General features: G+C 39.0%; 2 non-coding genes across 2 annotated transcripts; one reads left to right on the top strand and one right to left on the bottom strand.

Annotated features, from left to right (window-relative positions):
- Nucleotides 1–47,600: 47,600 nt before the first annotated feature.
- On the bottom strand, nt 47,601–47,708 carry LOC130978044 (small nucleolar RNA R71). Its single transcript, XR_009085708.1, has one exon. It is a non-coding gene; the product is annotated as a small nucleolar RNA R71 (small nucleolar RNA).
- A 16,869-nt stretch (nt 47,709–64,577) lies between these two features.
- Nucleotides 64,578–64,681, top strand: LOC130978372 (small nucleolar RNA R71). The gene has a single exon (XR_009086019.1). It is a non-coding gene; the product is annotated as a small nucleolar RNA R71 (small nucleolar RNA).
- The last annotated feature ends 7,408 nt before the right edge of the window (nt 64,682–72,089 follow it).

Raw genomic sequence — 72,089 nt, 5'->3', positions numbered from 1 at the left:
AAGTTTTTTGCTCCAATGGTAGGAATTGAGATGCTTCTTCCATAGAAGTTGGAAGTTGGTACAACATAGTCACCAAGTATCTTCCTTGCATTGTTGTTATTATTTTCGGCTGCCATGTCTTCTTCTTTTTCGAAAACTTCTATTAGGTCCTCTCCAGAGAGTTGTGCTTTAGCTTCTCTTAGCTTCCTCTTCAGAGTCCTTTCAGGTTCAGGATCAGCTTCAACAAGAATGCTTTTATCTTTGTTCCTACTCATATAAAAGAGAAGAAAACAAAGAAAGTATGGAATCCTCTATGTCACAGTATAGAGATTCCTTGATGTGTCAGAGGAAAAAAAGAATAGAAGGATGAGGTAGAGAGAGGAATTCAAACTTATAGAAAGGGAGGGGGTCTAAATTATTAAAGGAGGATAAGTGTTAGTGATTAAATAGAAAGAGATGAGAGAGAAGGGAAATTCGAAATTAAAAAAAAAAAGAAATCAAATAAAATTAGAATTTAAAACAATTAGTTAATTAAAAATATTTTGGAAAAAGTGGTTAGTAATTTTCAAAAATTAGAGAGAGAGAAAAGCAAATTTTTAAAATCAAACAAAAAGTCAAGTAGTTAATTGAAAAAGATTTGAAAATCAATTTTGAAAAGATAGGAAGTTAGAAAAGATAGGAAGTTAGAAAAGATTTTGAAATTGAATTTTAAAAAGATATGATTGAAAATTTATTTTGAAAAAGATTTGAAAAGGAAATGAAAAAGATTTGATTTTTGAAATTAAAGTTGATTACTTGACTAACAAGAAACTAAAAGATATGATTCTAGAATTTAAAGATTGAACCTTTCTTAACAAGAAAGTAAAAAACTTGAAATTTTTTAATCAAATCTTAATTGTTAGCAAGGTTTTTGAAAATATGAAATAAAAATAAGAAAAATATTTTGAAAATCAATTTTTAAAATTTCCAAAAAATAAAAAAATGAGAAAGATTTGATTTTTGAAAAAGTTTTGAAAAGATAGGATTTTTAAATTGAAATTTTGACTTAACTAACAAGAAACAACTAAATTTTAAAAATTTTTTACTAAGGCAACCCAAAAATTCAAAATTTATGAGAGAAATGAGGGAAATATATTTTTTATTTTTGAATTTTAATGAAGAAAGAGAAAAACAACAAAATAACTCACGAAATGAAAATTTACGATCAAAACAAAGAAAACATGCAAGAACATCGTTGAATGTGAAGATGAACACCAAGAACACTTTGAAGATCATGATGAACATCAAGAACTTATTTTTGAAAAATTTTTAAGAAAAGAAACACATGCAAGACACCAAATTTAGAAATTTTTAATGCTTAGACACTAACAAACTAAAAATTCATATGAAAAACAAGAAAAGACACAAAACAAGAAAATCACAAGATCAAACCAAGACAATCATCAAGAACAACTTGAAGATCATGAAGAACACCATGCATGAGTTCTCGAAAAAAAATTTTTAGGAAAATTAAAAATATGCAATTGACACCAAACTTAAAATTTGACACCAGACTCAAACAAGAAACACAAAATTATTTTTGTTTTTATGATTTTATTAATTTTTTAATTTTTCAAAAAAATTTTTTGAAAAAGAAAATAAAGAAATTCAAAATTTTTAATACGAATTCCAGGAATCATGCAATGTTAGTCTAAAGCTTCAGTCTAAAAAAAGATTAGACATGGCTAGCCAAGCTTCAGCAAGTCATTACATACAATAGCCAAATTGATGGGAATCAACTAGCTCCTGTGATGATAAAACCATCATCTGAAACTCTAGAATTCGTTCTTAAAAATTCTGAAGAACAAAATAAAAAGAAAATTACCTAATCTAAGCAACAAGATGAACCGTCAGTTGTCCAAACTCGAACAATCCCCGGCAACGGCACCAAAAACTTGGTACACGAAATCGTGAGTTCACACTTTTCTCACAACTCCGCGCAGCTGACCAGCAAGTGCACTGGGTCGTCCAAGTAATACCTTACGTGAGTAAGGGTCGATCCCACGGAGATTGTCGGCTTGAAGCAAGTTATGGTCATCTTGTAAATCTCAGTCAGGCGGATTCAAATGGTTATGAGGTTTGGATAATTAAAAGAGAAATAAAACAGAAAATAGGATAGAGATACTTAAGCAATTCATTGGTGGGAATTTCAAATAAGCATGTGGAGATGCTTTGTTCTCTCTGAGCCTCTGCTTTCCTGTTGTCCTCATTCAATCATTCGTACTCCCTTCCATGGCAAGCTGTATGTTGGTGGATCACCGTTGTTGATAGGAGAAATTGTGATTTACACTTTTTATAACTCGAATAATTCTTAGTAATTGCTCCAAAAACTTGGTGCACACTACTATGGTTCACTTACATTCTTCACAACTTTACACAACTAACCAGCAAGTGCACTGGGTCGTCCTAGTAGTAAATCTTACGTGAGTAAGGGTCGATCCCACAGAGATTGTTGGTATGAAACAAGCTATGGTCATCTTATAAATCTCAGTTAGGCGAATTCAAATGGTTATAATGGTTTTCGAAAATAATAATAAATAAAGCAAAAGATAGATGAAAGAGATACTTATGTAGATCCTAGGTGGAAATTTCAGATAAGTGTATGGAGATCCTTTGTTCTTTCTAAATCTCTGCTTTCCTACTGTCTTCCTCCAATCATTCTTACTCCTTTCTATGGCAAGCTGTATGTAGGGCATCACCGTTGTCAATGGCTACTTTCCATCCTCTCAGTGAAAATGGTCCAAATGCTCTATCACAGCACGGCTAATCATCTGTCGGTTCTCAATCATGTCAGAACAGAATCCATTGATTCTTTTGCATCTGTCACTACACCCAACAATCGCGAGTTTGAAGCTCGTCACAATCATTCAATCCCTAAATCCTACTCAGAATACCACAGACAAGGTTTAGACTTTCTGGATTCTCAAGAATGGCCGCCAAAGGGTTCTAGCTTATACCACGAAGATTCTGATTAAGGAATCCAAGAGATACATGCTCGGTCTAAGGTAAAACGGAAGTGGTTGTCAAGCACGCGTTCATAAGGATGGATGATGATGAGTGTCACGGATCATCACATCCATCGGGTTGAAGTGCAGCGAATATCTTAGAATAAGAATAAGCTTGAATCAAATAGAAGAACAATAATAATTGCATTAATTCTCGAGGTACAGTAGAACTCCGCACCTTAATCTATGGTGTGTAGAAACTCCACCGTTGAACGCCAAGTTGTAACGTGTTTTTGGCGTTCAACTTTGGTTCGTGACGTGTTTTTGGCGCTGAACGCCAGATTGCAACATGAAACTGGCGTTGAACGCCAGTTTACGTCGTCTATCTTCACACAAAGTATGGACTATTATATATTGCTGGAAAGCCCTGGATGTCTACTTTCCAACCCATTTAAGAGCGCGCCAATTGGACTTTTGTAGCTCCAAAAAATCTATTCCGAGTGCAGGGAGGTCAGAATCCAACAGCATCAGCAGTCCTTTTTCAGCCTAAATCAGATTTTTGCTCAGCTCCCTCAATTTCAGCCAGAAAATACCTAAAATCAGAGAAAAACACACAAACTCATAGTAAAGTCCAGAAATATGTTTTTTTCTTGAAAACTAATAAAATTCTATAAAAAAATAATTAAAACATGCTAAAATCTACATGAAATTACGCCCAAAAAGGGTATAAAATATCCGCTCATCACAACACCAAACTTAAACTATTGCTTGTCCTCAAGCAACTAGATAAATAAAATAGGATGAAAAGAAATTAAGAAGTAATAATATTTCAGTTTTAAGTGAAGCTCAGATTCTTATTAGATGAGTGGGGCTGGTATCTTTTTGGCTTCCGAACAGTTTTGACATCTCACTTTATCCTTTGAAATTCAGAATGATTGGCATCCATAGGAACTCAGAATTCAGATAGTATTATTGATTCTCCTAGTGTAGTATGTTGATTCTTGAACACAGTTACTTTATGAGTCATGGCCGTGGCCCTAAGCACTTTGTTTTCCAGTATTACCACTGGATACATAAATGCCACAGACACATAATTGGGTGAACCTTTTCAGATTATGACTTAGCTTTGCTAAAGTCCCCAATTAGAGGTGTCCAGAGTTCTTAAGCACACTCTTTTGCCTTGGATCACGACTTTAACCACTCAGTCTCAAGCTTTTCACTTGGACTTGCATGCCACAAGCACATGGTTAGGGACAGCTTGATTTAGCCGCTTAGGCTAGGATTTACTTCCTTGGGCCCTCCTATCAACTGATGCTCAAAGCCTTGGATCCTTTTCACCCTTGCCTTTTGGTTTTAAGGGCTATTGGCTTTTTTTTTCTTTTTCTTGATCCAATGATTCCTTGTAAAAAAAATTTTTTTCACTGCTTTTTCTTGCTTCAAGAATCAAATTCATGATTTTTCAGATCAGCAATAATATTTTTTGTGTTCCTCATTCTTTCAAGAGCCAACAATTTTAACATTCATAAAATTTAAGATAAAAAATGCACTGTTCAAGCATTCATTCAGAAGACAAAAAGTATTGCCACCACATATAATTAATTATAATTTTTCTTATTAAGAACTCGAAAAATATAAATTACCTCTTTATTCTAAAAATCTACTATTTTATTCATGTTTGATGATGATGAGAAAAATAAATTATAACTTAATTGAAAATAAAATCAAAATAGATATACTAATTACCACTACTCCTATATAACTTCTAAGGTAAATTCCTATAATAACAACTATCACAGAGTTAAAGCTAAAATTAGAACTCAACAACCTGTATTTTGGGAAGTGGGTGTTTCTCTAGTCTGTAGGGTGCTTGGTCCTTCAAGAATTAATTTCTGACACTTCAGTTCCCTCATCACGCCCTTGCTCCTCTTGTTCCCTAAGCAATTTGCAAAGCATGCTATTCTGATTATTCTGTTCTTCCTTTATTTGGTCCATAGCTTTTTGCAACTTGGAAATAGATGCCTCAAGATGCTCCCAGTATTCAAATTGAGGGATTCCTGGGAGGAATTCCTGTGCTCTCCTCTTGATGGGGTCATCCTGCAACTATTGTTTTTCCATTCATATTTTAGTGATTGGCCGCTCAACTGAGATGTACTCAGTTATTCCCATCCTCACTCCAGCATCTTTGCAGAGCATAGAAATTAAGCTTGGATAAGCCAATTTGGCATCTTTGGAGTTCTTATTTGCTATTTTGTAAAGTTCACACGAGATTAGTTGATAAACTTCTACTTCTCTTCCCAACATGATGCAGTGAATCATCACTGCTCTTTTAATAGTGACTTCAGAACGGTTGCTAGTGGGCAATATAGAACGCCCAATGAAGTCCAACCAGCCTCTGGCGACTGGTTTGAGATCTTCTCTCTTGAGTTGAATTGGGATGCCAGTGGTGCTGGTGGTCCACCTGGCTCCAGGGATGCATATATCCTCTAAAATCTTGTCCAGGCCCTTGTTTGTTCTCATCATTCTCCTATTAAAGGAGTATGGGTCATTTTTCAGCTGAGGCAGCTTAAAGATCTCCCTGATTTTGTCAGGGTGGATGTGAACAATCTTTCCTCTGACTAAGGTCCGATCGTCATAGATGGCAGTTCCAGATAATCTCTGCCTGTCTGTTTGCCACATATTAGCATAGAACTCCTGAACCATATTCCTTCCCACTTTTATTTCAGGATTAGCTAGGATTTCCCAGTTCCTGTTTCGAATTTGCTCTTGGATATCCGGATATTTATCTTCTTTCAGATCAAACTTGACTTCCGGGATCACTGACCTTAGACCCATTATTTTGTGGTAGTGGTCTGAATGTTCTTTTGGTTAAGAACTTCCCTTGATTCCAAAGTGATTTTGGAATATTCTCTTTCTTGCCTCTTGGAGTGGATTGTTTTCCTTTAGGAGCCATGATCTTAGTGAGTATGTTTTTGTGATCACAGATAAACACACCAAACTTAGAGGTTTGCTTGTCCTCAAGCAAAAGAAAAGAAAGGAGAGGGATAGAAGGAGAGCTAATGTCGAATGGTGGATAAGAGGAGGGAGGCCGAATGTGGATTTAAAAGGGAGGGGGGTGGGTTTCGAAAAAAAAAATTAAAAAGATAAGATAGAAGATATGATTTATGAAAGATAAATATGATAAGAAAAAGATATAATTTAAAAATAAAAAGTTGTGAATGATATTTAAAAAAGATAAATCTGAATTTTTATTTTGAAAATGATTTTAAAAGATAATTGAGTTTTGAAAATTTTTGAGAAAAGAGTTGGATTGGATTGGAAAAAATTTGTGTTTATGAACTAAGATACATTTGATATTTTTGAAAAAGGGATTTTAGAAATTAGGATTAAAATTTTTGGAATTGAAGGATGAGAATTTGGAACGTGTTTATGCAAGAAATCATGAATTGAAACACAAAAAAATCAAAAATTAGTGAAGAAAAAACAAATTTACCTCCTCCCCACCATCCTGGCGTTAAATGCCCAAACGCTGCATGTTTTGGGCGTTTAACACCTAAACACTGCTTCTCCTGGGCGTTCGACGCCCAGCTATTGCTTCTTTCTGGCGTTAAACGCCAGGAACTCCTTTGTCACTGGGCATTTTTTTGAACGCCCATGACGCTGTAAATCTGGCGTTGAACGCCCAGAAGGTGCTTCTTTCTGACGTTCAACGCCCAGAAGGTGCTTCTTTCTGGCGTTCAATGCCCAAAACAGCTTTTACTGGCGTTTTCGCAATAGTGAGCTTCCATTTGCTATTTTTATCCTTTGAATCCTTCTATAACTCTGTGAACTCAAGCAATTGCTATTTTACCTTGAAGATACTTGACATATACATGTAAAAATCAATTAATTAACAAATAAACTTTGTAAATGACTGGGTTGCCTCCCAGCAAGCGCTTCTTTATTGTCTTTAGCTGGACTATTACTGAGCTTTAATCAAGTCTCAGTTTTGAGCATTCTTGCTCAAAATTGCTTTCGAGATAATGTTTAACTCTCTGTCCATTAACAATGAACTTTTTGTTAGACTCATTATCCTAAAGCTCTACGTATTCATATGGTGACACACTTGTAATCACATATAGTCCTCTCCACCGAGATTTCAATTTCCCGGGGAATAATCTGAGCCTAGAATTAAATAGCAGAACTTTCTACCCTGGCTCAAAGACTCTGGATGACAGTTTCTTATCATGCCATCTTTTTGCTTTCTCTTTGTAAATTTTTGCATTCTCGAAAGCATTGAGTCTAAATTCCTCTAACTCATTTAACTGAAGCAATCGTTTTTCTCCAACTAACCTGGCATCAAGGTTTAGGAATCTGGTAGCCCAGTAGGCCTTATGTTCCAGTTCCACTGGCAAGTGACATGCCTTTTCATACATAAGCTGGTATGGAGAGGTCCCTATAGGGGTCTTGAATGCTGTTCTGTATGCCCACAGAGCATCATCCAAGCTTCTTGCCCAATCTCTTCTACGGTTAAGCACAGTCCATTCCAAGATTCTTTTAAGTTCTCTGTTAGAAACTTCAGCTTGCCCATTTGTCTGTGGATGATATGGAGTGGCTACCCTGTGGCTAACTCCATAACGAACCAAAGTAGAGTAAAGCTGTTTATTGTAGAAATGAGTGCCCCCATCACTGATTAATACTCTAGGGGTACCAAATCTACTGAAGATGTGTTTCTGGAGGAATTTTAGCACTGTCTTAGTGTCATTAGTGGGTGTTGCAATAGCTTCCACCCATTTGGATACATAATCCACTGCCACCAGAATGTAAGTGTTTGAGTATGATGGTGGGAAAGGCCCCATGAAGTCAATACCCCATACATCAAACAACTCAATCTCCAAGATCCCTTGTTGAGGCATGGCATAACTGTGAGGTAGATTGCCAGATCTTTGGCAACTGTCACAGTTAAGTACAAACACTCGGGAGTCTTTATAGAGAGTAGGCCAGTAGAAGCCACATTGGAGGACTCTTGTGGCTGTTCGCTCACTTCCAAAATGTCCTCCATACTGTGATCCATGGCAATGCCAGAGGATCTTCTGTGCTTCTTCTTTAGGCACACATCTACGGATTACTCTGTCTGCACATCTCTTGAAGAGATATGGTTCATCCCAAAGATTGTACTTTGCATCCGTGATCAACTTTTTTGATTGCTGCCTACTGTACTCTTTGGGTATGAATCTTACTGCCTTGTAGTTTGCAATGTCTGCAAACCATGGCACTTCCTGGATGGAAAAGAGTTGCTCATCCGGAAAGTTTTCAGAGATCTTAGTAAGAGGGAGGGACGCCCCTTCTACTGGTTCTATTCGGGACAGGTGATCTGCTACTTGATTCTCTGTCCCTTTTCTGTCTCTTATTTCTATATCAAACTCTTGCAGAAGCAACACCCATCTTATGAGTCTGGGTTTTGAATCCTGCTTTGTGAGTAGATATTTAAGAGCAGCATGGTCAGTGTACACAATCACTTTTGATCCCACAAAATAGGATCTAAACTTGTCAATGGCGTAAACCACTGCAAGTAGCTCTTTTTCTGTGGTTGTGTAGTTCTTCTGTGCATCATTTAAAACACGACTGGCATAGTAAATGACGTGTAGAAGCTTGTCATGCCTCTGTCCCAACACTGCACCAATGGCATGGTCACTAGCATCACACACCAGTTCAAATGGTAATGTCCAGTTTGGTGCAGAGATGATTGGTGCTGTGACCAATTTAGCTTTCAGAGTCTCAAATGCCTGCAGACACTCCTTATCAAAGATAAATAGCATGTCAGCAGCTAGCAGATTACTAAGAGGTTTGGCAATTTTGAGAAATCCTTTATAAACCTCCTATAAAATCCTGCATGCCCCAGAAAGCTTCTGATTGCCTTAACATTGGCAGGTGGTGGTAATTTTTCAATTACCTCTACCTTAGCTTAATTCACCTCTATTCCCTTGTTCAAAATTTTGTGCCCAAGGACAATTCCTTCAGTCACCATAAAGTGACATTTCTCCCAGTTTAAAACCAGGTTAGTCTCTTGGCACCTCTTTAGAACAAGTGCTAGATGGTCAAGATAGGAGCTGAATGAGTCTCCAAATACTGAAAAGTCATCCATGAAGACTTCCAGAAATTTTTCCACCATATCAGAGAAAATTGAGAGCATGCACCTTTGAAAGGTTGCAGGTGCATTGCACAGACCAAATGGCATCCTTCTGTTATGCAAATACTCCAGATGGACATGTGAATGCTGTTTTTTCTTGATCCTGGGGATCTACTGCAATTTAATTATAACCTGAATATCCATCCAGGAAGCAGTAGTATTCATGACCTTCTAGTCTTTCTAGCATTTGGTCTATGAATGGTAAAGGAAAATGATCCTTTCTGGTAGCTGTATTGAGCCTTCTATAATCAATACACATACGCCACCCTGTAACTGTCCTTGTGGGAAGCAATTCATTTTTTTAATTATGGACCACTGTCATGCCACCCATCTTAGGGACGACTTGGACATGGCTTACCCAGGGGCTATCAGAAATAGGATAAATAATCCCAGCCTCTAGTAATTTAGTAACCTCCTTCTGCACCACCTCCTTCATGGCTGGATTCAGCCGCCTTTGTGGTTGAACCACTGGCTTGGCGTCACCCTCCAATAGGATCTTGTGCATGCATCTAGCTGGGCTAATGCCCTTAAGATCACTGATGGACCACCCAAGAGCTGTCTTGTGTGTCCTTAGCACTTGAATTAGTGCTTCCTCTTCCTGTGGCTCTAAAGTAGAGCTTATGATCACAGGGAAGGTATCACCTTCTCCTAGAAATGCATATTTCAAGGATGGTGGTAATGGTTTGAGCTCGGGTTTAGGAGATTTCTCCTCTTCCTGAGGTATTTTCAGAGGTTCTATTATTCTCTTTGATTCCTCCAGATCAGGCTGAACATCTTTAAAAATGTCCTCTAGCTCTGATTCGAGACTCTCAGTCATATTGACCTCTTTTACCAGAGTTAATAATATCAATGCTCATGCAGTCATTTGGGGTGTCTGGATGCTACATAGCTTTGACAACATTCAACTTGAACTCATCCTCATTGACTCTCAGGGTTACTTCCCCTTTTTGGACGTTAATAAGGGTTCGGCCAGTTGCTAGGAAAGGTCTTCCTAGAATGAGAGTTGCACTCTTGTGCTCTTCCATTTCCAGCACCACAAAGTCAGTAGGAAAGGCAAATGGCCCAACCTTGACAATCATGTCTTCAATCACGCCTGATGGGTATTTAATGGAGCCATCAGCAAGTTGGAGACATATCCGGGTTGGTTTGACTTCTTCAGTCAACCCAAGCTTTTTGATAGTAGATGCAGGTATTAGGTTGATACTTGCCCCAAGATCACATAGAGCTTGCTTGGTACAAGTACCCTCTAATGTGCATGGTATCATAAAGCTTCCGGGATCTTTAAGCTTTTTAGGTAAGCTTTTCAGAATGACTGCACTGCATTCTTCAGTGAGGTAAACTTTTTCAGTTTCCCTCCAATCCTTCTTATGACTTAAGATCTCTTTCATGAACTTAGCATAAGAGGGTATTTGCTCAAGTGCCTCTGCAAACGGAATCTTTATTTCAAGAATCCTGAGATAGTCTGCAAAGCGGGCAAATTGCTTATCCTGTTCTGCTTGGCGAAGTTTCTGAGGATAAGGCATTTTGGCTTTGTATTCCTCAACCTTAGTTGCTGCAGGTTTATTGCCTATAGATGTGGGTTGGGACGCCTTTTTAGAAGGGTTATTATCAGCACTTGTATGTGTCTGATCCCCCACTGGCATTTGAATGCCAGGGGTAGAAGCTGTAGTGGCGTTAGACGCCAACTCCTTACCTGTTTCTGGCGTTTGAACGCCAGGACTGTGCTTCCTTTGGGCATTCAATGCCAACTCCTTGCTTGTTTCTGGCGTTGAACGCCAGGACTGAGCATAGGTTGGGCATTCAACGCCAGCTTCCCACCCATTTTCTGGTGTTTGAGCGCCAGAATTATTCCTTTTTGGGCTCTTACTATCCTCAGATGGATTTTGGGTGGTTTGCTCATTTCTTGGCTTCCTGCTATCTTGAAGTGAGGTATTTAATATTTTTCCACTTCTTAATTGAACTGCTTGGCACTCTTCTATTATTTGTTTTGATAGTTGTTGTTCTGTTTGCTTCAACTGTACTTCCATATTCATATTAGCCATTCTTGTTTCTTGTAATATCTCCTTGAATTCGGCTAACTATTTTGTTAGAAAGTCTAATTGATGATTTAATTCAGTAGCTTGATCTGCAGGACTGAGTTCAGCAGTCACTGTTTTAGCCTCTTCTTTCATGGAAGATTCACTGCTTAAGTACAGATGCTGATTTCTGGCAACTGTATCAATGAGCTCTTGAGCTTTTTCTATTGTCTTTCTCATGTGTATAGATCCACCAGCTGAGTGGTCTAGAGAAATCTGAGCTCTTTCTGTAAGCCCATAGTAGAAGATGTCTAACTGCATCCACTCTGAAAACATTTCAGAGGGGCATTTTCTTAGCATCTCTCTATATCTCTCCCAAGCATCATAAAGAGATTCATTATCTCCTTGTTTGAAGCCTTGGATGCTCAGCCTTAGCTGTGTCATCCGTTTTGGAGGAAAATAGTGATTCAGGAATTTTTCTGACAGCTGTTTCCATGTCTTTATGCTGTCCTTAGGTTGGTTATTTAACCACCTCTTAGCTTGGTCTTTTACAGCAAATGGAAACAATAACAATCTGTAGACATCCTAATCTACTTCCTTATCATGTACTGTGTCAGCGATTTGTAAAAACTGTGCCAGAAACTCTGTAGGTTCTTCCTGTGGAAGACTGGAATACTGACAACTTTGCTGCACCATGATAATGAGCTGAGGATTCAACTCAAAATTACTAACTCCAATGGAGGGTATACATATACTACTCCCATATGAAGTAGCAGTGGGGTTAGCATATGACCCCAGAGACCTTCTGGACTGTTCATTTCTACTTAGGTCCATGATGGAGAAAGGGAGATGACTTGGATTTATTTTATTTAATTTATTATAAAAAAATTGATTTTCGAAAGAATAAAATAAAATAAAATAAAAACCAAAATAAAAATAAAATAAAATAAATAAATAAAAGAAAATTAAAAATTAAAAATAATAAAAATTAGAAAATATTTTATGAAGATTTTCGAAAAAGTGAGGAGAGAGAAAGTAGTTAGGATATTTTCGAAAAAGATAAAAAAATATATTTTTTTAAATCTTAAAAGGATAAGATTTGAAAAATTTTGAAATTGAAATCTGAATTTTTATAAAAAAATTTCGAAAAAGTAGCTTAAAAATAGTTAGAAAAGATAAATTTTTTTTGAATTTTAAATTTTATGATGAAAGAGAAAAACACACAAAAGGCACAAGACTTAAAATTTTTAGATCTAATGCTCCTTGTTTTCGAAAATTTTGGAGGGAAAACTCCAAGGAACACCAAACTTAAAATTTTAAGATCAAAACACAAAGAAGACTCAAGAACACTTTGAAGACTCACAAGAACAACAAGAACAAAAAAAGAACACCAAACTTAAAATTTTTAGAAAACTTCAATAAAATTTTCGAAAATTATTAAAAGATTAACAATAAACACACCAAACTTGAAGTTTGGCACAAGATTCAATCAAAGAAAAATTATTTTTGAAAAAGATTTTAAAAAGAAGATACCCAATTACCAAGAACATAAACCAATGCTCTAGCCAATTGAGCTGTAAATGTAACACTTGTTTTGAAGAGGTATATTTTTTTTTTTGGAAGACTAATGATTTGAAAAAGCACAAGAAAAACAAGAAAAGACACAGAACAAGAAAAACTAAAGATCAAACAAGAAAAATAAACAAGAACAACTTGAAGATCAAGGAAGAATGAAGAACACAAATTCAAAAAATTAAAAGGAAAATATAAAATATGCAATTGACACCAAACTTAGAACAAAACACTAAACTCACGAAAAAAAATTAAAAATTGATAAAGAAAAATAATAATTTTGAAAATTTTTTAAAAGAAAATAAAGGACTCAGATTTAATGACTCTATAGCAACAATACTCTATTCCTAATCTAAGCAACAAAATAAACCTTTAGTTGTTCAAACTCAAACAAACCCCAGCAACGGCGCCAAAAACTTGGTGCACGAAATTGCAATCACACTTTTGCAATCCGCACAACTAACCAGCAAGTGCACTGGGTCGTCCAAGTAATACCTTACGTGAGTAAGGGTTGAATCCCACGGAGATTGTTGGCTTGAAGCAAGCTATGGTTATCTTGTTGATCTTAGTCAGGATGCCATAGGGTTCTTTCGTTTTAATTGTAAAAGTCAAAGGGCATAAAATAAATACTTATTGTGCAATAATGGAGAATATGTTGGAGTTTTGGAGATGCTTTGTCTCTTTATTTCATCTTTTCTCTTGTACTCCTCTTCACACACGCAAGGTTCCTTCCATGGCAAGCTGTATGTAGGGTGTCACCGTTGTCAATGGCTACTTTCCATCCTCTCAGTGAAAATGGTCCAAATGCTCTGTCACAGCACAGCTAATCATCTGTTGGTTCTCGATCATGTAGGAATAGAATCCATTGATTCTTTTGCGTCTATCACTACGCCCAACAATCGCGAGTTTGAAGCTCGTCACAGCCATTCAATCCTTGAATCCTACTCAGAATACCACAGATAAGGTTTAGACTTTCCGGATTCTCATGAATGCCGCCATCAATTCTAGCTTATACCACGAAGATTCTGATTAAGGAATCTAAGAGATACTCATTCAATCTAATGTAGAACGAAGGTGGTTGTCAGGCACACGTTCATGGATTGAGGAAGGTGATGAGTGTCACAGATCATCACCTTCTTCATGGTAAAGCACGAATGAACATCTTAGATAAGAACAAGCGTGTTTGAATGGAAAACAGAGAAAATTGCATTAATTAATCGAGACGCTGCAGAGCTCCTCACCCCCAACAATGGGGTTTAGAGACTCGTGTTGTCAAAGAGTATAAAATTCAGATCTAAAAAATGTCATGCGATACAAAATAAGTCTCTAAAAGTTGTTTAAATACTAAACTAGTAACCTAGGTTTTCAGAAAATGAGTAAACTAAGATGGATAGTGCAGAAATCCACTTCTGGGGCCCACTTGGTGTGTGCTGGGGCTGAGACTTAAGCTTCTCATGTGCTTGGGCTGTTTCTGGAGTTGAATGCCAAGTTGTAATGTGTTTTTGGCGTTCAACTCTGGTTCGCGACGTGTTTCTGGCGCTGAACGCCAGATTGCAACATGGAACTGGCGTTGAATGCCAGTTTACGTCGTCTATCTTCGCACAAAGTATAGACTATTATATATTGCTGGAAAGCTCTAGATGTCTACTTTCCAACCCAATTGAGAGCGTGCTAATTGGACTTCTGTAGATCCAAAAAGTCCATTCCGAGTGCAGGGAGGTCAGAATCCAACAGCATCAGCAGTCCTTTTTCAGCCTGAATCAGATTTTTGCTCAGCTCCCTCAATTTCAGCCAGAAAATACCTGAAATCACAGAAAAATGCACAAACTCATAGTAAAGTCCAGAAATATAATTTTTGCTTGAAAACTAATAAAATTCTATAAAAAAATAATTAAAACATGCTAAAATCTAAATAAAATTACCCCCAAAAAGCGTATAAATATCCGCTCATCACCTATGCACAGATGTGTGTACGCACACTTGGCTGAAAGTTGACCTGAGTGTACGCACAGGTGGTCCTGCGCATGCACACATGGAAATTCCTTCTTGTGCGCACGCACGCTTGCTCGTGCGCACGCACACTTCGCTGTGTGTGCTTTTTCTTGTTTTCTTCATGTTTTCTCCCTTGTACATGCTTTCTTCCACTTTTGGCTATCCATTCTTGCCCAAATGACCTGAAATCACTCAACAAATATGTCATGGCATCAAATGGAGTAAAATTGGAATTAAATTGCTCATTTAAGCATAAAAACACATGTTTTCACATTTAGGATCAAATTAGGGAGAAAACACAAAAGTACACTATTTTGGTGCTTAAGTGTAGGTTATGAGCTAGAATCCATCCAAATTGAGTCAAAATATATCATCAAATATGGACTCATCAATTTTCCCACACTTAAACAATAGCATGTCCTCATGCTAAACCAACAAGGAAAATGATAAAAAGGGATAACCAACTTTTTGAATGCAACTATCTATATACATGCAAGTATGTATATACTATATATACCTATATATCTATTTATAGTTTCCTATGAAGTTGGTGAAAACAAACAACTAAATTCCCAAGCAAGTATAGACAAATAGGGCCAAGCAAGGAAATAGTCCTCTGCAGCCAAAATCTAGAGAATTGATTTAAATTTCAAAATGAAGAAACTTGCAAGAATGCATGATAAGAGAGGAGGAAACATAAAATTGAGTAATTGTACCCTCACTAGGTGTATATACACTCTAATCACTCGGTGTCTAAGGGTCAATTCACTCAAATCTCCTCTAATCATGCTTTCAAGGTTTTGCTTTGCATCTAACAATCAATAACCAAGTGATGCATGAATGCAATTATTATGAGGACTTATTAGGGTTGTAATGGGGTTAGGGTAAAGGTGGGATAGATATGGCTAAGTGGACTAAAGTGATTGAAACCTTGATTAGTTTATGTATCCAACTCAACCTTTATCAACCCAATAACAAAAATATGCAATCCTAATTTTCCATCATTTCTTTTTCACAAGCACTCATGTATGCTTTCTCATTTAATTCCCATATACATTTCTTATTCACTTTCCCTTTTGTTAGGGGCAACTTTCATTCCCATTTTTATGGTGATGATTTTTTTTTCAAACGGAATGCATATGGTTCAGTAATTCATATATGATTGTTCCCATTTTCCAAAATTTTCAATGAATACCCAAAAAATAACATTTTTCCTACAAATGCTTCCCAAAATTCCCTCACATTTAAATGTTACACACTTTTCAACCTATGCTAATCAAGGACACAATCCAAGGTAAATCATGGTTTTTCGCTTAAGGTTGTAATGTGCTAATGTCAAGAACAATGGGGTAATTAAAACTCAAAGGGGTTAACAATGGTAAACGCAAAGGGTAGGCTATATGGGTAAAGTAGGCTTTAAACAAAGACGGCCTCAATCATGCTCAATGCAATCCAAAACATCAGTCATTGGAAATAAAGAATCAATTAAAACCAAGATTACAATCATAGAAGAGATATAACGCACAATGAACAAAATTAGTGGTTAAAATGTGTAACCACTCAATATAGCTCAAAAACTCACAAGGTATTTATTCTTTACTCTCCTATGTTCGATAAAAATCTTTCAAGCAAGTTTGAAAACAATTTTTCCAAATCAATTCAATGGAATGCCCTTGAAACAAAATTCTTGGAAATCTTTGTTGTTTTTCACCAAAAATTTATTTCTTATATGTATGTATGTATGTATGTTGTGATGGATGCCAATTTTTAAAAATTTCCTAGTTCTTTTCTTAATTTTTAACAAGCAAAAAGTAACATGAACAATTAGGACCAAAATGAGCTAGGCACATGCTATTCACATCATCCAATCACAATCCATATCTATACTATAACTATACACCAAGCAAAATAAAGTGCAATATGTATATATATATGTATATATATATGTATTTATATACCAAAATGAAAGTGCAATACTAAATATAACTAGAAACAACTAATACATATATATATATATACCAAGGTAAAATGTGCATAAGTCAAAGTACTAAAGAAATCCACAAAAAGCATAATAAAAACCAAAAATAAACTAAATGACAAGTGTTTAGGAGAGAATGTTTACACTCATAAATAGTAGATCTTCCCCCATACTTAAATCATGCACAGTCCTCCGTGCCAAAAATCGAACCAGGGTGATCAACTCTGCTAAGCTCTACCGTCTAGCGGTGGTGGGTGGTGTTGACACTAATACACAATGATGGCGCTGGAAGGCTGTACGGTGGGCTCAGCTGCCGGCTCCTCAACTGCCTGGCTAGCTGGCTCTGCTGCTGTCTTAGATCTCAGCTCAGCTACAGCTGCTGATGAGCGGATAATTTGTACCCTTTTTGGCATTGTTTTTAGTATGTTTTTAGTATGATCTAGTTAGTTTTTAGTATATTTTTATTAGTTTTTAGTTAAAATTCACTTTTCTGGACTTTACTATGAGTTTGTGTGTTTTTCTGTGATTTCAGGTATTTTCTGGCTGAAATTGAGGGACCTGAGCAAAAATCTGATCCAGAGACTGAAAAGGACTGCAGATGCTGTTGGATTCTGACCTCCCTGCACTCGAAGTGGATTTTCTGAAGCTACAGAAGCCCAATTGGCGCGCTCTCAATGGAGTTGGAAAGTAGACATCCTGGGCTTTCCAGCAATATTTGATAGTCCATACTTTGCCCAAGATTTGATGGCCCAAACTGGCGTTCAAAGTCACCCTCAGAAATTCCAGCGTTAAACGCCGGAACTGGCACCTAAATGGGAGTTAAACGCCCAAACTGGCATAAAAGCTGGCGTTTAACTCCAAGAAGAGTCTCTACACGAAATTGCTTCATTGCTCAGCCCAAGCACACACCAAGTGGGCCCGGAAGTGGATTTTTATGTCATTTACTCATCTCTGTACACCCTAGGCTACTAGTTTTCTATAAGTAGGACCTTTTGCTATTGTATTAGAGATCTTTTGATCATGCTTTGATGATTAAACCCTCTTTGGGGGAGGCTGGCCATTCGGCCATGCCTAGACCTTGTTCTTATGTATTTTCAACGGTTGAGTTTCTACACACCATAGATTAAGGTGTGGAGCTCTGCTGTACCTCGAGTATTAATGCAATTACTATTGTTCTTCTATTCAATTCCACTTGTTCTTTGTCCAAGATATCACTTGTTCTTCAACTTGATGAATGTGATGATCCGTGACACTCATCATCATTCTCACCTATGAATAAAGTGACTGACAACCACTTCTGTTCTACAAGCAAACAAGGCTCTAGTGTTTATCTCTTGGATTCCTGATACACGATGCATGGTTGATCGCCTGACAACCGAGTGCTCGCCTGACAAACGAGCCAGCCATTCCGTGAGATCAGAGTCTTCGTGGTATAGGCGAGAACTGATGGCGGCATTCAAGAGAATCCGGAAGGTCTAACCTTGTCTGTGGTATTCTGAGTAGGATTCAATGATTGAATGACTGTGACGTGCTTCAAACTCCTAGCAGGCGGGGCGTTAGTGACAGACGCAAAAGAATCACTGGATTCTATTCCGGCCTGACCGAGAACTGACAGCTGATTAGCCATATGCTGTGACAGAGCATAGGAACATTTTCACTGAGAGGATGGGAGGTAGCCACTGACAATGGTGAAACCCTTGCATAAGCTTGCCATGGAAAGGAGTAAGAAGGATTGGATGAAGACAGTAGGAAAGCAGAGAGACGGAAGGGAAAGCATCTTCATACGCTTATCTGAAGTTCCTACCAATGAATTACATAAGTACCTCTATCTTTATCTTTATGCTTCATTCGTATATCACTATACCCATTTGAGTCTGCCTGACTAAGATTTACAAGGTGACCATAGCTTGCTTCATACCAACAATCTCCGTGGGATCGACCCTTACTCGCGTAAGGTTTATTACTTGGACGACCCAGTGCACTTGCTGGTTAGTTGTGCAAAGTTGTGTTTATGCCATGGTATTGAGCACCAAGTTCTTGGGGCCATTACTAGGGATTATTTGAGTTGTGAAAAGTAGTGATCACAATTTCGCACACCAGCTGCCGACTCCTCAACTCTCTGAACTATATCCTCCTCAACTGTGGGCTCCTCCCCTCTCTGCTCTGGGGGCTCGACTGCCTAGCCAACTTTAGCTGATGGCTCCTCCGGTACCAGCTCCTCGGTCTCTGGCTCATGCTCTGGCGTATCTGGAGGAGGTGGCCCAGGGTCTCGACCCTCAAACTTCACCACATTTCACTGGAAGCAGCGAGCGTTGTGGCGCTCGTAGCGGTGGAGGATCTGAATGATCTCTTGACCCTGCTCATAAGACATCTGAGGTCAGGGTGTAGGTGCAGGAGATGCAGGAGGTACTGAGGGCTCTGCTGCTGATGGTGGCTCAGTCGTCTTCCTCTTCTTCTATGGTGGTCCTTCATAGTCGTCGTATGACAGGAATGGTTATTTACTGATGAAGACAGACGTCCTGTCTGTCATACGTCTCTCTATTCCAGACAAGGCAGCTAATCTGGTGATCATCGATGGGAAGAAAATATTGTACTTTTGCTGTTGAGTCACCTTCCACATCGAGTCTCAGATAAGGAGAAAAACAGAGATCCTCTTCCCCTCCAGAATAGCGCAAAGCAAAACTGCCACACGGACGCAAATGTGAGTGGCATGCATGCTCGGTATAATGTAGTCGATAATGATCTGTTGCTAGATCCTCACCTCGGAATTAAGGTCAGTGCACGCGATGTTCTGTGGGACTGCATTATCTCTCCTGATATACTCCCATTTGGCATATGGTGTGCCAATCTTTTTCAGGACGACGTCCAGTGAAAGCTTGCTCGATGTCAATTCCTTCACTATCTGAGGGTAAGCGTCACGAGCCAGAGGAATATGCGGAATATCTAAGAGGGCCTCTAAAGCATGATCAGAGGTGTGCAGTGTGGCACCTCTCAGAAAAATAGTTGGGGCATCCCTCTTTAGGAGATTCCCGTAGAATTCTTTGACCTAGTGTTCATTGATTTCCATTAGGTCGAATTCCACAAATCTCTAATAGTAAAAATTTAGTCTATTTTGTATTAAATCCGCATATTTCTTCGGTAAGTTCAACTTCCTCTCATAGTGAAAGGCTTTTGATTCTATTTTCTTATACTGTTCTTGGGCTTCTGCATTAATGAATGTATCCGGTAAGGTACTCGAAGGTGCAGGAGGAGAACGAGCCAAAGGATTGGCTTTCTCCTTTCATTTGCGAGGTGATGAGCGGATATTTTATACGCTTTTTGGGGGTAATTTCATGTAGATTTTAGTATGTTTTAATTAGTTTTTAATAGAATTTTATTATTTTTTAAGCAAAAATCATATTTCTGGACTTTACTATGAGTGTGTGTATTTTTCTGTGATTTCAGGTATTTTCTGGCTGAAATTGAGGAAGCTGAGCAAAAATCTGACTTAGGCTGAAAAAGGACTGCTGATGCTGTTGGATCCTGACCTCCCTGCACTCGAAATGGATTTTCTGGAGCTACAGGAGTCCAATTGGCGCGCTCCCAACGGCGTTGGAAAGCAGACATCCAGGGCTTTCCAGCAATATATAATAGTCTATACTTTGCGCGAAGATAGACGACGTAACTTGGCGTTGAACGCCAAGTACATGCTGCTGTCTGGAGTTAAACGCCAGAAAAACGTCATGATCCGGAGTTGAACGCCCAAAACACGTCATAACTTGGAGTTTAACTCCAAGAAAAGCCTCTACTCGTGGATAGCTTTAGTCTCAGCCCCAGCACACACCAAGTGGGCCCCAGAAGTGGATTTCTGCACCAATTATCTTAGTTTACTCATATTCTGTAAACCTAGGTTACTAGTTTACTATTTAAATAACTTTTAGTGAATTATTTTGTACCTCATGACATTTTCAAATCTGAATTACATACTTTTTGACGGCATGAGTTTCTAAACTCCATTGTTGGGGGTGAGGAGCTCTGCAGCGTCTCGATGATTTAATACAATTCCTTTGTTTTCCATTCAAACACGCTTGTTCTTATCTAAGATGTTCATTCGCGCTTAATTATGGAGAAGGTGATGATCCGTGACACTCATCACCTTCCTCAATCCATGAACGTGTGCCTGACAACCACCTCCGTTCTACATCAGATTGAATGAGTATCTCTTAGATTCCTTAATCAGAATCTTCGTGGTATAAGCCGGATTGATGGTGGCATTCATGAGAATCCGGAAAGTCTAAACCTTGTCTGTGGTATTCCGAGTAGGATTCTGGGATTGAATGACTGTGACGAGCTTCAAACTCCTGAAGGCTGGGCGTTAGTGACAGACGCAAAAGAATCAATGGATTCTATTCCAACCTGATTGAGAACCGACAGATGATTAGCCGTGCTGTGACAGAGCATAGGAACGTTTTCACTGAGAGGATGGGAGGTAGCCATTGACAACGGTGACACCCTACATAGAGCTTGCCATGGAAGGAACCTTGCGTGTGTTGAAGGATTTCAAGGAAGAGTTGAAGTTCAGAGGACAAAGCATCTCCAAAACTCCAACATATTTCTCATTACTGCACAACAAGTAACGCTATTATTCTCTTTTATTTTTCTAATCTAATAATTCCAACTGATAATTTTGATTAATATCCTGACTAAGAATAATAAAATAAACATCGCTTGCTTCAAACCAATAATCTCCGTGGGATCGACCCTTACTCACGTAAGGTATTACTTGGACGACCCAGTGCACTTGCTGGTTAGTTGTACGGATTGCAAATTCGTGCACCAAGTTTTTGGCGCCGTTGCCGGGGATTATTCGAGTTTGAACAATTGAAGGCTTATTTTATTTCTTAGATTAGGAATAATTTATTTTTATTGTTATAGAGTCATTAAATCTTGATAGGATAGTTTCTTTTCAAAAAAATTCCTTTTCAAAATTTATTATTTTTCTTAATTAATTGCTAATTTTCGTGAGTTTAGTGTCTTGTTCTAAGTTTGGTGTCAATTGCATATTTTATATTTTTCTTTAAAATTTTCGACTTGTGTTCTTTGTTCTTCATTGATCTTCAAGTTGTTCTTGTTTATTTTTCTTGTTTGATCTCAAGTTTTTCTTGCTTTGTGTCTTTTCTTGTTTCACTTGTGTTCTTTTTAAAGCATTAATTGGAATATTCAGAACAAGTGTTACATTTACTCCCAATTGGCTAGAGTATTGGGTTATATTCTTGATAATTGGGTTTACGCTTTGGAATCTTTTTCAAAAATAATTTTTCTTTGATTGAATCTTGTGCCAAACTTTAAGTTTGGTGTTTTCTTGTTAATATTTTTATAATTTTCGAAAATTTTATTAAAGTTTTCTAAAAATCTTAAGTTTGGTGTTCTTCCTTTTGTTCTTGGTGTTCTTGTGAATCTTCAAGGTGTTCTTGAGTTTTTCTTGTGTCTTGATCTTAAAATTTTCAAGTTTGGTGTTCCTTGGTGTTTTCCCTCCAAAAATTTTCGAAAATAAGGAGCATTAGATCTAAAAAATTTTAAGTCTTGTGTCTTTTGTGTGTTTTTCTCTTTCATTATAAAATTCGAAATTCAAAAAAAAAAATTATATTCTCTAACTAATTTTGAACTACTTTTTTTTCGAAAATTTTATATAAAAATTCAAATTTCAATTTCAAAATATTTCCAATTTCTTTTATTTATTTCGTTCTTTTTTATTTTATTTTATAAAAATTAATTCAAAAAAAAAATTTTAAATCAACATATAAATTATCCCTTGTATTCTGGTGGGCGAAATTGTAATTTATACTTTCACACAACTCGAATAATATTCCTCGGTAATGGCTCCAAAAACTTGGTGCACAATACCATGGTCTAAAATCAACTTCACAGTCTCGCTCAACTAACCAGCAAGTGCACTGGGTCGTCCAAGTAATACCTTACGTGAGTAAGGGTCGATCCCACGGAGATTGTTGGTATGAAGCAAGCTATGGTCACCTTGTAAATCTCAGTTAGGCAGATTAAACCAATTGATTATGGATTTTCTAAAATAAATAATAAAAAGAAATAATAAAAGGGATACTTATGCAGCCTCATTGGTAGGAATTTCAGATAAGTGTATGGAGATGCTGTGCTCCTCTTGAATCTCTACTTTCCTATTACATTCATCCAATCCTTCTTACTCCTTTCCATGGCAAGCTGTATGTAGGGCATCACCGTTGTCAGTGGCTACATCCCATCCTCTCAGTGAAAATGGTCCTCTGCGGCTGTCACTCGCATGGCTAATCATCTGTCGGTTCTCAATCAGGTTGGAATAGAATCCATTGATTCTTTTGCGCTTGTCATCACGCCCAGCCTTCAGGAGTTTGAAGCTCGTCACAGTCATTCAATCCCAGAATCCTACTCGGAATACCATAGACAAGGTTTAGACTTTTCGGATCCTCATGAATGCCGCCATCTATCTAGCTTATACCACGAAGATTCTGTTGGGGAATCTAAGAGATATGCGCCCGGCCTAAGGTAGAACGGAAGTGGTTGTCAATCACGCGCGTTCATAGGTGAGAATGATGATGAGTGTCACGGATCATCACATTCATCAAGTTGAAGTGCAACGTATATCTTGGAATAGGAATAAATGGAATTGAATAGGATATAATAGTAATTGCATTGAAACTTGAGGTACAGCAGAGCTCCACACCCTTAATCTATGGTGTGTAGAAACTCCACCGTTGAAAATACATAAGTGAAAGGTTCAGACATGGCCGAGAGGCCAGCCCCCAAAACGTAATCACAGGATTCAAAATACAATCCAGGATAATAATATGAGAGTAAAAAGTTCTATTTATAATAAACTAGCTCCTAGGGTTTACATGAGTAAGTAATTGATGCATAAATCCACTTCCGGGGCCCACTTGGTGTATGTTTGGGCTGAGCTTGTTCAATCCACGAGCTGAGGCTTCTCTTGGAATTGAACTCCGAGTTATGACGTGTTTTGGGCGTTCAACTCCGGATCATGACGTTTTTCTGGCGTTTAACTCCAGACAGCAGCATGAACTTGGCGTTCAACGCCAAGTTACGTCATCAATTTCCAAATAAAGTATGGACTATTATATATTGCTGGAAAGCCCTGGATATGAACAGTCCAAGAGGACTCTGGGGTCATATGCTAACCCCTCTACTGCTTCATATGGGAGTAGTATCTGTATACCCTCCATTGGAGTTAGTAGCTTTGAGTTGAATCCTCAGCTCATTATCATGGTGCAGCAAAACTGTCAGTATTCTGGTCTTCCACATGAAGAACCTACAGAGTTTCTGGCACAATTTTTGCAAATTGCTGACACAGTACATGATAAAGAAGTGGATCAGGATGTCTATAGATTATTACTGTTTCCATTCGCTGTAAAAGATCAAGCTAAGAGGTGGTTAAATAACCAGCCTAAGAACAGCATAAAAACATGGAAGCAGCTGTCAAAAAAATTCCTGAATCACTATTTCCCTCCAAAACGGATGACACAGCTAAGGCTAAGCATCTAAGGCTTCAAACAAGGAGATAATGAATCTCTTTATGATGCCTGGGAGAGATACAGAGAGATGCTAAGAAAATGCCCCTCTGAAATGTTTTCAGAATGGGTGCAATTAGACATCTTCTACTATGGGCTTACAGAAAAAGCTCAGATTTCTCTAGACCACTCAGCTGGTGGATCTATACATATGAGAAAAACAATTGAAGAAGCTCAAGAGCTTATTGATACAGTTGCCAGAAATCAACATCTGTACCTAAGCAGTGAATCTTCCATGAAAGAAGAAGCTAAAACAGTAACTGTTGAACTCAGTCCGGTGGATCAGGCTAATGAATTCAATCAGCAATTAGACTTTCTAACTCAGCAGCTAGCCGAATTCAAGGAAATATTACAAGAAACAAGAATGGCTAACAGGAATATGGAAGCACAATTAAAGCAAACAGAAAAGCAACTGTCAAAACAAATAGCAGAAGAATGCCAAGCAGTTCAATTAAGAAGTGGGAAAACATTAAATACCTCACTTCAAGGCAGCAGGAGCCCAAGAAATGAACAAATAGCTACTCAAAATCCCTCTGAGGACAGTCAGAGCCCAGAGAGGAATAAAGCTGGCGCTGAACGCCCAGACCATGCTCATTCCTGGCGTTCAACGCCAGAAACAAGCATGAATCCGGCGTTGAACGCCCAAAGAAAGCATGGTTCTGGCGTTCAAACGCCAGTAACAAACAAGGAGGTGGCGTCTAACGCCACTCCAGCTTCCACCCCTGGCATTCAAATGCCAGTGGGGGATCAGTCACATGCAAGTGCTGATGACAACCCTTCTAAAAAGGCTTCCCAACCCACTTCTGTAGGTAATAAACCTGCAGCAACTAAGGTTGAGGAATACAAAGCCAAAATGCCCTATCCTCAAAAACTTTGCCAAGCGGAACAGGATAAGCAATTTACCCGCTTTGCAGACTATCTCAGGACTCTTGAAATAAAGATTCCGTTCGCAGAGGCACTTGAGCAAATACCATCTTATGCTAAGTTCATGAAAGAGATCTTAAGTCATAAGAAGGATTGGAGGGAAACTGAAAGAGTTTACCTCACTGAAGAATGCAGTGCAGTCATTCTGAAAAGCTTACCTGAGAAGCTTAAAGATCCTGGGAGCTTTATGATACCATGCACATTAGAGGGCACTTGCACCAAGCAAGCTTTATGTGATCTTGGGGCAAGTATCAACCTAATACCTGCATCTACTATCAGAAAGCTTGGTTTAACTGAAGAAATCAAACCAACCAGGATATGTCTTCAACTTGCTGATGGCTCCATTAAATACCCATCAGGCGTGATTGAGGACATGATTGTCAAGGTTGGGCCATTTGCCTTTCCTACTGACTTTGTGGTGCTGGAAATGGAGGAGCACAAGAGTGCAACTCTCATTCTAGGAAGACCTTTCCTAGCAACTGGCCGAACCCTCATTGACGTCCAAAAAGGGGAAGTAACCTTGAGAGTCAATGAGGAGGAGTTCAAGTTGAATGTTGTCAAAGCCATGCAACATCCAGACACCCCAAATGACTGCATGAGTGTTGATATTATTGACTCTCTGGTAAGAGAGGTAAATATGGCTGAGAGCCTCAAATCAGAGCTAGAGGACATCTTTAAAGACGTTCAGCCTGATCTGGAGGAGTCAGAGAAAATAGTAGAACCTCTGAAAATCCCTCAGGAAGAGGAGAAACCTCCTAAACCCGAGCTCAAACTATTACCACCTTCCCTAAAATATGCATTCTTGGGAGAAGGTGATACCTTTCCTGTAATCATAAGCTCTACCTTAGAGCCACAGGAAGAGGAAGCACTAATTCAAGTGCTAAGGACACACAAGACAGCTCTTGGGTGGTCCATCAGTGATCTTAAGGGCATTAGCCCAGCTAGATGCATACACAAGATCTTACTGGAGGGTGACGCCAAGCCAGTGGTTCAACCACAAAGGCGGCTGAATCCAGCCATGAAGGAAGTGGTGCAGAAAGAGGTCACTAAGTTACTAGAGGCTGGGATTATTTATCCTATTTCTGATAGCCCCTGGGTGAGCCCTGTCCAAGTCGTCCCTAAGAAAGGTGGCATGACAGTGGTTCATAATGAAAAAAATGAACTGGTTCCTACAAGAACAGTTACTGGGTGGCGTATGTGTATTGATTACAGAAGGCTCAATACAGCTACCAGAAAGGATCACTTTCCTTTACCATTCATAGACCAGATGCTAGAAAGACTAGCAGGTCATGAATACTACTGCTTCCTGGATGGATATTCAGGTTATAATCAAATTGCAGTAGATCCCTAGGATCAGGAGAAAACGGCATTCACATGCCCATCTGGAGTGTTTGCATACAGAAGGATGCCATTTGGCCTGTGCAATACACCTGCAACCTTTCAGAGGTGCATGCTCTCAATTTTCTCTGATATGGTGGAAAAATTTCTGGAAGTCTTCATGGATGACTTCTCAGTGTTTGGAGACTCATTCAGCTCCTGCCTTAACCATTTAGCACTTGTCCTAAAGAGATGCCAAGAGACTAACCTAGTTTTAAACTGGGAGAAGTGTCACTTTATGGTGACTGAAGGAATTGTCCTTGGGCACAAAATCTCGAACAAGGGGATAGAGGTGGATCAAGCTAAGGTAGAGGTAATTGAAAAATTACCACCACCTGCCAATGTTAAGGCAATCAGAAGCTTTCTAGGGCATGCAGGATTCTACAGGAGGTTTATAAAGGATTTTTCAAAAATCGCCAAACCTCTGAGCAACCTGCTAGCTGCTGACACGCCATTTATCTTTGATAAAGAGTGTCTGCAGGCATTTGAGACTCTAAAAGCTAAATTGGTTACAGCACCAATCATCTCTGCACCAGACTGGACATTACCATTTGAATTAATGTGTGATGCCAGTGACCATGCCATTGGTGCAGTGTTGGGACAAAGGCATGACAAGCTTCTGCACGTCATTTACTATGCCAGCCGTGTTTTAAATGACGCACAGAAGAATTACACAACCACAGAAAAAGAGCTACTTGCAGTGGTTTACGCCATTGACAAATTCAGATCCTACTTAGTAGGATCAAAAGTGATTGTGTATACAGATCATGCTGCTCTTAAATATCTACTCACAAAGCAGGATTCAAAACCCAGACTTATAAGATGGGTGCTGCTTCTGCAAGAGTTTGATATAGAAATAAGAGACAGAAAAGGGACAGAGAATCAAGTAGCAGATCACCTGTCCCGAATAGAACCAGTAGAAGGGGCGTCCCTCCCTCTCACTGAGATCTCTGAAACCTTTCCGGATGAGCAACTCTTTGCCATCCAGGAAGTGCCATGGTTTGTAGATATTGCAAACTACAAGGCAGTGAGATTCATACCCAAAGAGTACAGTAGGCTGCAATCAAAGAAATTGATCACAGATGCAAAGTACTATCTTTGGGACGAACCATATCTCTTCAAGAGATGTGCAGACGGAGTAATCCGTAGATATGTGCCTAAGGAAGAAGCGCAGAAGATTCTATGGCACTGCCATGGATCACAGTATGGAGGACATTTTGGAAGTGAGCGAACAGCCACAAGAGTCCTCCAATGTTGCTTCTACTAGCCTACTCTCTATAAAGATTCCCGAGCGTTTGTACTTAATTGTGACAGTTGCCAAAGATCTGGCAATTTGCCTCACAGTTATGCCATGCCTCAACAAGGAATCTTGGAGATTGAGTTGTTTGATGTATGGGGTATTGACTTCATGGGACCTTTCCCACCCTCATACTCAAACACTTATATTCTGGTGGCAGTGGATTATGTATCCAAATGGGTGGAGGCTATTGCAACACCCACTAATGACACTAAAACAGTGTTAAAATTCCTCTAGAAACATATCTTCAGTAGATTTGGTATCCCTAGAGTACTAATCAGTGATGGGGGCACTCATTTCTGCAATAAACAGCTTTACTCTGCTTTGGTTCGTTATGGAGTTAGCCACAGGGTAGCTACTCCATATCACCCACAGACTAATGGGCAAGCTGAAGTCTCAAATAGAGAACTCAAAAGAATCCTGGAACGGACTGTAATTAACCGTAGAAGGGATTGGGCAATGAGCTTGGATGATGCTCTGTGGGCATACAGAACAGCATTCAAGACCCCTATAGGGACCTCTCCATACCAGCTTGTGTATGGAAAGGCATGTCACTTGCCAGTGGAACTGGAACACAAGGCCTATTGGGCAACCAGATTCCTAAACCTTGATGCCAAGTTAGCTGGAGAAAAACGATTGCTCCAGTTAAATGAGCTAGAGGAATTTAGACTCAATGCTTTCGAGAATGCAAAGATTTACAAAGAGAAAGCGAAAAGATGGCATGATAAGAAATTGTCATCCAGAGTCTTTGAGCCGGGGCAGAAAGTTCTGCTATTTAATTCTAGGCTCAAATTATTCCCCGGGAAATTAAAATCCCGGTGGAGAGGTCCATATGTGATTACAAGCGTATCACCATATGGATACATAGAGCTTCAGGATAATGACTCTAACAAAAAGTTCATTGTTAATGGACAAAGAGTTAAACATTATCTTGAAGGCAATTTTGAGCAAGAATGCTCAAAGCTGAGACTTAATTAAAACTCAGTAATAGTCCAGCTAATGACATTAAAGAAGCGCTTGCTGGGAGGCAACCCAGCCAATCACAAAATTTAATTTTATTTGTTTCTGTTGATTTTTACAGGTATAGGTCAAAATATCTTCAAGGTAAAAAAGCAATTGATTGGATTCACAGAGTTACAGGGGAATTTGGAAGTTCACTGGCGAAAAAAAAAGCCAGTAAGAAACATTTTGGGCGTTGAACGCCCAAAAGAAGCACCCACTAGGCGTTCAACGCCAGTAAGGGTAGCCATCTGGGCGTTAAACGCCAGAAAGGAGCATCTTCTGGGCGTTGAACGCCAGAAAGAAGCACCTTCTGGGCGTTTAACGCCAGATTGTTAGCATCCTGGGCGTTCAGAAAAACGCCCAGTGACAAAGGACTTCCTGGCGTTCAACGCCAGAAAGAAGCATCAGCTGGGCGTTGAACGCCCAGGAGAAGCAGCATTTGGGCGTTAAACGCCCAAAACATGCATCGTTTGGGCGTTTAACGCCAGGATGGTGGGGAGGAGGTAAAATTCGTTTTTCTTCACAATTTTTCTAAATTTTTATGTTTCAATTCATGATTTCTTGCTTAAACATGTTTCAAAATGTCATCCTTCAACATCTAATTAGTATTCTAAAAACCCTAATTTCTAAAATCCCTTTCTCAAAAATTTCAAATATATCTTAATCTATAAAGACAAATTATTTTTCAATCCAATCAAACTCTTTTAAAGTTTGTTTTCAAAACTCATTATCTTTTTAAAATCTTTTTCAAAATTAAAAATTCAAATCTATCTTTTTAATTATTATTCATATCTTTCTCTTTTTAAACTATATCTTTTTCTTATCATATCTATCTTTTATAAATCATATCTTCTATCTTATCTTTTTCTTATTTTCGAAAATTTCCCACCCCCCTCCCTATATATTGAGTTCGGCGCCCCACTCATCATCACCTTGCAACACTTGCTCTCTTCCTATCCCTCTCCTTTCTTCTCTTTTGCTTGAGGACAAGCAAAGCTCTAAGTTTGGCGTGGTTATCCGTGATCACAAAAACATACTCATTAAGATCATGGCCCCTAAAGGAAAACAACCCACCCCAAGGGGCAAGAAAGAGAGTGCTCCAAAGCCACTTTGGAATCAAGGGAAGTTCTTAACTAAAGAACATTCAGACCATTACTACAAAATAATGAGTCACAGATCAGTGATCCCGGAAGTCAAATTTGATCTGAAAGAAGATGAATATCAAGAGATTCAAGAGCAAATTCGAATCAGGAATTGGGAAATTCTGACCAATCTTGAAACGAAAGTGGGAAGAAACATGGTTCAGGAGTTCTATGCTAATCTATGGCAGACAGACAGGCAGAGAATAATTGGAGCTGCTCTCTATGACCATCGGACCTTAGTCAGAGGAAAGATTGTTCATACTCATCCTGACAAGATCAGGGAGATATTTAAGATTCCTCAACTGAAAGATGACCCAGACTCCTTTAACAGGAGAATGATGAGGGTGAATAAAGGTCTAGACAAGATTCTAGAGGATATATGCATCCCTGAAGCCAGGTGGACCACCAGCACCACTGGCACCCCAATTCAACTCAAAAGAGAAGATCTAAAACCAGTAGCCAGAGGCTGGCTGGACTTCATTGGGCGTTCCATATTGCCCACCAGCAACCGTTCTGAAGTTACCATTAAAAGAGCAGTAATGATTCACTGCATCATGTTGGGAAAAGAAGTAGAAGTCCATCAACTGATCTCATGTGAGCTATACAAAATAGCAAACAGGAATTCCAAGGACGCCAAATTGGCCTATCCAAGCTTAATTTCCATGCTCTGCAAAGATGCCGGAGTGAAGATGGGAATAACAGAATATATTCCAGTTGAGAGGCCAATCACTGGAATATCAATGGTCAGACAACAGCAACAAGATGATTCAGCCAAGAGGAGAGCACAGGAAGCCCTCCCAGAACTGCCTCAATTCGAATATTGGGAACATCTTGAGGCTTCTATTTCCAAATTGCAAGAAGCTATGGACCAAATAAAGGAAGAACAGAACAATCAAAGTAGCATGCTTTGCAAACTGCTTAAGGAACAGGAAGAGCAAGGGCGTGATCTAAGGGAGCTAAAGCACCAAAAAATTAATCCTTGAAAAGCACCCCACAGATTAGAGGAACATCTACTCCTCAAAACAACAGGTTGCTGAGTTCCAATTTTTCTGCTTTAAGTTAGTGATAGTATTATTATAGAAATTTACCTTAGGAGATATTTAGTAGTAGTAATTAGTATATCTATTTTGATTTTATTTCCAATTAAGCTATAATTTATTTTTCTCATCATCATCAGGCATGAATAAAGTAGTAGATTTTTTTTAGAATAAAGAAGTAATCTATATTTTTCGAGTTCTTAATAATAAAAATTATAATTAATTATGTGTGGTGGCAATACTTTTTGTTCTCTGAATGAATGCTTGAACAGTGCATAACTTGTACTTTGAATTTGATGAATATTGGCTCCTGAAAGAATGAGGAACACGAAAAATATTATTGATGATCTGAAAAATCATGAAATTGATTCTTGAAGCAAGAAAAAGCAGTCCATTCAAAAAAAAAAAAAAGGGGAAGGAGCAGTAGAAAAAGCCAATAGCCCTTAAAACCAAAAGGCAAGGGTAAAAAGGATCCAAGGCTTTGAGCATCAATGGATAGGAGGGCCCAAGGAAACTAAATCCAGGCCTAAGCGGCTAAATCAAGCTGTCCCTAACCATGTGCTTGTGGCATGAAGGTCCAAGTTACAAACTTGAGACTGAGTGGTTAAAGTCGTGATCCAAGGCAAACAGAGTGTGCTCAAGAGCTCTGGACACCTTTGACTGGGGACTCTAGCAAAGCTAAGTCACAATCTGAAAAAGGTTCACCTAGTCATGTGTCTGTGGCATTTATGTATTTGGTGGTAATACTGGAAAACAAAGTGCTTAGGGCCACGGCCAAGACTCATAAAATAACTGTGTTCAAGAATCAACATACTACACTAGGAGAATCAATAATACTATTTGAATTCTGAGTTCCTACGGATGCCAATCATTCTGAAATTCAAAGGATAAAGGGAGATGCCAAAACTGTTCAGAAACAAAAAGCTACAAGCCCCGCTCATCTAAAAAGAACCTGAGCTCCATTTAAAACTCTTAGATATTATTACTTCTTAATTTCTCTCATCATATTTTATTCATCTAGTTGCTTGAGGACAAGCAACAGTTTAAGTTTGGTGTTGTGATGAGCGGATATTTTATACGCTTTTTGGGGGTAATTTCATGTAGATTTTAGTATGTTTTAATTAGTTTTTAATTGAATTTTATTAGTTTTTAAGCAAAAATCATATTTCCGAACTTTACTATGAGTGTGTGTATTTTTCTGTGATTTCAGGTATTTTCTGGCTGAAATTGAGGAAGCTGAGCAAAAATCTGACTTAGGTTGAAAAAGGACTGCTGATGCTGTTGGATCCTGACCTCCCTGCACTCGAAATGGATTTTCTGGAGCTACAGGAGTCCAATTGGCGCGCTCCCAACGGCGTTGGAAAGTAGACATCCAGGGCTTTCCAGCAATATATAATAGTCCATACTTTGCGCGAAGATAGACGACGTAACTTGGCGTTGAACGCCAAGTACATGCTGCTGTCTGGAGTTAAACGCCAGAAAAACGTCATGATCCGGAGTTGAACGCCCAAAACACGTCATAACTTGGAGTTTAACTCCAAGAAAAGCCTCTACTCGTGGATAGCTTTAGTCTCAGCCCCAGCACACACCAAGTGGGCCCCAGAAGTGGATTTCTGCACCAATTATCTTAGTTTACTCATATTCTGTAAACCTAGGTTACTAGTTTACTATTTAAATAACTTTTAGTGAATTATTTTGTACCTCATGACATTTTCAAATCTGAATTACATACTTTTTGATGGCATGAGTTTCTAAACTCCATTGTTGGGGGTGAGGAGCTCTGTAGCGTCTCGATGATTTAATACAATTCCTTTGTTTTCCATTCAAACACGCTTGTTCTTATCTAAGATGTTCATTCGCGCTTAATTATGGAGAAGGCGATGATCCGTGACACTCATCACCTTCCTCAATCCATGAACGTGTGCCTGACAACCACCTCCGTTCTACATCAGATTGAATGAGTATCTCTTAGATTCCTTAATCAGAATCTTCGTGGTATAAGCCGGATTGATGGCGGCATTCATGAGAATCCGGAAAGTCTAAACCTTGTCTGTGGTATTCCGAGTAGGATTCTGGGATTGAATGACTGTGACGAGCTTCAAACTCCTGAAGGCTGGGCGTTAGTGACAGACGCAAAAGAATCAATGGATTCTATTCCAACCTGATTGAGAACCGACAGATGATTAGCCGTGCTGTGACAGAGCATAGGAACGTTTTCACTGAGAGGATGGGAGGTAGCCATTGACAACGGTGACACCCTACATAGAGCTTGCCATGGAAGGAACCTTGCGTGTGTTGAAGGATTTCAAGGAAGAGTTGAAGTTCAGAGGACAAAGCATCTCCAAAACTCCAACATATTTCTCATTACTGCACAACAAGTAACGCTATTATTCTCTTTTATTTTTCCAATCTAATAATTCCAACTGATAATTTTGATTAATATCCTGACTAAGAATAATAAAATAAACATCGCTTGCTTCAAACCAATAATCTCCGTGGGATCGACCCTTACTCACGTAAGGTATTACTTGGATGACCCAGTGCACTTGCTGGTTAGTTGTACGGATTGCAAATTCGTGCACCACGAGGCATCTTGAAAAAGATAAAAATAGGATACAACTCAAGAGAAACAGATAAAAATCACAAAACAAAGAGAAAATAATCAAACAATGTAAATCAGAGCCAATAAGGTAGACAAACATTCAATTAAGGAAAATATATATAAACACTTAAATGTTCAAGAAGAATGTATTTTTTCTCAATCAAGCAACCTAAGTAGCATAAAGGAGAATGAACAGCAATTGAGGCACATATATGACTTAGGTCAAAATTGGAAGTGAATTGAATCCAAAAATTTGGTTATTTCCTTAGTGCATTCGAAGTATAATGTTCAATCAAAATCCAGCACTATAAGGATAACTGACGAACGGATTCTTTGCGTGTCTAGAATTTCAACAATTAAGTTCTCGTTGAAAGTATAGCTTCTAAACCAACAAAGAATCCCTTTGTACAAAAGATTGGTTGTCACAAGTAACAAACCCCTAATAAATAATAACCGAAGTATTTAAACCTCGGGTTGTCTCTCAAGGAATTACAGGGAGGTGTTCTTATTATTGGTTATGAGTCATGTAAATTTGGGGTTTTTCTATTGAGAAATAAGAAGAGAAAATTGCAAAGAAAATAAATTAATAACAATAAAAAGCCTTGACTAGGAGAAGATTAATCGGAAGTTCTATCCTTGTTGGACGTTCCCAAGATCAGTTAATAATTGATTGTTGTTTCTACTGAGTTATCCCTTATCTAATAAAGGAAAATTAAGTAGGGAGCTAACTTCTATTCACAAGTCATAATCCTCTCCCTCAGGAAGGATTAGCGTTAGTAACTAGAGTGCTAGCCAACAACTTCCAATTACTAATTAATTCTTGAGTATTCCAACTCAAGGGTCTCCTCTTAATCAACTCCCAAGTCAAGTTGGAGGCTAGAATATCAACATTAATACCATCTTCCTTGTTATGAAAAGGGAATAGAAAAGAGACATGATAATTGGAATAAAATTGGAAACAATTAAATAAATAATAGAATTAAATTCATAAAAGCAGTCCAATTATAACTCTGAACAAGGATTAAGAATATAGAAGAATAAATGACAAGTAAGGAGCAAACGAGAATCATGAAGTCATCAGCAGAGGTAGTGACTCTGTAAACATCCAATCCAACAGTATAAAACTTGGAATCCCAAATCCTAGAGAGAGGAGAGAGCCTCTCTCTCTAAACTACATCTAAAACTTAAAATTGTGAATAATGAGAAGTCGTGTGATGAATGGATTGATTCTCCCACTCTGTAGCCTCTAATCTGTATTTTCTGGGCCGAAACCTGGGTCAAAAATACCCCAAAAATTTCCCTCAGCAATTTTTGCAGTTGCAGTACATCGCGCATATCCTGCGTATGCGCCAGGTGTGCGTACGCGCCGATGGACTTTTCGCCAATGTGCGCGTCCGCGTCAAGTGCACGTGCGCGTCAAGTGCGCGTGCGCGTCGCCTAGCTGCATGGCCATTATAGCAAATTATATATCGTTGCAAAGCCTCGGATGTTAGCTTTCTAATGCAGCTGAAACTGCTTCATTTGGACTTCTGTAGCTCAAGTTATGATTGATTGAGTGCAAAGAGGTCAGGGCTGACAGCCTTGCAGTTCCTTCAATTTCTTGTATTCCTTCTACTTTTGCATGCTTCCTTTCCATCCTCTAAGCCATTCCTGCCCTGTAATCTCTGAAAAAACTTAACACCCATATCAAGGCACCAAATGATAATAAGAGAGGATTAAACATAGCTAAATTAAGACCTAAAAAATATATTTTCAATCATAGCACAAAATCAGGAAGGAAAATGTAAAACATGCGAATTCAATGAATAAGTGTGAGATTAATGGATAAAATCCACTCAATTAAGCACAAGATGTGCCACGAAATAGTGGTGCATCAAATCTCCCCACACTTAAACATTAGCATGTCCTCATGCTAAATTCAAGAGAAGCTATAAGAGTGAAGAAGAATGGTAGAATATATGAAATGCAACCTATCTGTATGAATGCAACCACATGCAAAAATGCTTCTACCTACTTGGTGAAAAGTAAACAAATCCTTTAAGAAGAAATATGAATTGGATCTCACTACTTCAAATCATAAAATAAGGTACAAGTAAACTTGCAAAAGAAAATAGCTCGTGAAAGCCGGAAACAGGGAATCGAGCTTCGAACCCTCACTGGAAGTGTATACACTCTAATTACTCAAGTGTTTAAGGTTCGATTCTCTCAATTCTCTACTAACCTTGCTTTCTAAGACTTGCTCTTCATCTAACAATCAACAAAGAATTAATGCACAGATACACATATCAAGAGGTCTTTTAAGGATTGTAATAGGGTCAAGGTCAAGGTAGGATTGTATTTGGTCAAGTGGACTGAAATCTAAATCCTTAGTTAACCTAAACTTCTCACCTAACTTAGGACAATCCATATAATCATAATATAAAATCAATAACTACCCATTAACTGTGTTTACTACATATTTATGCATTCCAAGTTTTGAGTACAGTACATATGCATTGCTATTGCCATTTACTTTGGGGTATTTTGTCCCTTTTTAGCATTTGCCCTTTTGCTTTTCTTTTTCTTTTTTTCTTTGTATTTATTTTTCTTTTGTCTTTCTCAATGCATATGATTAAGGTATTTCATGCATAAACATGTGTTAACATTCTTTTTCACATTTTATCAAGAATATACAACACCCAATTCTCAAACCAAATATTTTCAATCCCAATTTCCCCACACTTAATTTGTGAGCACTTTCACTAGTCTAAGCTAACCAAAGATTCAAATTAGGGACATTATTATTTTTCGCTTAGAGTTAATGATGTGCTAAAATAAAGAACAAATGGGGTAAAATAGGCTCTAATTGGTTTGCAAAGGATAATGAAAAGGTAAGGCCATATGTGTATGTAAGCTCAGTGAAACAAAGGCCTCAATCATATAAGTGCATGCATACATCAAACCATGGAAATATAGAATTGAGCAAGATATAGATCACAATTTTAGAAAGAACAACACACACCAAAATAAAATATTGGTTGATAAAATACAACCAATCAATTAGGCTCAAAATCTCACTGGTTTTGTGTGTTCGAGCTCTAAACCATGTTCCAATATAATATTTCTTCAAACAGGTTTAACAAAAATTTTATTCAAATTAGTGAAATGCTTTAAGAAGTTTTTTGAAGAAAAATTCATCATTTCAACCAAGCAGTGGTAGAATATGCACAAAAACAAACAAATATGCAATCAAACATGCAAATGCAACAGTGAACTAACAAGGAGAAATCCTAAAATTGGTGTTGAGAAGAAAGTGACTAACCCACAGAGATCGGTATCGACCTCCCCACACTCAAAGATTGCACCGTCCTCGATGCGTGCTAAGATATGCAAGTGGACAGATTGCTACAACTGATATTTTTCTCCAAAGATTGTGCAGATGGACTTGTCTGTCGCCCCATTGAGAAGCTTTCCCTTTCCCTTCTCGGTGGCCATCCCGAAAGAAGAGAAAAAGGAATAAAAGTAACCCAGAAACAAAGATAAGGAAACAAATAGAATATGGGTGGGTTGATGCCAAATAATGAGGATCTCAACTACATGGTAGCTGCAATATGTAAGTGAGAAAATAATAGAAGCATAGGGCATGGCAACTAAATATCAAACAAGTCAAGGTGCACCCAAAATAATGCAAGAAATATGCAATGGTTGAGTAAGAGAATTTGTAACACCAATGGGAGAACAACAAATATAGAAAAGAAAGGGAGAAGAAACAATGAACTTAAAATGCCATGAATGCAAGTATGCAAATGTAACAAATAGAAGAATACAAGGGGAATAAGGATGAGAGGGAAGGGAAAGAAAGTGAGAAAGGAAGAAGAAAGAGGTAGGGAGAAAGAAGTAAGAAGACGGAACTGGGCGGTGCATGCGACGCGCACGAGTACTGCGTGCGGACGCGCGGATATGCACAAATGTAAGGGGACGCGGACGCGTCCAGTATGCTTGCACGTGGCCAAGGTGGTGCCTCTAGCGCGAGGCTCGCACCGTGCACGCACAAATCTCTGTAACTTTGCATTGGTGTTGAAATTGCGTGCAACGCGTGCGCGTCATGTACGCACACGCGTGGGTGGCCTTGTAAGGTGACGCGTACGCGTCAAGGACGCGTACGCGTGGGCTATTATGTGCCTCCAGCACTATCCCAGCGGGAAGCCAGCATAACTTTCGGCCAAGACATACTTTTACGCCAATTTTCAGGGGACGCGCGTGATGAGCGGATATTTTATACGCTTTTTGGGGGTAATTTCATATAGTTTTTAGTATGCTTTAGTTAGTTTTTAGTATATTTTTATTAGTTTTTAGGAAAAATTCATATTTCTAGACTTTACTATGAGTTTATGTGTTTTTCTGTGATTTCAGGTATTTTCTGGCTGAAATTGAGGGAGCTGAGCAAAAATATGATTCAGGCTGAAAAAGGACTGCTGATGCTGTTGGATTCTGACCTCCCTGCACTCGGAATGGATATTTTGGAGCAACAGAAGCCCTATTGGCGCGCTCTCAATTGGTTTGGAAAGTAGACATCCAGGGCTTTCCAGCAATACATAATAGTCTATACTTTGCACGAAGATAAACGATGTAAACTGGCGTTTAACGCCAGTTCCATGTTGCATTTTGGCGTTCAGCGCCAGAAACAGGTTGTAAGTTGGAGTTAAATGCCAGAAACAGGTTACAACCTGGCGTTTAACTCCAGAAACAGCCTAGGAACGTGAGAAGCTCAAGTCTCAGCCCCAGCACACACCATGTGGGCCCCAGAAGTGGATTTTTGCACCATCTATCTTAGTTTACTCATTTTCTGTAAACCTAGGTTACCAGTTTAATATTTAAACAACTTTTAGAGACTTATTTTGTATCTCATGACATTTTTAGATCTGAACTTTGTACTCTTTGACGGCATGACTCTCTAAACTCCATTGTTGGGGGTGAGGAGCTCTGCAGCGTCTCAATAAATTAATGCAATTATTTCTGTTTTCTATTCAAACACGCTTGTTTCTATCTAAGATGTTCATTAGCACTTCACTATGAAGAAGGTGATGATCCGTGACACTCATCACCATCCTCAACCTATGAACGCGTGCCTGACAACCACATCCGTTCTACATTAGATTGAATGGGTATCTTTTAGATTCCTTAATCAGAATCTTCGTGGTATAAGCTCGAACCCATTGGCAGCATCCTTGAGAATCCGGAAGGTCTAAACCTTGTCTGTGGTATTCCAAGTAGGATTCAAGGATTGGATGACTGTGACGAGCTTCAAACTCGCAAGTGTTGGGCATAGTGACAGACGCAAAAGGATCAATGGATCCTATTCCGACATGATCGAGAACCAACAGATGATTAGCCGTGCTGTGACAGAGCATTTGGACCATTTTCACTGAGAGGATGGGAAGTAGCCATTGACAACGGTGATGCCCTACATACAGCTTGCCATGGAAGGAGCCTTGCATGTTTGAAAGTGAGGAAGCATTATGTTACAGGAATTCAGAAGACAAAGCATCTCCAAAACTCCAACATATTCTCCATTACTGCATAATAAGTATTAATTAATCCATGCTCTCATGTTTATTTGCAAGTCAATTGATAACTATAATTGGTATCCTGACTAAGATTAATAAGATAACCATAGTTTGTTTCAAGCCAACAATCTCCGTGGGATTCGACCCTTACTCGCGTAAGGTATTACTTGGACGACCCAGTACACTTGCTAGTTAGTTGTGTGGATTGCAAATGTGTGATTGCAATTTCCGTGTACCAAGTTTTTGGCGTTGTTGCCGGGGATTGTTTGAGTTTGAACAACTGACGGTAAATCTTGTTGCTTAGATTAGGAAAAATTTGTCTTTTTGGTTTAGAGTCACTAGAATTGCATCTTTTATTATCCCTTTTAAAAACCTTTTCTTCAAAAATATTATTTTTCTTTATTAACTGTTAGTTTTTCATTGAGTCTAGTTGCATGTTTTAAGTTTGGTGTCCTTTGTGTTTTTGTCATAAAAAAATAGTTTTTATCTGTTCAATCCTTGCGTTTGTTAAATGTGTCTTTTTTTTAGAATAGTTGCCCCTTTGAGTTTTCTTTTTAAAATCTTTTTCAAAAATAATTTTCTTTGATTAAATCTTGTGCCAAACTTTAAGTTTGGTGTTCTCTTGTTAATTTTTCTTTAGTTATCGAAAATTTATTGTGGTTTTCTAAAAATTTTAAGTTTGGTGCTCTTTCTTTTGTTCTTGGTGTTCTTGTGAGTCTTCAAAGTGTTCTTGAGTCTTCTTTGTGTTTTGATCTTAAAATTTTTAAGTTTGGTGTTCATTGGTGTTTTCCCTCCAAAATTTTCGAAAGAAAGGAACATTAGATCTAAAAATTTTAAGTCTTGTGTCTTTTGTATGTTTTTCTTTTTCATCATAAAATTCAAAAATAAAAAAAATTATCTTTTCTAACTATTTTTTAAGCAAATTTTTCGAAATTTTCTATAAAAATTCAGATTTCAATTTCAAAAATTTTCAAAATCTTATCCTTTTAAGATTTTTTTAAAAAAATCACATCTTTTTCAAAAATATCCTAACCACTTTTTCTCTCCTCATTTTTTTCGAAAATTTTTAAAATATTTTTTTAAATTTTATTTTTATTTTTTTATTTTAGTTTTTATTTTATTTTATTTTATTATTTCGAAAATTACTTTTTTATAATAAAATAAATAAAATAAATCCACATCATCTCCCTTTCTCCATCATGGACCTAAGTGGAAATGAACAGTCTAGAAGGACTCTGAGGTCATATGCTAACCCCACTACTACTTCATATGGGAGTAGTATCTGTGTGCCCTCCATCGAAGTCAGTAGTTTTGAGTTGAATCCTCAGCTCATTATCATGGTGCAGCAAAGTTACCAGTATTCTGGTCTTCCACAGGAAGAACCTACAGAGTTTCTGGCACAGTTTTTACAAATTGCTGACACAGTACATGATAAGGAAGTAGATCAAGATGTCTACATATTGTTACTGTTTCCATTTGCTGTAAAAGACCAAGCTAAGAGGTGGTTAAATAACCAACCTAAGGACAGCATAAAAACATGGAAATAACTGTCAGAAAAATTCCTAAATCACTATTTTCCTCCAAAACGGATGACACAGCTAAGGCTGAGCGTCCAAGGCTTCAAACAAGGAGATAATGAATCCCTTTATGATGCCTGGGAGAGATACAGAGAGATGCTAAGAAAATGCCCCTCTGAAATGTTTTCAGAGTGGGTGCAGTTAGACATTTTTTATTATGGGCTTACAGAGAAAGCTCAGATTTCTCTAGACCACTCATTTGGTGGATCTATACACATGAGAAAGACAATTGAAGAAGCTCAAGAGCTCATTGATACAGTTGCCAAAAATCAGCATCTGTACCTAAGCAGTGAACCTTCCATGAAAGAAGAGGCTAAAACAGTAACTACTAAACTAAGTCCTGCAGAACAAGTTACTGAATTCAATCAGCAATTAGATTTTCTAACAAAACAGCTAGCCAAATTCAAGGAGATACTACAAGAGACAAAAATGGCTAATATGAATATGGAAGTGCATCTAAAGCAAATAGAACAGCAGTTATCAAAACAAATAACAGAAGAGTGCCAAGCAGTTCAATTAAGTAGTGGAAAAACATTAAATACCTCACTTCAAGGCAGCAAGAAGCCAAGAAATGAACAAACTGCTACCCAAAATCCCTCTGAGGACAGTCAGAGTCCAGAGAGGAATAATTCTGGCGCTCAAATGCCAGAAAAGGAGAGGAGAGCTGGTGTTGAACGCCCAACCCATGCTCAGTCCTAGCGTTCAACGCCAGAAACAGGCAAGGAATTGGCGTTGAATGCCCAAAGGAAGCACAGTTCTGGCGTTCAGACGCCAGAAATAGGTAAGGAGTTGGCGTCTAACGCCACTCTAGCTTCCACCCCTGGCATTCAAACGCCAGTGGGAGATCAGACACATACAAGTGCTGATATCAATCCCTCTAAAAAGGCTTCTCAACCCACATCTATAGGCAATAAACCTACAGCTACTAGGGTTGAGGAATACAAAGCCAAAATGCCTTATCCTCAAAAACTCCGTCAAGTGAAACAGGATAAGCAATTTGCCCGCTTTGCAGACTATCTCAAGACTCTTGAAATAAAGATTCTGTTTGCAGAGGCACTTGAGCAAATACCCTCTTATGCTAAGTTCATGAAAGAGATCTTAAGTCATAAGAAGGATTGGAGGGAAACTAAAAAAGTTTACCTCACTGAAGAATATAGTGCAGTCATTCTGAAAAGCTTACCTGAGAAGCTTAAAGATCTCGGAAGCTTTACGATACCATGCACATTAGAGGGTACTTGTACCAAGCAAGCTTTATGTGATTTTGGGGCAAGTATCAACCTAATACCTACATCTACTATCAGAAAGCTTGGTTTGATTGAAGAAGTCAAACCAACCCGAATATGTCTCCAACTTACTGATGGCTCCATTAAATACTCATCAGGCGTGATTGAAGACATGATTGTCAAGGTTGGGCCATTTGCCTTTCCCACTGACTTTGTGGTGCTGGAAATGGAGGAGCACAAGAGTGCAACTCTCATTCTAGGAAGACCTTTCCTAGCAACTGGACAAACCCTTATTGACATCCAAAAAGGGGAAGTGACCCTGAAAGTCAATGAGGACGAGTTTAAGTTGAATGTTGTCAAAGTTATGCAGCATCCAGACACCCAAAATGACTGCATGAGCATTGATATTTTTGACTCTCTGGTAAAAGAGGTTAATATGACTGAGAGTCTCAAATCAGAGCTAGAGGATATCTTTAAAGATGCTCAGCCTGATCTGGAGGAACCAGAGAGAATAATAAAACCTCTGAAAATCCCTCAAGAAGAGGAGAAACCTCCCAAAACCGAGCTCAAACCATTACCCCCATCCCTGAAATATGCATTTTGGGGAGAAGGTGATACCTTTCCTATAATCATAAGCTCTACCTTAGAGCCACAAGAAGAGAAAGCACTAATTCAAGTGCTAAGGACACACAAGATAGCTCTTGGGTGGTCCATCAGTGATCTTAAGGGCATTAGCCCAGCCAGATGCATGCACAAGATCCTATTGGAGGGTGACTTTAAGCTAGTAGTTCAACCACAGAGGTGGCTTAATCCAGCCATGAAGGAGATGGTGCAGAAGGAGGTCACTAAATTACTAGAGGCTGGGATTATTTATCCCATTTCTGATAGTCCCTGGGTAAGCCCTGTCCAAGTCATCCCTAAGAAGGATGGTATGACAGTGGTTCATAATGAAAAAAATGAACTAGTTCCTACAAGAACAGTTACAGGGTGGCGTATGTGTATTGATTATAGAAGACTCAATACAGCCACCAGAAAGGATCATTTTCCTTTACCATTCATAGACCAGATGCTAGAAAGACTGGCAGGTCATGAATACTACTGCTTCCTAGATGGATATTCAGGTTATAATCAAATTGCAGTATATCCCCAGGATCAAGAGAAAATAGCATTCACATGTCCATCCGGAGTATTTGCATACAGAAGGATGCCATTTGGCCTGTGCAATGCACCTGCAACCTTTCAAAGGTGCATGCTCTCTATTTTCTCTGATATAGTGGAAAAATTTCTGGAAGTCTTCATGGATGACTTTTCAGTATTTGGAGACTCATTCAACTCCTGTCTTGACCATCTAGCACTTGTTCGAAAGAGGTGCCAAGAGACTAACCTGGTTTTAAACTGGGAAAAATGTCACTTTTTGGTGACTGAAGGAATTGTCCTTGGGCACAAAATTTCGAACAAGGGAATAGAGGTGGATCAAGCTAAGGTAGAAGTAATTGAAAAATTACCACCACCTGCCAATGTTAAGGCAATCAGAAGCTTTCTGGGGCATGCAGTATTCTATAGGAGGTTTATAAAAGATTTTTCAAAAATTGCCAAATCTCTGAGTAATCTGCTAGCTGCTTGATGAGCGGATAATTTGTATACTTTTTGGCATTGTTTTTAGTATGTTTTTGGTAGTTTTAGTTGAGTTTTTAGTATGTTTTTATTAGTTTTTAGTTAAAATTCACTTTTCTGGACTTTACTATGAGTTTGTGTGTTTTTCTGTGATTTCAGGTATTTTCTGGCTGAAATTGAGGGACCTGAGCAAAAATCTGATCCAGAGACTCAAAAGGACTGCAGATGCTGTTGGATTCTGACCTCCCTGCACTCGAAGTGGATTTTCTGGAGCTACAGAAGCCCAATTGGCGCGCTCTCAACGGCGTTGGAAAGTAGACATCCTGGGCTTTCCAGCAATATATAATAGTCCATACTTTGCCCAAGATTTGATGGCCCAAACCGGCGTTCAAAGTTACCTCAAGAAATTCCAGCGTTAAACGCCGGAACTGGCACCTAATTGGGAGTTAAACGCCCAAACTGGCACTAAAGCTGGCGTTTAACTCCAAGAAGAGTCTCTACACGAAATTGCTTCATTGCTCAGCCCAAGCACACACCAAGTGGGCCCGGAAGAGGATTTTATGTCATTTACTCATTTCTGTACACCCTAGGCTACTAGTTTCTTATAAGTAGGACCTTTTACTATTGTATAGAGATCTTTTGATCACTTTTAGATCTCTAGATCATCTTTGGACATTTTAGTTCTTAGATCATTGGGAGGCTGGCCATTCGGCCATGCCTAGACCTTATGCTTATGTATTTTCAACGGTGGAGTTTCTACACACCATAGATTAAGGTGTGGAGCTCTGCTGTACCTCGAGTATTAATGCAATTACTATTGTTCTTTCATTCAAATTCCGCTTGTTCTTTATCCAAGATATCACTTGTTCTTCAACATGATGAAGGTGATGATTGACGCCCATCACCATTCTCACTCATGAACAAAGTGACTGACAACCACTCTTGTTCTACAAGCATTTGAGGCTTGGTGAATATCTCTTGGATTCCTGATTGCACGATGCATGGTTGATCGCCTGACAACCAAATGCTCGCCTGACAAACGAGCCAACCATTCCGTGAGATCAGAGTCTTCGTGGTATAGGCAAGAACTGATGGCAGCATTCAAGAGAATCCGGAAGGTCTAACCTTGTTTGTGGTATTCTGAGTAGGATTCAATGATTGAATGACTGTGACGTGCTTCAAACCTGTAACCTACTGGGCGTTAGTGACAGACGCAAAAGAGTTATTCTATTCCGGTAGGGGAGGGAACCACACCGGTGATTGGCAGCACTGTGACAGAGTGTGTGCATTAGCTTTCACTGCGAGGATGGGAGGTAGCTGCTGACAACAGTGAGACCCTATACGAGCTTGCCATGGAAAGGAGTAAGAAGGGTTGGATGAAGACAGTAGGAAAGCAAAGAGACGGAAGGGAAGGCATCTTCATGCGCTTATCTGAAGTTCCTACCAATGAATTACATAAGTATCACTATCTTTATCTTTTATGTTATTTTCGTTCATCACCATATATATCTGAGTTTGCCTGACTAAGATTTACAAGATGACCATAGCTTGCTTCAATACTAACAATCTCCGTGGGATCGACCCTTACTCACGTAAGGTTTATTACTTGGACGACCCAGTGCACTTGCTGGTTAGTTGTGCGAAGTTGTGTAATGCCATGGTATTGAGCGCACCAAGTTTTTGGAGCCATTACCAGGGATTATGAGAGTTGTGAAAAAGTATAGTTCACAATTTCGCGCACCAAGTTTTTGGCGCCGTTGCCGGGGATTGTTCTAGTTTTGAGCAAGCCTTTGGTAACATCAGTGCCAAGATCCGGCAACAACATCAAATTTTTGGTGTTATTGCCCGGGATTGTTCAGGCTGGACAACTGACGGTTCATCTTGTTGCTTAGATTAGGTATTTTTTTTCGAAATTCTTGAAGATGAATTCTAGAGTTTCATGATGATTTGTTGAAATCTGGCTGGCTGAGAAGCCATGTCTAATCTGATTGGACCGAGGTTTCAACTTATCACCACAAGAGCTTGTTGATTTCGTATAAATCTTGCTTTTGGAGCAGTGATTTGCTAAGGCTTGGCTGAACTTTGGTCATGTCTAGTGTTTTGGACCGAAGCTTTCTTTGGAAGCTTGGCTGGCTGTGAAGCCATGTCTAATTCCTGGACCGAAGTCTTAGACTAGCATTGCACTGATTCCTGGAATTCTCATTAAGAATTTTGATACCTTTTCCCACTTAATTTTCGAAAAACACAAAAAAAAATTTGCAAATTCATAAAAACCAAAAAAATATTTGATGTTTCTTGTTTGAGTCTAGTGTCTCATCCTAAGTTTGGTGTCAATTGCATGCATTCATATGTCTTAGTGATCTTCAAAGATGTTCTTGATGATTCACTTGCTCTGATCTTTGAATTCTATTGACTTGAGTATTTTGTGTGTCTCATATGCATTTTCAGTTCATTAGTGTCAGTAGTATACAAACTGCTAAGTTTGGTGTCTTGCATGCATTGTTATTTGATTCTTGTTGCATTTTAATTATTAAAAATCCAAAAATATTTTTAATTTGTGTCTTTTCAAGTCAATGATACAAGGGATTGAAGATTCAGAACACACTGCAGAGGAATTATACAGAAAAAGCTGAGCATTCAAAAATGCCCAGTGAAGAAGGCAGACTGGCGTTCAAACGCCAGCCAGGGCACCTGGTTGGGCGTTTAACGCCCAAAAAGGTAGCATTTTGGGCGTTAAACGCCAGAATGTATACCATTCTGGGCGTTTAACGCCAGGATGGTGCTAGGGGGAAGATTTTGTTTTCAAATCAATTTTTTTCAAGTTTTTCAAAATCAAATCTTTTTCAAATCAAATCTTTTCACTCAAATGTTTTCAAAATCAATTTCTTTCCTTTTTCAAAGATACTTACTAACAATTAATGATTTGATTGAACATTTTTTGCCTTTTCTGTTAAGGAAGGTTTTATGTTTGAATCATATCTTTCTTGTTAGGCAAGTCATTAATTTTCAAAATCATATCTTTTCAAATTGTTTTCAAATCATATCTTCTAAAATTGTTTTCAAATCATATCTTCTCAATCACATCTTTTTAAAACCATAACTTTTCAATCAAATCTTTTTAACCACATCTTTTTCAAATTAGTTTCAATCAATTCTTTTTGACTTCTAATTTTAAAAATCTTTTTCAAAAATCACTTGATTCCTTTTCCAACTTCAATTTTCGAAAATTATCAACATCTTTTTGATTGAATTTTCGAAAAATCTCTTCCCTCCTTCCCACATCCTTCTATTTATGGAGTACCACTCCTTCTAAATGCACAATTCGAACCTTATCTAATTAAAGTTCGAATTCTTCTTCTCCTTCTTCTTACTATTTCTCTTTTCCTCTGACACTTCAAGGAATCTCTGTACTGTGACATAGAGGATTCCACATTTTCTTTTTCTCTTCTCTTTCATATGAGCAGGAGCAGAGACAAAGGCATTCTTGTTGAAGCTGATCCTGAACCCGAAAGGACCTTGAAGAGAAAGCTAAGAGAAGCCAAAGCACAACTCTCTTTAGAGGACCTGACCGAATTCTTCAAAGAAGAAGAACCCATGGCAGCCGAAAACAACAACAATGCCAACAATGCAAGGAAGGTGCTGGGTGACTTTACTGCACCTACTCCCGACTTCTATGGGAGAAGCATCTCTATCCCTGCCATTGGAGCAAACAACTTTGAGCTTAAGCCTCAATTAGTTTCTCTAATGCAACAGAATTGCAAGTTCCATGGACTTCCAATGGAAGATCCTCATCAGTTTTTAGCTGAATTCTTGCAAATCTGTGATACAGTCAAGACTAATGGGGTTAACCCTGAGGTCTATAGACTGATGCTATTCCCTTTTGCTGTAAGAGACAGAGCTAGAATATGGTTGGATTCTCAACCTAAAGAAAGCCTGGACTCTTGGGAAAAGCTAGTCAATGCCTTCTTGGCAAAGTTCTTTCCACCACAAAGATGGAGTAAGCTTAGAGTGGAAGTCCAAACCTTCAGACAGAAGGATGGAGAATCCCTCTATGAAGCTTGGGAAAGATACAAACAATTAATCAGAAGATGTCCTTCAGACATGCTTTCTGAATGGAGCATCATAGGTATTTTCTATGATGGTCTCTCTGAACTATCTAAGATGTCCTTGGATAGCTCTGCTGGAGGATCTCTTCATCTGAAGAAGACGCCTGCAGAAGCTCAAGAATTGATTGAAATGGTTGCAAATAACCAATTCATGTACACTTCTGAAAGGAATCCTGTGAACAATGGGACTAGTCAGAAGAAAGGAGTTCTTGAGATTGATACTCTGAATGCCATATTGGCTCAGAATAAAATATTGACTCAACAAGTCAATTTAATTTCTCAAAGTCTGTCTGGAATGCAAAATGCACCAAACAGTACTAAGGAAGCTTCATCTGAGGAAGAAGCTTATGATCCTGAGAACCCTTCAATGGAAGAGGTGAATTACCTAGGAGAACCCTATGGAAACACCTACAATTCTTCATGGAGAAATCACCCCAATCTCTCATGGAAGAATCAAGAGAGACCTCAACAAGGTTTCAATAACAATAATGGTGGAAGAAACAGGTTTAGCAATAGCAAGCCTTTTCCATCATCTTCTCAGCAACAGACAGAGAGTTCTAAGCAGAATACTTCTGACTTAGCAACAATGGTCTCTGATCTAATAAAGACCACTCAAAGTTTCATGAATGAAACAAGGTCCTCCATCAGAAATTTGGAAGGACAAGTGGGTCAGCTGAGCAAGAAAGTTACTGAACTCCCTCCTAGTACTCTCCCAAGTAATACAGAAGAAAATCCAAAAGGAGAGTGCAAAGCCATCAACATGGCCGAATATGGAGAGGAAAGAGAGGAAGAAGACGCCACTGAGAAAGACCTCAGTGGGCGTGCACCACTCTCCTCTGAGTTCCTCAATGAGGAACCTTGGGAATCTGAGGCTCAAAATGAGACCATAGAGATTCCATTGGACTTACTTCTGCCATTCATGAGCTCTGATGAGTATTCTTCCTCTGAAGAGGATGAGTATGTTACTGAAGAGCAAGTTGCTAAATACCTTGGAGCAATCATGAAACTAATGACAAGTTATTTGGAAATGAGACTTGGGAGGATGAACCTCCCTTGCTCACCAAAGAACTGGATGACTTGTCTAGGCAGAAACTGCCTCAAAAGAGGCAGGATCCTGGGAAGTTTTCTATACCTTGTACCATAGGCACCATGACCTTCAAGAAGGCCTTGTGTGACTTAGGGTCAAGTGTGAACCTCATGCCCCTCTCTGTAATGGAGAAATTAGGGATCTTTGAGGTGCAAGCTGCAAGAATCTCATTAGAGATGGCAGACAACTCAAGAAAACAAGCTCATGGACTTGTAGAGAATGTTTTGGTGAAGATTGAAGACCATTACATCCCTACTGATTTCATAGTCCTAGAGACTGGGAAGTGCATGGATGAATCCATCATCCTTGGCAGACCCTTCCTAGCCACAGCAAAGGCTGTGATTGATGTTGATAGAGGAGAGTTGATCATTCAAGTGAATGAAGAATCCTTGGTGTTTAAAGCCCAAGGACATCCCTCTATCATCATGGAGAGGAAGCATGAAGAGCTTCTCTCAAAACAGAGCCAAGCAGAGCCCCCACAGTCAAACTCTAAGTTTGGTGTTGGGAGGCCACAACCAAACTCTAAGTTTGGTGTTGAACCCCCACATTCAAACTCTAAGTTTGGTGTTGGGAGGTTCCAACACGGTTCTGAGCATTTCTGAGGCTCCATGAGAGCCCTCTGTCAAGCTAATGACATTAAAGAAGCGCTTGTTGGGAGGCAACCCAATGTTTTATAATTAATTATTTTCTTTTGTTATTTTATCTTTTTTGTAGGTTGATGATCATAAGAAGTCACAAAAACAATGAAAAAAGCAAAAACAGAATGAAAAACAGGAAGAAAAACAGCACACCCTGGAGGAGAAGAAACTGGCGTTCAAACGCCAGTAATGCTAGCTGTTGGGCGTTTAACGCCCAGTCTGGCACCATTCTGGGCGTTTAACGCCAGAAAGGGGCACCAGACTGGCGTTAAACGCCAGTAAAGGGCAAGAACCTGGCGTTAAACGCCAGGAATGGGCACCAGCCCGGCGTTTAACGCCAGAAATGGCTCAAAACGTGATTTTGAGCAACATTTGGTGCAGGGATGACTTTTCCTTGACACTACAGGATCTGTGGACCCCACAGGACCCTACCATCACTCTCTCTTCTTCCCCCATTCACCAATCACCTCAACACCTCTTCCCCAAAAACCCCTCACCTATCAAATCCCATCTTTCTCTTCACCACTCACATCCATCCCTCATAAAACCCCACCAACCTCACCCTTCAAATTCAAACCACTCTCCCTCCCAAACCCACCCATAATGGCCGAACCTTTACCCCCCTCTCTCCTATAAATACCCTTCTTCAACTCTTCATTTTCACACAACCTAAACACCCTTTCTTCCCCCTTCTTGGCCGAATACACCACCATCTCCTTCTTCTTCATTTCTTCTCCTTCTACTCTCTTCTTTCTTCTTTTGCTCGAGGACGAGCAAACATTTTAAGTTTGGTATGGTAAAAGCGTTGCTTTTTCATAACCATTTATGGCATCCAAGGCCGGAGAAACCTCTAAAAAGAGGAAAGGGAAGGCAAAAGCTTCCACCTCCGAGTCATGGGAGATGGATAGATTCCTCTCAAGGGTGCATCAAGACCACTTCTATGAAGTTGTGGCCTTGAAGAAGGTGATCTCCGAGGTCCCCTTTTCACTCAAAAAGGGTGAATATCCGGAGATCCGCCATGAGATCCGAAGAAGAGGTTGGGAAGTTCTTACCAACCCCATTCAACAAGTCGGAATCTTGATGGTTCAAGAGTTCTATGCCAATGCATGGATCACCAAGAACCATGACCAAAGTGTGAACCCGAATCCAAAGAATTATCTCACTATGGTTCGGGGGAAATACTTGGATTTTAGTCCGGAGAGTGTGAGGGTGGCGTTCAACTTGCCTATGATGCAAGGAGATGAGCATCCTTACACTAGAAGGGTCAACTTTGATCAAAGGTTGGACCAAGTCCTCACAACCATATGTGAAGAGGGCGCACAATGGAAGCAAGATTCAAGAGGAAAGCCGGTTCAATTGAGAAGGCATGACCTCAAGCCCGTGGCTAGAGGATGGTTAGAGTTCATACAACGCTCAATCATCCCCACTAGCAACCGGTCCGAAGTTACCATAGACCGGGCCATCATGATCCATAGTATCATGATTGGAGAAGAAATAGAGGTTCATGAGGTTATAGCCCAAGAACTTTATAAGGTGGCAGACAAGACCTCCACCTTGGCAAGGTTAGCCTTTCCTCATCTCATTTGTCACCTCTGTTATTCAGTTGGAGTTGACATAGAGGGAGACATTCCCATTGATGAGGACAAGCCCATCACCAAGAAAAGGATGGAGTACACAAGAGATCTCACTCATCATGAGATCCCTGAGATTCCTCAAGGGATGAATTTTCCTCCACAAACTATTGGGAGCAACTAAACACCTCCCTAGGAGAACTAAGTTCCAACATGGGACAACTGAGGGTGGAGCATCAAGAACACTCCATCATCCTTCATGAAATTAGAGAAGATCAAAGAATCATGAGGGAGGAGCAACAAAGACAAGGAAAAGACATTGAGGAGCTCAAGCACTCCATAGGATCTTCAAGAGCAAGAAAGAGCCGCCATCACTAAGGTGGACCCGTTCTTTGATTTCCTTGTTATTGTTCTTCTGTTTTTCGAAATTTAATGCTTATGTTTATCCATGTTTGTGTCTTATGATCATTAGTGTCTTAGTGTCTATGCCTTAAAGTTATGAATGTCCTATGAATCCATCACCTTTCTTCAATAAAAACGTGCCTAATTGATAAAAGAAAGAATTGCATGAATTCTGAATTTTATAATAGTTTAATTATTTTGATGTGGTGGCAATATTTTTGTTCTCTGAATGTATGCTTAAACAGTGCATATGTCTTTTGAATTTGTGGTTCATGAATGTTGGCTCTTGAAAGAATGATGAAAAAGGAGACATGTTACTGAGGATCTGAAAAATCAATAAAATGATTCTTGAAGCAAGAAAAAGCATTTCAAAAACCGAAAAAAAAAACGAAAAAAAAAAAAAGAGAGAAAGGAATAAGAGTTGTGATCCAAGGCAATAAGAGTGTGCTTAAGAACCCTGGATACCTCTAATTGGGGACTTTAGCAAAGCTGAGTCACAATCTGAAAAGGTTCACCCAATTATGTGTCTGTGGCATGTATGTATCCGGTGGTAATACTGGAAGACAGAGTGCTTTGGGCCACAGCCAAGACTCAAGAAATAGCTATGTTCAAGAATCATCATACTTTACTAGGAGAATCATTAACACTATCTGGATTCTGAGTTCCTAAAGAAGCCAATCATTCTGAATTACAAGGGATAGAGTGAGATGCCAAAACTATTCAGAGGCAAAAAGTAAAAGCCCCGCTCATCTAATTAATACTGATCTTCATAGATGTTTTTGGAGTTCATTGCATATTCTCTTATTTTTATCTTATTTGATCTTCAGTTGCTTGGGGACAAGCAACAATTTAAGTTTGGTGTTGTGATGAGCGGATAATTTGTATACTTTTTGGCATTGTTTTTAGTATGTTTTTGGTAGTTTTAGTTGAGTTTTTAGTATGTTTTTATTAGTTTTTAGTTAAAATTCACTTTTCTGGACTTTACTATGAGTTTGTGTGTTTTTCTGTGATTTCAGGTATTTTCTGGCTGAAATTGAGGGACCTGAGCAAAAATCTGATCCAGAGACTCAAAAGGACTGCAGATGCTGTTGGATTCTGACCTCCCTGCACTCGAAGTGGATTTTCTGGAGCTACAGAAGCCCAATTGGCGCGCTCTCAACGGCGTTGGAAAGTAGACATCCCGGGCTTTCCAGCAATATATAATAGTCCATACTTTGCCCAAGATTTGATGGCCCAAACCGGCGTTCAAAGTTACCTCAAGAAATTCCAGCGTTAAACGCCGGAACTGGCACCTAATTGGGAGTTAAACGCCCAAACTGGCACTAAAGCTGGCGTTTAACTCCAAGAAGAGTCTCTACACGAAATTGCTTCATTGCTCAGCCCAAGCACACACCAAGTGGGCCCGGAAGAGGATTTTTATGTCATTTACTCATTTCTGTACACCCTAGGCTACTAGTTTCTTATAAGTAGGACCTTTTACTATTGTATAGAGATCTTTTGATCACTTTTAGATCTCTAGATCATCTTTGGACATTTTAGTTCTTAGATCATTGGGAGGCTGGCCATTCGGCCATGCCTAGACCTTATGCTTATGTATTTTCAACGGTGGAGTTTCTACACACCATAGATTAAGGTGTGGAGCTCTGCTGTACCTCGAGTATTAATGCAATTACTATTGTTCTTTCATTCAAATTCCGCTTGTTCTTTATCCAAGATATCACTTGTTCTTCAACATGATGAAGGTGATGATTGACGCCCATCACCATTCTCACTCATGAACAAAGTGACTGACAACCACTCTTGTTCTACAAGCATTTGAGGCTTGGTGAATATCTCTTGGATTCCTGATTGCACGATGCATGGTTGATCGCCTGACAACCGAGTGCTCGCCTGACAAACGAGCCAACCATTCCGTGAGATCAGAGTCTTCGTGGTATAGGCAAGAACTGATGGCAGCATTCAAGAGAATCCGGAAGGTCTAACCTTGTCTGTGGTATTCTGAGTAGGATTCAATGATTGAATGACTGTGACGTGCTTCAAACCTGTAACCTACTGGGCGTTAGTGACAGACGCAAAAGAGTTATTCTATTCCGGTAGGGGAGGGAACCACACCGGTGATTGGCAGCACTGTGACAGAGTGTGTGCATTAGCTTTCACTGCGAGGATGGGAGGTAGCTGCTGACAACAGTGAGACCCTATACGAGCTTGCCATGGAAAGGAGTAAGAAGGGTTGGATGAAGACAGTAGGAAAGCAGAGAGACGGAAGGGAAGGCATCTTCATGCGCTTATCTGAAGTTCCTACCAATGAATTACATAAGTATCACTATCTTTATCTTTTATGTTATTTTCGTTCATCACCATATATATCTGAGTTTGCCTGACTAAGATTTACAAGATGACCATAGCTTGCTTCAATACTAACAATCTCCGTGGGATCGACCCTTACTCACGTAAGGTTTATTACTTGGACGACCCAGTGCACTTGCTGGTTAGTTGTGCGAAGTTGTGTAATGCCATGGTATTGAGCGCACCAAGTTTTTGGAGCCATTACCAGGGATTATGAGAGTTGTGAAAAAGTATAGTTCACAATTTCGCGCACCACTGCTGACACGCTATTTATCTTTGATAAGGAGTGTCTGTAGGCGATTGAGACTTTAAAAGCTAAGCTGGTCACAACACCAATCATCTCTGCACCAGACTGGACATTACCATTTGAACTAATGTGTGATGCCAGTGACCATGCCATTGGTGCAGTATTGGGACAAAGGCATGACAAGCTTCTGCACGTCATTTACTATGCCAGTCGTGTTTTAAATGACGCACAGAAGAATTACACAACCACAGAAAAAGAGTTACTTGCAGTGGTTTACGCCATTGACAAGTTCAGATCTTATTTAGTAGGATCAAAAGTGATTGTGTACACTGACCATGCTGCTCTTAAATATCTACTGACAAAGCAGGATTCAAAACTCAGACTCATCAGATGGGTGTTGCTTCTGCAGGAGTTTGATATAGAAATAAGAGATAGAAAAGGGACAGAGAACCAAGTAGCAGATCACCTGTCCCGAATAGAACCAGTAGAAGGGGCGTCCCTCCTTCTTACTGAGATCTCTAAAAACTTTCCGGATGAGCACCTCTTTGCCATCCAAGAAGTACCATGGTTCGCAGACATTGCAAACTATAAGTCAGTGAGATTCATACCCAAAGAGTACAGTAGGCAGCAATCAATGAAATTGATCACGGATGCAAAGTACTATCTTTGGGATGAACCATATCTTTTCAAGAGATGTGCAGACGGAGTAATCCGTAGATGTGTGCCTAAAGAAGAAGCATAGAAGATCCTCTGGCACTGCCATGGATCGCAGTATGGAGGACATTTTGGAAGTGAACGAACAACCATAAGAGTCCTCCAATGTGGCTTCTACTGGCCTACTCTCTATAAAGACTCCCAAGTGTTTGTACTTAATTGTGACAGTTGGCAAAGATCTGGCAATCTGCCTCACAGTTATGCCATGCCTCAACAAGAGATCTTGGAGATTGAGTTGTTTGATGTATGGGGTATTGACTTCCTGGGGCCTTTCCCACCATCATACTCAAACACTTATATTCTAGTGGCAGTGGATTATGTATCCAAATGGGTGAAAGCTATTGCAACACCCACTAATGATACTAAGACAGTGCTGAAAATCCTCCAGAAACACATCTTCAACAGATTTGGTATCCCTAGAGTACTAATCAGTGATGGGGGCACTCATTTCTGCAATAAACAGGTTTACTCTGCTTTGGTTCGATATGGAGTTAGCCACAGGGTAGCTACTCCATATCATCCACAAACAAATGGGCAAGCTGAAGTCTCTAATAGAGAACTTAAAAGAATCCTGGAATGGGCTGTGATTAACCGTAGAAGGGATTGGGCAAGAAGCTTGGATGATGTTCTGTGGGCATACAGAACAGCATTCAAGACTTCTATAGGAACTTCTCCATACCAGCTTGTGTATGGAAAAGCCTGTCACTTGCCAGTGGAACTGGAACATAAGGCTTATTGGGCAACCAGATTCCTAAACCTTGATGCCAAGTTAGCTGGAGAAAAACGATTGCTCCAGTTAAATGAGCTAGAGCAATTCAGACTCAATGCTTTCGAAAATGCAAAAATTTACAAAGAGAAAGCAAAAAAATGGCATGATAAGAAGTTGTCATCCAGAGTCTTTGAGCCAGGGCAAAAAGTTCTGCTGTTTAATTCTAGGCTCAGATTATTCCCTGGGAAATTGAAATCCCGGTGGAGAGGTCCGTATGTGATTACAAGTGTGTCACCATATAGATACGTAGAGCTTCAGGATAATGACTCTGACAAAAAGTTCATTGTTAATGGACAGAGAGTCAAACATTATCTTGAAAGCAATTTTGAGCAAAAATGCTCAAAACTGAGACTTGATTAAAGCTCAGTAATAGTCCAGCTAAAGACAATAAAGAAGCGCTTGCTGGGAGGCAACCAAGCCATTAACAAAGCTTAATTTTTAATTAATTGATTTTTATATGTCTATGTCAATTATCTTCAAGGTAAAATAGCAATTGCTTGAGTTCACGGAGTTACAGAAGGATTCAGAAGATAGAACAGCAAAAAGGAAGCTCATTGGTGCGAAAAAGCCAGTAAGAGCTGTTTTGGGCGTTGAACGCCCAAAAGAAGCATCTACTGGGCGTTCAACGCCAGTAGAGATAGCCATCTAGGCGTTAAACGCCAGAAAGAAGCATCTTCTGGGCGTTAAACACCAGAAAGAAGCATCCTCTAGGAGTTTAACGCCAGATTTACAGTGTCCTGGGCGTTCAGAAAAACGCCCAGTGACAAAAGCATTCCTGGCATTTAACGCCAGCCAGATGCAACAGCTGGGCGTTAAACGCCCAGGAGAAGCTACAAATGGGCGTTAAACACCCAAAACATGCAGTGTTTGGGCGTTTAACACCAGGATTGTGGGGAGGAGGCGAATTCACTTTCAACTCAATTTTCTTTCATTTTTCATGTTTCAATTCATAATTTCTTGCATAAACATGTTACAAACTCTAATCTTCCAACCTTCAATTCCAAAAATTTTTAATCCTAATTTCTAAAATCCCTTTTTCAAAAGATATCAAATGTATCTTAATTCATAAACACAAATCATTCTCAAATCCTCTCCAACTTCTTTTCAAATCTTTTTTAAAACTCAATTATCTTTTCAAATTCATCTCAAATCTTCTTTTTAAAATTCAGATTTATCTTTTTCAAATATATTTCATAACTTTTAAATTTTAAATTACATCTTTTTCCTATCAAACTTATCTTTTACAAATCATATCTTCTATCTTATCTTTTTTAAAATTTTCGAAAACCCACCCCTTACCCTTTAAATCCACATTCGGCCTCTCTTCTCTCCTCCATAATTCGGAAATTAGCTCTTCTTCTATCCCTCTCCTTTCCTTTCTTTTGCTTGAGGACAAGCAAACCTCTAAGTTTGGTGTGTTTATCCGTGATCACTAAACCAAACCCACTAAGATCATGGCTCCTAAAGGAAAACAAACCACTCCAAGAGGCAAGAAAGAGAATATTTCAAAACCACTTTGGAATCAAGGGAAGTTCTTAACCAAAGAACATTCAGACCATTACTACAAAATAATGGGTCTAAGGTCAGTGATCCCGGAAGTTAAATTCGATCTGAAAGAAGATGAATATCCAGAGATTCAAGAGCAAATTTGAAACAGGAACTGGGAAGTCCTAGCTAATCCTGAAACAAAGGTGGGAAGAAACATGGTTTAGGAATTTTACGCTAATCTGTGGCAAACAAACAGGCAGAGAATATCTGGAACTGTCCTCTATGACTATCAGACCTTGGTCAGAGGAAAGATTGTTCACATCCACCCTGACAAAATTAGGGAGATCTTTAAGCTACCTCAGCTGAAAGATGACCCAGACTCCTTTAATAGGAGAATGATGAGAACAAATAAGGGCTTGGACAAGATTCTAGAGGACATATGCCTCTCTGAAACCAAATAGACAACCAGCACCAAAGGCGTCCCAAATCAACTCAAGAGAGAAGATCTCAAACCAGTCGCCAGAGGCTGGCTGGACTTCATTGGGCATTCTATACTACCCACTAGCAACCGCTCTAAAGTCGCCATTAAAAGAGCAGTAATGATCCATTGCATTATGTTGGGAAGAGAAGTGGAAGTTCATCAGCTAATTTCGTGTGAACTTTACATAATTGCAAACAAGAACTCCAAAGATGCCAAATTGGCTTATCCAAGCTTAATCTCTATGCTATGTAAAGATGCTGGGGTGAAGATGGGAGTAACTGAGTATATCTCGGTTGAGCGACCAATCACCAAAATATCAATGGAAAGACAACAAGTGCAGGACGACCCCATCAAGAGGAGAGCACAGGAATTCCTCCCGGAGATCCCTCAAATTGAATACTGGGAGCATCTTGAAGCATCTGTTACCAAGTTGCAAGAAGCTATGGACCAAATAAAGGAAGAACAGAATAATCAAAATAGCATGCTTTGCAAACTGCTTGGGGAACAAGAAGAACAAAGGTGTGACTTGAAGGAACTGAAGCGTCAAAAACTATCTCTTGAAGGACCAAGCACCACAGACTAGAGGAACATCTATTTCCCAAAATAAAGGTTGTTGAGTCCTAATCTTAGCTTTAAGTCTGTGATAGTTGTTCTTATAGGAATTTACCTTAGAAGTTATATATGAGTAGTAGTAATTAGTATATCTATTTTGATTTTATCTCCAATTAAGCTATAATTTATTTCACTCATCATCATCAAACATGAATAAAATAGCAGATTTTTAGAATAAAGAGGCAATATTTTTTCGAGTTCTTAATAAGGAAAATTCTAATTATTTATATGTGGTGGCAATACTTTTTGTCTTCTGAATGAATGCTTGAACAGTGCATATTTTTTATATTGAATTTTATGAATGTTAAAATTATTGGCTCCTGAAAGAATGATGAACAAGAGAAATATTATTGCTGATCTGAAAAATCATGAAATTGATTCTTGAAGCAAGAAAAAGCAGTGAAAAAAAAAAGCAAAAGAGGTAGAAAAAGCCAATAGCCCGTTAAACCAAAAGGCAAGGGTGAAAAGGATCCAAGGCTTTGAGCATCAATGGATAGGAGGACCCAAGGAAATAAATCCAGGCCTAAGCGGCTAAAATCAAGTTGTCCCTAACCATGTGCTTGTGGCATGCAGGTCCAAGTGAAAAGCTTGAGACTGAGTGGTTAAAGTCGTGATCCAAAGCAAAAGATTGTGCTTAAGAACTCTGGACACCTCTAATTGGGGACTTTAGCAAAGCTAAGTCACAATCTGAAGGGGTTCACCCATTTATGTGTCTGTGGCAATTATGTATCAGGTAGTAATACTGGAAAACAAAGTGCTTAGGGCCACGGCCAAGACTCATAAAAGTAGCTGTGTTCAAGAATTGGTGGACGAAATTGTGTTCAACAATATTGGGTCTTTGGTATGTACACAAAAACTATTGTGAGAGAAATCATTATTATGGCACTGGTTGAATTCACAACTCCGTTCAACTAACCAGCAAGTGTACTGGGTCGTCCAAGTAATAAACCTTACGTGAGTAAGGGTCGATCCCACAGAGATTGTTGGTATGAAGCAAGCTATGGTCACCTTGCAAATCTCAGTCAGGCAGATTAAATTGTTTATGTTTTCGAAAATTAATAAAAAGAAAATAATAAAAGGGATAGAATACTTATGCAGATTCATTGGTGGGAATTTCAGATAAGTGAATGGAGATGTTGTATAGCTCAAGGACGCCTGCTCTCCTACTACTTCAACTCAATCCTTCTTACTCTTTTCCATGGCAAGCTGTGTATAGGGGTTCACCATCAGCGGTGGCTACTTTCAATCCTCTCGGGAAAATGGTCCTCTGCGGCTGTCACTCGCATGGCTAATCGTCTGGAGGCATCACCCATGGTTGATGGCTACATCCCATCCTCGCAGTGAAAACTACACTCACGCACTCTGTCACAGCACGGCTAATCACTGGTTGGTTCCCGCTCCTACTGGAATAGAATCCCTTGATTCTTTTGCGTTTGTCACTAACGCCCAGCACTTGCGAGTTTGAAGCATGTCACAGTCATTCATTACCGGAATCCTACTCGGAATACCACAGACAAGGTTAGACTTTCCGGATTCCCAGGATCCTACTCGGAATACCACAGACAAGGTGAGACTTTCCGGATCCTCATAAATGCCGCCATCTATCTAGCTTATACCACGAAGATTCTATTGGGGAATCTAAGAGATACACATTCAAGCTCTGTTGCATGTAGAACGGAAGTGGTTGTCAATCACGTGCGTTCATAAGTGAGAATGATAATGAGGGTTATCTAATCATCACATTCATCATGTTCTTGGGTGCGAATGAATATCTTGGAATAAGAATAAGAGAGATTTGAATAAAAGAAAATAGAACTTCATTAATACTTGAGGTACAGCAGAGCTCCACACCCTTAATCTATGGTGTGCAGAAACTCCACCGTTGAAAATACATAAGCGAAAGGTTCAGGCATGGCCGAATGGCCAGCCCCCTAAAACGTGATCACAGGATTCAAAAATACAATCCAGGATAATAATATGATAGTAAAAAGTTCTATTTATAATAAACTAGCTCCTAGGGTTTACATGAGTAAGTAATTGATGCATAAATCCACTTCCGGGGCCCACTTGGTGTATGTTTGGGCTGAGCTTGATCTATTCACGAGCTGAGGCTTCTCTTGGAGTTGAACTCCGAGTTATGACGTGTTTTGGGCGTTCAACTCCGGATCATGACGTTTTTCTGGCGTTTAACTCCAGACAGCAGCATGAACTTGGCGTTCAACGCCAAGTTACGTCGTCAATTTCCGAATAAAGTATGGACTATTATATATTGATGGAAAGCCCTGGATGTCTACTTTCCAACGCCGTTGAGAGCGCACCAATTGGAGTTCTGCAGCTCCAGAAAATCCATTTCGAGTGCAGGGAGGTCAGATTCCAACAGCATAAGCAGTCCTTTTGTCAGCCTTTTTCAGAGTTTTGCTCAAGTCCCTCAATTTCAGTCAGAATTTACCTGAAATCACAGAAAAATACACAAACTCATAGTAAAGTCCAGAAATGTGAATTTAACATAAAAACTAGTGAAAACATCCCTAAAAGTAGCTTAAACTTACTAAAAACTACCTAAAAACAATGCCAAAAAGCGTATAAATTATCCGCTCATCACAACACCAAACTTAAATTGTTGCTTATCCCCAAGCAACTGAAAATTAATTAGGATAAAAAGAAGAGAATATACTATAAATTTCAAAATATCAATGAAATATTAATTCTAATTAGATGAGCAGGACTTGTAGCTTTTTGCTTCTGAACAGTTTTGGCATCTCACTTTTTCCTTTGAAGTTCAGAATGATTGGCTTCTCTAGGAACTTAGAATTTCGGATAGTGTTATTGATTTTCCTAGTTAAGCATGTTGATTCTTGAACACAGCTACTTATGAGTCTTGGCCGTGGCCCTAAGCATTTTGTTTTCCAGTATTACCACCGGATACATAAATGCCACAGACACATAACTGGGTGAACCTTTTCAGATTGTGACTTAGCTTTGCTAAAGTCCCCAGTTAGTGGTGTCCAGAGCTCTTAAGCACACTCTTTTGCCTTGGATCATGACTTTAACCACTTAGTCTCAAGCTTTTTACTTGGACCTTCATGACACAAGCACATGGTTAGGGACAGCTTGATTTAGCCGCTTAGGCCTGGATTTTATTTCCTTGGGTCCTCCTATCCATTGATGCTCAAAGCCTTGGATCCCTTTTTACCCTTGCCTTTTGGTTTTAAGGGCTATTGGCTTTTTCTACTGCTCCTTCTTTTTCTATATACTCTTCTTTTCTTTCTTTTTTTTTTTCGAATGCTTCTTCTTTTTCACTGCTTTTTCTTGCTTCAAGAATCAATTTCATGATTTTTCAGATCCTCAATAACATTTCTCTTTGTTCATCATTCTTTCAAGGGCCAACAATTTTAACATTCATAAACAACAAGATCAAAAGACATATGCACTGTTCAAGCATTCATTCAGAAAACAAAAAGTATTGTCACCACATCAATATAATTAAACTAAATTCAAGAGCTATTTTCGAAATTTATGTACTTCTTGTTCTTTTGAATTAAAACATTTTTCATTTAAGAGAGGTGAAGGATTAATGAATTTTATTCATAGCTTTAAGGCATGGTTACATACTAATGATCATGAAATAAAGACACAAAACATAGATAAACACAACATTAAAAACCGAAAAGCAGAAAGAAATAAGAACAAGGAATGAATCCACCTGAGTGAGGGTGGCGCCTTCTTGAAGAACCAATGGTGCTCTTTGAGCTCCTCTATGTCTCTTCCTTGCTTCTGTTGAATGATTCCTAGTAATTTTGGTGTTCCTCCCCTTAGTTGCTTCCAATATTTGTGTGGAGGACAACTTATCCCCTGAGGTATCTCAGGGATCTCTTGATTTGCAGTCACATGTTCTACCACTGAGCTATGACGGCTTATATTAGTCTTTCCATCTCCCATGACTCAGAGGTGGAAGCTTTTTGTCTTCCCTTTGAGGTTTCTCTGGCTTTAGGTGCCATTAATGGTAATGGAAAAGAAAAAAAGCTATGCTTTTACCACACCAAACTTAAAATATTGCTCGCCCTCGAGCAAGAGAAGAAAGAAGAGAAGAAGAAGAAGAAAAAGAAAATGGAGGAGAGTGAGGGGAGATGGATTCGGCTATATGGGTGGGATTGGGTGGGAAGGAGAAGTTGAATTGTAAAGGTATGTGGGGTGTATGGGGAAGAGTGGATAAATGTGGGTGGTGAATGAAAAACAGAAGGGATGACCATGAATGGAGAGAGAGAGGCGAGGTAGGTAGGGATCCTGTGAGGTTCACAGATCCTGAGGTGATCCTGTGGGGTCCACAGATCCTGAGGTGTCAAGGAATTCCATCCCTGCACCAAATAGGCATGTAAAATGCCTTTGCACACCATTCTGGCGTTTAAACGCCCATTGGTGCACATTATGGGCGTTCAACGCCCATGTAAAGCATGTTTCTGGCGTTCAGCGCCAGCTTGTCTCCTCTAGGCACATTCCTGGCGTTCAGCGCCAGGATGTTGCTTGTTTCTGGCGTTCAGCGCCAGAATGGTGCTCTGTTCTGGCGTTGAACGCCAGCCAGATGCATCTTACTGGCGTTGAACGCCAGCCTGTGCGTCCTCCAGGGTGAAAAATTTTTTCTTCTGTTTTTGACTCTGTTTTTAATTTTTTTTATTTTTTTCGTGACTCCTCATGATCATGTTCCTAATAAAACACAAAATAACAATAAAACAAAATAAAATAAAAATTAGATAAATAAAATTGGGTTGCCTCCCAACAAGCGCTTCTTTAATGTCAATAGCTTGACAGTGGCTCTCATGGAGCCACAAGGTGATCAGGTCAATGTTGTATAGTTGTCCACACCAAACTTAGAGTTTGGATATGGGATCTTAACACCAAACTTAGAGTTTGGTTGTGGCCTCACAACACCAAACTTAGAGTTTGACTGTGGGGGCTCTTCTTGACTCTGAACTGAGAGAAGCTCTTTATGCTTACTCTTTTCTGTCACAGAGGGATGGCCATGTGCCTTAAACACAAGGTATTTCCCATTCAATTGAAGGACTAGTTCTCCTCTGTTGACATCTATCACAGCTCCTGCTGTGGCTAGGAAAGGTCTTCCAAGGATGATGCAATCATCCTCTTCCTTCCTAGTGTCTAAGATTATGAAATCAGCAGGGATGTAAAGGCCTTCAACCTTTACTAGCACGTCCTCTACTATTCCATAGGCTTGTCTCAATGACTTGTCTGCCAGTTGTAATGAGAACAAGGCAGGTTGTACCTCAATGATCCCCAGCTTCTCCATTACAGAGAGTGGCATTAGATTTATCCCTGACCCCAGGTCACACAGAGCTTTTTCAAAGATCATGGTGCCTATGGTACAAGGTATTAAGAACTTGCCAGGATCTTGTTTCTTTTGAGGTAGAATTTTCTGAATCCAAGTATCCAGTTCACTAATGAGCAAGGGAGGTTCACTTTCCCAAGTCTCATTACCAAACAGCTTGGCATTCAGCTTCATGATAGCTCCTAAATATTGAGCAACTTGCTCTCCAGTCACATCTTCATCCTCTTCAGAGGAAGAATAGTCCTCAGAGCTCATGAATGGTAGAAGGAGGTTTAATGGAATCTCTATGGTCTCTAGATGAGCCTCAGATTCCTCTGGATCCTTAATAGGAAACTCCTTCTTGCTTGAGGGACGTCCCAAGAGGTCTTCCTCACTAGGATTTTCGTCCCCCTCCTCCCTTGTGTATTCGGCCTCTTTGATCACATCAATGGCCTTGCACTCTCTTTTTGGATTCTCTTCTGTATTGCTTGGGAGAATACTGGGAGGAGTTTCAATAACTTTCTTACTCAGCTGGCCCACTTGTGCCTCCAGATTTCTAATAGAGGATCTTGTTTCATTCATGAAACTAAAAGTGGCCTTTGACAGATCAGAGACTATATTGGCTAAATTAGAATTGTTTTGTTCAGAATTCTCTGTCTGTTGCTGAGAGGATGATGGATATGGCTTGCTATTGCCCAGCCTATTACGTCCACCATTGTTAAAACCTTGTTGAGGTTTTTGTTGATCCTTCCATGAGAAATTTGGATGATTTCTCCATGATGAGTTATAGGTGTTTCCATAAGGTTCACCCATGTAATTAACCTCTGCCATGGCAGGGTTCTCAGGATCATAAGCTTCTTCAGAAGCTACCTCTCTAGTACTGTTGGATGCATGTTGCCATCCATTCAGATTTTGAGAGATCATGTTGACCTGTTGAGTCAACACTTTGTTCTGAGCCAATATGGCATTCAGAGCATCAATTTCAAGAACTCCTTTCTTCTGAGGTATCCCATTATTCACGGAATTCCTCTCAGAAGTGTACATGAATTGGTTGTTTGCAACCATGTCAATGAGTTCTTGAGCCTCTTCAGGCGTTTTCTTCAGGTGAATAGATCCACCTGCAGAATGGTCCAATGACATTTTCGAAAATTCAGATAGACCATAATAGAATATATCTAATATGGTCCATTCTGAAAACATGTCAGATGGACATCTTTTGGTCAGCTGCTTGTATCTTTCCCAAGCTTCATAGAGGGATTCACCATCTTTCTGTTTGAATGTTTGAACATCCACTCTCAGCTTGCTCAGCTTTTGAGGAGGAAAGAATTTATCCAAAAAGGTAGTGACCAGCTTATCCCATGAGTCCAGGCTATCCTTGGGTTGTGAATCCAACCATATTCTAGCTCTGTCTCTTACAGCAAAAAGGAAAAGCATGAGTCTGTAGACTTCAGGATCAACTCCATTCGTCTTTACAGTCTCACAGATCTGCAAGAACTCAGTTAAAAACTGATAAGGATCTTCAGATGGAAGTCCATAAAACTTGCAGTTTTGTTGCATTAATGCAACTAGCTGAGGTTTCAGCTCAAAGTTATTGGTTCCAATGGCAGGAATGGAGATGCTTCTTCCATCAAACTTGGACGTTGGCTTTGTGAAGTCACCAAGCATTCTCCTTGCACTATTATTATTTTCGGCTGCCATCTCCTTCTCTTGTTCGAAAATTTCTGAAAGGTTGTTTCTGGATTGTTGTAATTTAGCTTCTCTTAATTTTCTCTTCAAAGTCCTTTCAGGTTCTGGATCAATTTCAACAAGAGTGCCTTTATCCTTGTTCCTGCTCATATGAAAGAGAAGACAACAAGAAAAGAAGAGGAATCCTCTATGTCACAGTATAGAGATTCCTTTATGTTAGTAGAAAAAGAAAGGGGTAGAAGAATGAAGAAGGAGATTCGGAATTTTGGGATGAAGAGAGGTGAAGAGAAGTGTTAGTAATTAAATAATTAAATAGAAGAAGAAAAGAGAGGGAGAATTTCGAAAATAATTTTGAAAAGGGGTTAGTGATTTTCGAAAATTAGAGATAAATTGTAATTAAAATTAAAACATGAAACAATTAGTTAATTAAAAATAATTTTTTTGAAAAAGAGAGAGATATTTTCGAAAATAGAAGAGGGAGAAGTAGTTAGTTGGTTTTGAAAAAGATAAGAAACAAACAAAAAGTTAGTTAGTTGATTGAAAAAGATTTGAAATCAAAATTTGAAAAAGATAAGAAGATAAGAAGTTAGATAAAAGATTTTGAAATCAAATTTTGAAAAAGATAAAGTTTTTGATAAGATAAAAAGATAAAAAGATTTTTAAGAAAAAGATATTTTGAAAAAGATTTAATTTTTAAAATTACTTAGCTAACAAGAAACTACAAGATAAGATTCTAGAACTTAAAGATTGAACCTTTCTTAACAAGAAAGTAACAAACTTCAAATTTTTGAACCAATCACATTACTTGTTAGTTAATTTTCGAAAAATTTGATATAAAAGATAAGAAAAAGATTTTGAAAATATTTTGAAAAAGATTTTTGAAATTTTCGAAAATTATAAAAAAAAATGAAAAAGATATGATTTTTGAAAAAGATTTTGAAAAGATAAGATTTTTAAAATTGAAATTTTGACTTGACTTGTAAGAAACAACTAATTTTTAAAAAAAATTTTTGACCAAGTCAACCCAAAATTTCGAAAATTTGGAGGAAAATAAGGAAAAGATATTTTTTTTTTTGAATTTTTAATTATGAGAGAGAAAAACACAAACATGACCCAAAACATGAAAATTTTGGATCAAACACTTAATGCATGCAAGAACACTATGAATGTCAAGATGAACACCAAGAACACTTTGAAGATCATGATGAACATCAAGAACATATTTTTGAAAAATTTTTAATGCAAAGAAAATATGCAAGACACCAAACTTAGAAATCTTTAATGCATGGAAAATATGAATGCAAAGATGCACATGAAAAACAAGAAAAGACATAAGACAAGAAAATATCAAGATCAAACAAGAAGACTTACCAAGAACAACTTGAAGATCATGAAGAACACTATGAATGCATGGAATTTTCGAAAAATGCAAGAAAAATTTTTAAAAGCATGCAATTGACACCAAACTTAAAAATTGACTCAAGACTAAAACAAGAAACACAAAATATTTTTTAATTTTTATGATTTTATGATTTTTTGTATTTTTATAAAATTCTTTCGAAAATAAAGTTTAGAAAAACGAAAAATAAAAGAAAAATTTTGAAAAAGGTTTTTGAAAAGAAAATTACCTAATCTGAGCAACAAGATAAACCGTCAGTTGTCCATACTCGAACAATCCCCGGCAACGGCGCCAAAAACTTGGTGGACGAAATTGTGTTCAACAATATTGGGTCTTTGGTATGTACACAAAAACTATTGTGAGAGAAATCATTATTATGGCACTGGTTGAATTCACAACTCCGTTCAACTAACCAGCAAGTGTACTGGGTCGTCCAAGTAATAAACCTTACGTGAGTAAGGGTCGATCCCACAGAGATTGTTGGTATGAAGCAAGCTATGGTCACCTTGCAAATCTCAGTCAGGCAGATTAAATTGTTTATGTTTTCGAAAATTAATAAAAAGAAAATAATAAAAGGGATAGAATACTTATGCAGATTCATTGGTGGGAATTTCAGATAAGTGAATGGAGATGCTGTATGGCTCAAGGACGCCTGCTCTCCTACTACTTCAACTCAATCCTTCTTACTCTTTTCCATGGCAAGCTGTGTATAGGGGTTCACCATCAGCGGTGGCTACTTTCAATCCTCTCGGGAAAATGGTCCTCTGCGGCTGTCACTCGCATGGCTAATCGTCTGGAGGCATCACCCATGGTTGATGGCTACATCCCATCCTCGCAGTGAAAACTACGCTCACGCACTCTGTCACAGCACGGCTAATCACTGGTTGGTTCCCGCTCCTACTGGAATAGAATCCCTTGATTCTTTTGCGTTTGTCACTAACGCCCAGCACTTGCGAGTTTGAAGCACGTCACAGTCATTCATTACCGGAATCCTACTCGGAATACCACAGACAAGGTTAGACTTTCCGGATTCCCAGGATCCTACTCGGAATACCACAGACAAGGTGAGACTTTCCGGATCCTCATGAATGCCGCCATCTATCTAGCTTATACCACGAAGATTCTATTGGGGAATCTAAGAGATACACATTCAAGCTCTGTTGCATGTAGAACGGAAGTGGTTGTCAATCACGTGCGTTCATAAGTGAGAATGATAATGAGGGTTATCTAATCATCACATTCATCATGTTCTTGGGTGCGAATGAATATCTTGGAATAAGAATAAGAGAGATTTGAATAAAAGAAAATAGAACTTCATTAATACTTGAGGTACAGCAGAGCTCCACACCCTTAATCTATGGTGTGCAGAAACTCCACCGTTGAAAATACATAAGCGAAAGGTTCAGGCATGGCCGAATGGCCAGCCCCCTAAAACGTGATCACAGGATTCAAAAATACAATCCAGGATAATAATATGATAGTAAAAAGTTCTATTTATAATAAACTAGCTCCTAGGGTTTACATGAGTAAGTAATTGATGCATAAATCCACTTCCGGGGCCCACTTGGTGTATGTTTGGGCTGAGCTTGATCTATTCACGAGCTGAGGCTTCTCTTGGAGTTGAACTCCGAGTTATGACGTGTTTTGGGCGTTCAACTCCGGATCATGACGTTTTTCTGGCGTTTAACTCCAGACAGCAGCATGAACTTGGCGTTCAACGCCAAGTTACGTCGTCAATTACAGAATAAAGTATGGACTATTATATATTGATGGAAAGCCCTGGATGTCTACTTTCCAACGCCGTTGAGAGCGCGCCAATTGGAGTTCTGCAGCTCCAGAAAATCCATTTCGAGTGCAGGGAGGTCAGATTCCAACAGCATCAGCAGTCCTTTTGTCAGCCTTTTTCAGAGTTTTGCTCAAGTCCCTCAATTTCAGTCAGAATTTACCTGAAATCACAGAAAAACACACAAACTCATAGTAAAGTCCAGAAATGTGAATTTAACATAAAAACTAGTGAAAACATCCCTAAAAGTAGCTTAAACTTACTAAAAACTACCTAAAAACAATGCCAAAAAGCGTATAAATTATCCGCTCATCAAGAATCAACATACTTCACTAGGAGAATCAATAATACTATCTAAATTTTGAGTTCCTATGGATGCCAATCATTCTGAATTTCAAAGGATAAAGTGAGATGCCAAGACTGTTCAGAAGTAAAACGCTACTAGTCCCGCTCATCTAATTAGAATCTGAGCTTCACTTAAAACTCTGAGATACATTGCTTCTTGATTTCTTTTTATCCTATTTTATTTATCTAGTTGCTTGAGGACAAGCAATAGTTTAAGTTTGGTGTTGTGATGAGCGGATATTTTATACGCTTTTTGGGGGTAATTTCATATAATTTTTAGTATGTTTTAGTTAGTTTTTAGTATATTTTTATTAGTTTTTAGGCAAAATTCATATTTCTAGACTTTACTATGAGTTTGTGTGTTTCTCTGTGATTTCAGGTATTTTCTGGCTGAAATTGAGGGAGCTGAGCAAAAATCTTATTCAGGCTGAAAAAGGCTACCAATGCTGTTGGATTCTGACCTCCCTGCACTCGAAATAAATTTTTTGGAGCTACAGGAGTCCAATTGGCGCGCTCTCAATCGGGTTGGAAATTAGACATCCAGGGCTTTCCACCAATATATAATAGTTCATACTTTGCGCAAAGATAAATAACGTAAACTGGCGTTTAACGCTAGTTCCATGTTGCATTCCGGCGTTCAGCGCCAGAAACAGGTTGCGAGTTGGAGTTAAACGCTAGAAACAGGTTACAACCTGGCGTTTAACTCCAGAAACAGCCCAGGAACGTGAGAAGCTCAAGTCTCAGCCCCAGCACACACCAAGTGGGCCCCAGAAGTGGATTTTTGCACCATCTATCTTAGTTTACTCATTTTCTATAAACCTAGGTTACCAGTTTAGTATTTAAACAACTTTTAGAGACTTATTTTGTATCTCATGACATTTTTAGATCTGAACTTTGTACTCTTTGACGGCATGAGTCTCTAAACTCCATTGTTGGGGGTGAGGAGCTCTGCAGCGTCTCGATGAATTAATGCAATTATTTCTGTTTTCTATTCAAACACGCTTGTTTCTATCTAAGATATTTATTCGCACTTCACTATGAAGAAGGTGATGATCCGTGACACTCATCACCATCCTCAACCTATGAACGCGTGCCTAACAACCACCTCCATTCTACATTAGATTGAATGAGTATCTCTTAGATTCCTTAATCAGAATCTTCGTGGTATAAACTAGAACCCGTTGGCAGCATCCTTGAGAATCCGGAAGGTCTAAACCTTGTCTGTGGTATTCCAAGTAGGATTCAAGGATTGGATGACTGTGACGAGCTTCAAACTCGTGAGTGTTGGGCGTAGTGACAGACGCAAAAGGATCAATAGATCCTATTCCGACATGATCGAGAACCAACAGATGAATAGCCGTGCTGTGACAGAGCATTTGGACCATTTTCACTGAGAGGATGGGAAGTAGCCATTGACAACGGTGATGCCCTACATACAGCTTGCCATGGAAGGAGCCTTGCATGTTTGAAAGTGAGGAAGCATTATGTTACAGGAATTCAGAAGACAAAGCATCTCCAAAACTCCAACATATTCTCCATTACTGCATAATAAGTATTAATTAATCCATGCTCTCTTGTTTATTTGCAAGTCAATTGATAACTATAATTGGTATCCTGACTAAGATTAATAAGATAACCATAGTTTGCTTCAAGCCAACAATCTCCGTGGGATTCGACCTTTACTCACGTAAGGTATTACTTGGACGACCTAGTGCACTTGCTGGTTAGTTGTGCGGATTGAAAAAGTGTGATTGCAATTTCCGTGCACCAGCGCGTGCATCATGCATGCTTACGCGTCGGGTAGCTTTTTTTTTATGAAAGAATGCATGTGAAGATGCAGAATGAATGAATGAATTAACACTAATAAAAATAAAACAAAATAAAACTAAGAATGAAAAAGAACGATCATACCATAGTGGGTTGTCTCCCACCTAACACTTTTATTTATTGTCCTTAAGTTGGACATTTGGTGAGCTCCTTGTTATGGTGGCTTGTGCTTGAACTCATCCAGGAATCCCCACCAATGTTTGCAATTCCAATAGCCTCTGGGGTCCCAAATTAGGCGCATACAGCCGTTAAGCAATCTAAAATAAGTGACAAGGCCCCAAGAGTGTTGATTGCTAGAATGAATTCCGGGGTCCCAGACTTTGCTTTTGCACCCGTCTTTGTGTTGATCATCATTGTTCCAACCAGGTGGTAAGCAATTTGCATTCTCATCGAAGTGTCCAAACAACTTCCTAGACCCATTCAATTGAGCTATACACCAACCTTTGCATTTAAACTTTGAGCGTTCAACCATATGGAACCTTGCATGATAACTCCTATCACTAACCATCTCCCTCTTACTTTTAAAGTCACAGAGAGCTCTAAGTTGACCATCCGTCTCTAGTAGCCCATATTCAAGTGGGAAAGTAAAGGTCAAGGATAAGAATTTTACCCACTTGAACGTTGTGTTGGACGGTAATGGCCTTGGGAGAGGTGTTTCTAATGATCTTGCAAGCTCCACTCCCTTGTGCTCTTCTCTGACAACTTCCACCTCCTTGCAAGCCTCTTCAATTTCAACCTCTTCTTCTTGGTATCTTTTTTCTAATTCAATCTCCTCTTTATTGCCTACCAAGGACATGGGAGGTTGTGCTTCTTCTTCTTTAATCTCCATGTCAAGTCCAATGGGAGAGAATTCAATTATAGATAAGGATTCATCAATGATTGAGTCCATTTCATGATCAACCTCTTCAAAGTCTTCAACCAGGCTATGCCTTGGAGGTTGTACACCCTCCTCAACATCAATTTCAAACGTCTTTAAAGGAGGCTCTATAACTTGACTTTTCCATGGAGGTTCAGCATCTCCTAAGTCTTCAACCACTTCTTCCTCTTCAATAATTACGGCTTCCTCTAGTTATTTTAGCATAAAATCTTACTCCTCCTTGATGATCTCCTTTCTATGACAACTCCCTTCAACTACTCCTTCATCTTCAAGGGTCTCTCCTACCTTCACATTTTGAGCCTCCTCTTGCTCCTCTGGAAATAAGGTCGCGTGTAACCAATCCATTGCAATTGCATCCTAAGACGATCCCTTCTCTCTTGTTCCATGTCCATAGTATAATTGGGATCATCTTGCTCTTGGATTGATGGATGTGGGTGTTCCTGCATGGAGGGTGGTGATGGGATGGAGAGATCATTATGTGATTGAAAAGAAAATGTACTAGAGCTTGAGGGCTGAGTATTCAAGGTAGAGGATTGGTCCATACGAGATGTAAGAGCTTGAAGAGTAGAGGTGAGACTAGTGATAGAGGCAAGTGTGGTATGAAGCTCTGTTTGCCCTTGGTGAATATCACCAAGGGTGTTGTCATTCAGTGGAGGTTGGGGTGGATAGGAGGGTTCATTATTTTGGAGAAAGGGTGCCTGGTAGGAAGGTGGTTCTTCTTGGTAAGGGCATGGAGATGGTGAATATTGAGGTGGCGGCTCATGAGAGTAATTGTGCTGAAATTGGGGTGGTT

Source organism: Arachis stenosperma, chromosome 4 (assembly GCF_014773155.1).
Source record: "Arachis stenosperma cultivar V10309 chromosome 4, arast.V10309.gnm1.PFL2, whole genome shotgun sequence".
NCBI lineage: Eukaryota > Viridiplantae > Streptophyta > Magnoliopsida > Fabales > Fabaceae > Arachis > Arachis stenosperma.
The sequence above is the reverse complement of the archived record's forward strand: the minus strand, read 5'-3'. Positions and strand labels throughout refer to the sequence as shown.